This window comes from Gigantopelta aegis, chromosome 3 (genome assembly GCF_016097555.1).
Source record: "Gigantopelta aegis isolate Gae_Host chromosome 3, Gae_host_genome, whole genome shotgun sequence".
NCBI classification, from domain to species: Eukaryota; Metazoa; Mollusca; class Gastropoda; order Neomphalida; family Peltospiridae; genus Gigantopelta; species Gigantopelta aegis.
In genome coordinates this window covers 28,923,852-28,995,940 of record NC_054701.1, presented here as the reverse complement: position 1 = coordinate 28,995,940, position 72,089 = coordinate 28,923,852, and the positions used below count along the sequence as shown (strand labels likewise).

General features: G+C 37.7%; 2 protein-coding genes across 2 annotated transcripts; one reads left to right on the top strand and one right to left on the bottom strand.

Annotated features, from left to right (window-relative positions):
• The first annotated feature begins 752 nt into the window (after nt 1-752).
• On the top strand, nt 753-1,466 carry LOC121368583. Its single transcript, XM_041493321.1, has one exon. The coding sequence runs from the start codon at nt 753-755 to the stop codon at nt 1,464-1,466; it is 714 nt and encodes a 237-aa protein (XP_041349255.1).
• Nucleotides 1,467-12,774: 11,308 nt separating this feature from the next.
• Nucleotides 12,775-53,970, bottom strand: LOC121368582 (NACHT domain- and WD repeat-containing protein 1-like). The gene is made up of 24 exons (XM_041493320.1): nt 53,912-53,970; nt 50,418-50,574; nt 49,216-49,384; nt 48,896-48,997; nt 47,099-47,353; nt 43,609-43,900; nt 39,688-39,821; nt 39,156-39,358; nt 38,543-38,658; nt 34,161-34,372; nt 33,160-33,285; nt 32,651-32,862; nt 31,141-31,283; nt 30,793-30,898; nt 30,388-30,600; nt 29,549-29,879; nt 28,978-29,130; nt 28,470-28,619; nt 27,799-27,826; nt 24,818-25,189; nt 22,859-23,015; nt 21,630-21,798; nt 14,900-15,154; nt 12,775-13,455 (listed from the first exon to the last, which is right to left on the bottom strand). Exons 1-24 carry the CDS (start codon nt 53,968-53,970, stop codon nt 13,157-13,159), a joined length of 4,413 nt encoding a protein of 1,470 aa, XP_041349254.1. The 3' UTR covers nt 12,775-13,156.
• Between the last annotated feature and the right edge of the window lie 18,119 nt (nt 53,971-72,089).

Here is a 72,089-nt window from a genome sequence, read left to right as displayed (position 1 = left end):
AGGTCTGAACAATGGGTCGAGCAATGGGTGGATCAAAAGATAGCCAAGTCATGGGAGCAGACTTATATGAATACATTAGCTAATGTACTACTATTTACTCAGTGCTTCTCAGATCCTCTCTGATGAAACCGATTCCAGCTAGAATCGAGAAGATGGAACACCATACAGAGTATACTGCACTCAAAGAGAGGATTAAACCACTATTGAAGTCAGTGGCTGAGAAAGGTATTTCCCACATTGACATACCAGATGAGGAATCAGATAGTGAGGAAGAAGAATCTGATGATGAAGATACCAACTAGACTATAAAACGTCTCCTTTGTAAATAAGTATCACAATCGTTGACACCACTCAAAGAGTTAGGAGAGTTAGGATCATGTGGAAAGACTACTTAAAAGAAATTTATTACGATCCAACCAACCCAGCTAGTTTTTCTGGACCAGATAAACTGTACAGATATGTCAGAAGAGCCTGGAAGTACGTCATCAGCAAAAACAATATCAGAAAATGGCTGCAAAGACAAGAAGCTTATAGTTTACAACGCCCAATCAGAAGAAAGTTTGCCAGAAACAGGATTGTAGTTACTGGAATTGATGAACAGTGGTCAGCTGACCTCATGGACATGGTGAAATTTGCCAATTATAACAGAGGTTATACCTTTGTGTTGGTGGTGATCGACGTGTTCTCCAAACACCTATGGTTGAGACCACTGAGAGATAAGAAAGGCCTGACAGTGTCTAGAGCTTTGGAAGATGTATTTCAAGATGGGAGACAACCGAAACGAATTCGCATGGATCGAGGTCAAGAGTTCAGAGCTCGAGAGGTTCAATGACTTATTAAACAAAGGAACATCCAGCATCTACTCACCAACAACGAAACCAAGGCGGCTGAAAGTTTTAAAAACCACCAAGACAAGGATATACTGGTACTTCACGTATAAACAGTCTTACAAGTACGTTGATCATCTGCAAACTTTTGCCAACAGCTTTAACTCCACCTATCACAGAACGATCGGTATGGCTCCAAACAAAGTCACTGATGAGAAAGAAACCAACATTTGGCGGAAAATGTATTGGCCCAAGGAGGATGTGAAAACAAAGAAGAAGTGCTTCCGATTCAAGGTTGGAGATAAAGTGAGACTCACTCATCTGAGAAATGTATTCAGTCGGGAATATGATGAGAGGTGGACAGGAGAAATCTTCTCCATCATCCAAACCCTATTACGTGGTGGAATACCTCTATATCGAGTGAAGTACTGCAATGGTGATGAAATCTTGAGAACCTTCTACCAGTCTGAATTGCAAAAGATTGATGTGAAAGAAGACGATTTCTGGAAAGTCGAGAAGATTCTAAAGACGAGAGGACGTGGTGCTAACAAAGAACACTATGTCAAGTGGTTAAACTGGCCCAAGAAATTTAATTCTTGGGTGAAGGCATCTGGGGTCATATGCACGAGGGGCGGATAAGTCCACTATCCGGAAATAGTGCCTATCTGCCGGATAAGTGGGGAAATTTGGTATGCATGACGGCAGGGTAGAACTCCCCGAATAGCCTAAACGCAAATAACGCTATTCACTACATTTTCTGCATATAAAGGCCTATCCGCCGGATAAGTCTGAAAGGAAAATGGATGCGCTGGTGTGTTGCGATTCAGAAATAGGCAAATATGTCGACAAAACTGGTTATTTCTTGATCGAACAAGGCAATTTGACACTTTTTATAAAGTGGAAAAATATGAAGAATTTAAATTTGAACAACAAGTTATTCTGAAGATCACAGATGAAATAGCGGGAAACATCGAAGTGTCCAGTCGGTTGGGCGTGTTAACGTCGCTGTCAAAAATCTACAAAAGCACAAGTTTGCAACACTTTCAATATGTCTACGGTAATTGATTGGTGAGGAACTTGTTTTTATGTAACAATTATTACATATTTATTTCAGTCTGTTTGTATTTTCCACATCGCCATGTATTGTCTTCAATGTTTAATGTAACCTATAGAAAACCCTCCCCCGTCAAAAACCCTCCCATTGGCATTGTACTTCCTATTTCTTTTCAACTTTAAACAACGTAAGCACGAACTATGATTACGTCATACATGTATGTTGTTCACGAAAACACGTCGACAACTTATCCAAAAATGGGAAGGTTATTTGGGGAAAATATACAAAAATGGAAATATAGAAATTAATCTGTATGTTTTTATTGGGGGTGGGTATACCTGGGAACATAGACAATGGCTTGTCAAACAACTAGCCTAAGGTAAGCAAATAAAAGTTTTGAATTTTCACTAAATTGTCAGCATAAATAATATTAAACGCACCGGATGATTGAAATGGCCATGCACAGTACTGTTGTGTAGGCTACCCTTTTAGCGGAACATATTTTCCGTAACTGAAACAAGTAGTTTAATTTAATTTTTATTGAAAACATGTGCAAGATATATAATAATTATATAAGCTATTTTCATTGATTTCACATATTTATGTATTTGTTCATTTTATGTTATAGGCATGCATCAGTCAAAAATTTGGTGAGGACTGACAACACTCTTCAGCAGGTGCCAAACCACAAAACGAACATGGCTGTAGCAAATGGTGACATTCTGTAGCAAATGGTGTCATTCTGTCAATGTGCAGGTAATGCAGACAGTGTGTGTGTGTGTATGTATGTGTGTTCGTGTGTAAAACCATGTGTGTGTATAGATAGCGGAGAGAGAGAGAGAGAGAGAGAGAGAGAGAGAGAGAGAGAGAGAGAGAGAGAGAGAGAGAGAGAGAGAGAGAGAGAGAGAGAGAGAGAGAGAGAGAGACAGGACAGACAGAGATAGAGAGAACTAGCTGAAGTAATTATTTTAAAGCATAAAATATGGCGTTGGTAAGATAATTAACCACTAAACATAAGATACAATTTTTCACCATTATTGAAGCATAGATTTGATAAAGTAAAACTATTTAGTTACATAACAAATCCTATCATTTTTTTTTAAAAAGTGCTCTATAAACATATATTGTGACATGCTGTCAAATTCTTTTCTTTCTTTTTTCACCTTGGTGAAGCAGATGATTTGTTCTTTTTCTTTAAAAGATACCCCCCCCCCCCCCCCCCCCAAACCACCCGTTATTACCCAGATCACCTTATCATAAATGTCATATTTGTAACATTTTGTTCCAGTTGTTGTTTACTCTGGCTGTGAACCCAAGTACATCTGAAGTGAAGATATATACAGCTGGACAAAGTTCAAGCAAGGTGTTGAATGTGTGCATTTTGGAACCTTCTAAGATTCATGAAGTTATTATGGTTTGTGTAATGTTGCATAACTGTGCTAGAAAGCTCCATCTGATTCAGACAAAATTCAATGACAGTGATCCAGGTTTGGTTTTGTTACAAGATGATAACTTTGATATGAAAGAGATTTCAACCCAAGTGGTTCATGATGTTGATAGCAGAGCTGTTATATACTAATACTTAAAGCGTATTAAAGAGTAAATGTGAACTTTCTGATTTACATGCTCTGTTAACACAAAATGATATTCATATTTTACATTTTTCATACATCTTCATTTTGAATTTAAATCAATATGCAACAGGAAAATAATGTTACAGTTAGATGATTATAATTGAGAACTTCAATGCAAAACAATTCATAAAATAAAGAAAAATACATGAAACTGTTTTAAAATCTGATTAAAACCACCACTAATTTTAAGTAATAATTTTGTTCATGTACAATATTGAGTAACCTTAATTACATGTTCCCTCTGACATGTCACCCAATTTAATTAACAATTTAAGATAGGTTTATCTTAAGTTATCTACACTTGGTTTATTTACTTCTACACTATACTTGCTTCAACTTTTTGACGTTTAGCAGGCGGGGAACTTTGATTGATTATGTTTATGTTTATGGTGGATCCATAAATCGGTGCAGCGAAAATGGAACCGACAAAATCACAGCGGTTTTCTTTGGACTCTGTTGTTGTTAAATTAACAACTTGTTTTGAGTGAGTGAAAGGGACGGTCATGTGAGGGGCACTGTAACTGGGGCCAGTGGAGGAGGATATTACGTTACTCAGTTGTCGATGTTTTATTGTGGATATATTGTTGTAGTTATTTATACTTTGCAAAATTTCGATTGCCAGATATTTGCATTATTGCAGTTGGTGTGACATTATTTTCTCTAAGTGTTTGCATCATCGTTTTTCTAGCCGAGTGGTTTGTTAGCCGCTTGCCTGTGAACCGAACTGAATTCGCCATTCGTCTAACCGGACCTCGTTTGAACCAGACCGGCCTCGGTGGCGTAGTGGTTAGGCTATCGGTCTACAGGCTGGTAGGTACTGGGTTCGGATCCCAGTCGAGGCATGGGATTTTTAATCCAGATACCGACTCCAAACCCTGAGTGAGTGCTCCGCAAGGCTCAATGGGTAGGTGCACACCACTTGCACCGACCAGTGATCCATAACTGGTTGAACAAAGGCCATGGTTTGTGCTATCCTGCCTGTGGGAAGTGCAAATAAAAGATCCCTTGCTGCTAATCGGAAAGAGTAGCCCATGTAGTGGCGACAGCCGGTTTCCTCTCAAAATCTGTGTGTTCCTTAACCATAAATCTGACGCCATATAACCGTAAATAAAATGTGTTGAGTGCGTCGTTAAATAAAACATTTCTTTCTTTCTTTCGTTTGAACCAGGGATGGTTGTTTGGAGGTGAAGCTTTTGCATTTGTGACTAAATAAAACCGGGTATCAGAAGAAAAAAATGAGTTGAACGTAAACGAGCATAGTGGATCACTGGGGATGGCCCATGCACGAGGTGCCACGTCACGGACATTCCGTGGGTCTACGTGTGGGTCATGCATGTTTTTGTTTGACATTCATTATATTCCATAAACTCTTTGCCATCTGAATCCACTTTAAGGGTGACATCGCCCCATTTTATTTATGATGTGGTGTGACACTTCGAAGTCCAAAATGGCTGGTGTTATTCCACCACAAAGCGTTCAAAATTGATACAGTGTTTTAATTTCGTCGGGTGGCAGACTTTTGGAACGGTAAGGTAGTTTGACTAAACCTTACATTTTCAGTACTTTTTGTTTCGTCGATAGCACTTCTCTTAGCTTGCAAAATTCCCTATCTTGCAGTAATGATTTTTCGTAATGAAGGCAAGTGAGGTACCTATCAATGCTAGACAGTTTGGAAGTCAGGGAAGATGGTTCATAATCTTCACCATTTGATTTTTTAATCGAAATAAAAAATTGACACAGAATATTACAAAGCTCATTTGAGGGTATCGACTCGATAGGCCTACTTTCACCGCTCTCGATCAAAAATTTGTTGAACATTTTAACATCATACTGGGTTTTACGCCGGTTTCAATTTGTTTGGATGTAACTGTCGATATCTAATGTATCATCGAACTGATCAGCCGAATTATCAGCTGGTTCATCGAAAAAATCACACTTAAACGGTTCTTCATAGACATTGTCAGGGATATCATGTCCTGTCTCAAATAGATGGAGATATGAAACAATCTCCGGCACAAGGCTCAACCGGTAATGAGATACTTGCCTCACGCCACCAAAGTCAGTTTTTATGTTAACAATGCGATAGGTTCCAGTTTGTTTCATAATTGAAATTACTCTGCCTTTAATCTTTACATAAATTTTTACTAAACTATTGACATTAATCGGTATGGCCATATTGTTGATTGCGAACCTGTAGCAGACATTATGATATTATGTTGTCACAGTAATAACAAATGCATTTGGTATGTATTTTCTTTTAAAGCATATATTAATCTTTCGTTTTGTGAAAATAAATATGTTTAATTATTGTTCTGTTCATTATTTTAACTTTTAATGAATGACATTGCTGAATCGGTGAATAACATTTGTAGTAAAAGTTGTGGGATGCTACTGACCTTGACATTACCTATGAATGAAAAATGAAAAAAAAAGTCCCGTTATGCTAATACTGTTACTGTCCAACCAATCAAAATGGACTCTGTTCCCTGTTGACAAATCAAAATGCAGTTTGTAAAAGGCACTTGGTGGTACCTACGAAATTTGTACGGCACCGCTATATCTTTAACAGGAGGGTAATAAATATAGAATACTATACGAGTTTTCGCAAGATATAATTTTTACGAAACGAGTGAACTTCCCAAACGTTTGTTGAATTTTAAAGTAAAGGTTTTTTTATTTAACAACGCCACTAGAGCACATTGATTTTTTATCTTATCATCGGCTATTGGACGTCAAACATATGGTCATTCTGACACTGTTTTTTTTTAGAGGAAACATGCTATCGCCACATAGGCTACTCTTTTACGACAGGCAGCAAGGGATCTTTTATTTGCGCTTCCCACAGGCAGGATAGTGAAAACTATGGCCTTTGTTGAACCAGTTATGGATCACTGGTCGGTGCAAGTGGTTTACACCTACCTATTGAGCCTTGCGGAGCACTCACTCAGGGTTTGGAGTCGGTATCTGGATTATATAACCCATGCCTCGACTGGGATGCGAACCCAGTACCTACCAGCCTGTAGACCGATGGCCTAACCACGACGCCACCGAGGCCGGTTTGTTGAATTTGAAGACAAGCTGACTTATCATGATATCATATCTATTAACACAATCTGTTAGATTTGAAGGCATGTATCATCTATCAACATAGTGTGTTGAATTTGAAGATACGGTGAGTGACTAACCATGATATCATCTATCAAGTGAAGACAGTCTGTTGAATGTGATTATAATGTGACTTACTGTCATATAATTTTTTAACATATTATTCTTTTGAATTAGATGATAAGTTGACTGACAATAGTGTCTATTAATATCATCTTTTGATTTTGAAGATACGGTGAATGACTTACCACAATGCCATTTATCAATGTAGACTGACGTGTTTCCATCACCTTTATCGCCTTTCCACTGTCAATACTGAGCACCTTTAGTTTTTGCCGACCTCTTGTAGAACATAAGATTTCTGAAAAAAGTTTCCTGTTTTGTTGACTACATTATGATGTTCAGTCAGTCCTGAATACTGACTTACATCTTAATTCGATTATATGCAGTTACAACAAATTATCTTAAATGTGGTAATAATGATAACTGAATAGTTATATAATAATAGATTTTTATTTCAGATCAGTGATCCATAGAACATATTTAAACATTACATACAAAAATGATCAAATAATATACAGTAGCTTGTGCCAGCGATTTACACATGTATACAGATTTGACGTAGACATTTGTACACTGCAGGTCATTTGAGGCTGTTTCGATTCTGCCCTTCAGCGAATATGCTGTTGAGCGAAGTAAAGCACCAAAGCATTTTACTCGGTGACTGACACACATCTTGCTGGCACTGTATGGTCGTCGTATGCATTATTATAACATATGTTAAGATCCTTCATGGTATCCAGTACAAATAATTGTGTTTTAACAGATTCTGAACATTTTGCATATCACCGCAACATGTTTGCACATACACAATGGGCTCTATATTGTCGTTTCATGTCTTTATCGTCTTTCATGTTTTTGCATATAATATGACCTAGATGTTTATAGTTGTCAACAAATTTCAGTACATAACCACACAAATATATCGAAGGCACATTGAATAACTTCAGAGTTTTTGGCTCAATACACATACAAACAGTTTTCATTGTATTATATATAGGGGTGACTATTACAGTCAGTTTTACTATTGCAATAGTATTGCGATAGTTAAAATGATATGATAGTATTGCAATAGTGATAGTACTATTGCAACAGTATTGCAATAGTATTATTAATTCTTAAATCACTTGATAACAGTAATATGAACAGTATTTCGCAAAACTATTTACCTCAGTCCTCCAATATGTATGTGTGTGTGTGTGTGTGTGTGTGTGTGTGTGTGTGTGTGTCTGCATGTATACTTGTACCACGCTTTGGTGTCGGCCCGTGGTCTAACTATGGGATTCACCACGGGCATGTCTAACCTAAATTTTAGCGATTGCTGAATGTATTTTTATGTATGTATGTATGAATATCTATATATTGTGTTCATGTATGTATGTATGTATGTATGCATGTATGTATATGTTTGTATGTATGTCTGTGTTTGTACTTAGGTATTTGTAATAATGTTACTAGGTAGTGAAATCATGCGTTGGTCGTAAACCATATTTCACTATGCATACTATCGAAACTATCGATAGTTGAGCAAACAATTGCGATAGTTATCGATAGCTGAATTCACTATCGATGCATTGCTATCGAGGCACTGAGTATCGCAATATATCGATAGTTCGATGTATTGTTACAGCACTAATTATATATAATATCATAATCTTCTGCAAATTTCTCGCAAATCGTTAACATTTTTCTTAATGCAGAAATAGATGGGCAAAGAAGTGACATATCAGCAAAACTAAAGTTATTTAGAAACACCACACCAAAATTACACCCAACTGCACATTTCGACAACTGTAGGTTAAGGTCATCAATATATATATATGCACTGAAGAGTGCAGGTTCGCACAAACATCGCGACCTGTACGAAACAGTATTGTATGTAAATAAACCATGGAAGTCAAAGTATAATATATCCAAGTTATTATTATATGTGTAACCGCTCTACTGTAACAGTATAGAGCACTCTAGTGGCACACCGATAACAAGCTTCATTTGAATTTATATATATATATATATATATATATATATATATATATATATATATATATATATATATATATATATATATATATATATATATATATATATATATATATATATATATATTAAATAAGTTGTTACATTAAACGTACAGGAAATATATGCACCCCATGCTTTGAGAAAGCGAACTACAAAAGGAGGCATGCCTTTTTTCAAAAGTGTCATATATAATGTCCAATCATTTACTCGGTCAAAGGCTTTTTCGCATCCAACAAGCAAACATACACAGGACTACCTTGTGATGCTTATTGCCATCGTTATTGCTCATGTGCATAGTCTAAAATGTATTTAAAATAGAAAAATACATTAGTTTAAAATAATTGTATACACAAAAATAATTCTACCATACCTTTGTTATGATTAATTAAACGGTAAATTCTACTTCGAGAAAGTTTCCCTTGAAAGGTCCTGATAAAGGTCATGGTCATTAGGTCAAGCAGCTTGAGTTTCTGATTTACTTGTATGATGGCGTAATGGTCTCCAAAAGGTTTGAAGCTGTCACATTCATTGCTCTGAAATAAAATACTGGTATAATACTTCAGATAATTACATCTTTTATTTAAGTAAAACATGCTCAGCAAATTACATATACAAGTATTATGTAAAATAATAAAGATTTAAAATAATAACATAGGTCGACGAGATATAACATAAAAATAAGGTACAAAGAATTTGGAACCAAGATATTTTGCATACGAGTTTGCATATAGCGAATACCTTGAATTAAGCACACTGTTTTGCAATACATAAACAATTTTGTGTATTTTTATTTGATGATTTATCATAAACTACTTCAGTGACATTCAAAATGTGTGAGCTAATATATGGTTGGTTGTTCAGATTTACTGCAACATTTTAGTGGGTTTCTGAATCTAAAAACTTACTTTTTGAAAATTATTAGACATCTTTAGCAACAGAAAAGATAATGCAGATATGTTGCAGTTTTTGGCGAAATTACATTCGAAATGGCTTGTTTGAAAAATGTTAGATAATTGCTTGGATATCGTCAAATCACTGATTGCAGCTTTATTTATTATCACCTTATTATTATTATTATTATTACTGTTGTTGTTGTATGGAAAATCATGAAAATCAGTATACAATTTACCAGTTTAGCCTCTCTGATCACTTCAGACTTGGCTAGGTCAAACACCTGCAAATAAAAGTCTCCAACACCTTTCCCATATTGTAGCAGATAGCGTGGGTTCTCCATCAATTCAATATGTCTGCAAAAATTTAAATGAATTTTAATAGAATTGATTTGTTTGATGTTGCACATAGTTGTGTTTATGAAAGGGAAAACTGATTTAGAAAATTACTAGATATATTATTATATTTAACTATCCTAACATATATGTCACATGTAGGACCAGCAACGTTCCTTATCTGAAACTCCACAAGTTGATATACCAGGGTTGAAAATTAACACGAAAACCGTGGTCGCCAGAAGGGCCAATTGGAGAACAATCTTACTGGCCCTTCTCAAATTCAAGTAGCCCTCCAATTATCACAATCAAATTTAACTGCACAGCCAAAAAAAAAAGAAAAAAAAAGAGAAGAAGTTCTTTGTTGAATATTAGCTATGTGCTCACCGTATATAGTCCGTTTGCGTCAAAAGGAAACCGATGAATTGACATGTAACTTCATTATGAATAAAGTTAAAATTCATATAAAAACATGGTATTACGTTTTAAATCCATACCAACTCAAATAACATTTTTTGAAAAAGAAGTCGAGTATAAATAAAAATGTTTCTTTACAAATTACCATTAAATTATACAGATCAAATATCATTTTTAAGAGAGGGGTTAAGACAACATGCTACCCAAGGTATGCAGCTTGACTTGTATTGTCTCTGAAGTAAACAATAATGCAGTACAAAGATACTAAAGCTAGAACTGTGCGTACATGGAGTTGCAGTCCTCTTTGTGGCGATGCAAGACATGAAATAAACTTTGTGGCGATACGAGAGGGGTGAAATCTCCAGTAATGGATCTACTCGGGAGTGGTTGTTCTCCTGTAGACGAGGCACTAGATAGAGATCCATGGAATCAACCACTATTTTTCAAAATGCCCATTCAACACTGCATTGTAGAGAGATACGGTTTTGTCTTTCAAATTACTTTGGATGTTCCATCAATTGCCTTAAAACCTGTATTAAAAAAGAAAATTTAACCTATGCAGTTTGATGGTAATTTGTAAAAAAACCCTAAATTAATCTGAACCCCCCCCCCCCCCCCCAAAAAAAAAGAAAAAAAGAAAAAAGAAGTAAATAAATAAAATAAACGTTATTTAAGATGGTATGGGTTTAAAAGTTAATAAATTAATGTTTTTATATGAATTTTATCTTTATTCTTAATCAAGTTACATGCCAATTCATTGATTCCCTTTTGGTGCAAAACGGACAATAGCCTAAAAAATAAGTTTCTGTCTCATTAATGCGCGCGTGTGTGTGTGTGTTTGTGCACGCACACGTGTATGTTTGATTTGGATATTGTAAATGCTACAGTAGTAGGCTACTAATAAATCTTAAAAAACCCCCAAAAACACTACCTAAATATGCGATGTACTTTGCTATCATATTACAAATCATAAAAACATACTTATTGTTTATTACAGTAATATTTGAACAGTTATGTCATCATGTAAGTCTTGGTGTCGATACTTTAGATCTGATATGTTCTTATTTCATGCAAATCACTTAAATTAAAAAAAAATACCGACGACAACAATCAATTAACGGACCTTTGCAATAAGCCCTGTAGTAATGGAAAATTCTATTGTTATTTTTGTATATGCACATGCGCTCACGTTGGTGCGAGTTAAAACTACAAGATAGATTTTGATTTTGTCCCAGAATAATATAAGCTAATTATTTTTACCATAACACTGTAACACTGAATAACAATTGTCAAAACCTAGGGCTACTAGATACTAGTAATTATGGGGTATCCAGTCCATTCCAATAAGCTGATGAATTTCCAGATTTTAAAAATACACGCAGTGTTTGCAATATGTTTTTAGCTCTATTTTTTAAAATAGTCTGGCGCTGTCAGAATATAGACCATTTTCTATGCCCTCTGCTGCTGTAGTCCGTGCCAGCATAGACGCGGTGTTTTGTCACATTCGATTCAGTTTCTGTTTTAACTGGTACCATACTCACCAGACCCTAAAATAAATGGTGCCTATCGGACTACCTTTGTAAAATTCTAAGTCGCCCTTAGGCAATAAAGGTCGCCACGGGCGACCGGGCGACTGCTGATTTTCAACCCTAATATACTAGTACAATTTAAAAAACGCAAATAGGCCTATTGGCAGGATCGAACCTATTAAACCAATTCAACATTTGACAGCCTAGAAGCGGATCTAAGGGGGTGGGCAGGGGGGGGGGGGGGGTGGGGGGGGGGGGGGGTCAGGGACCCGGCCCCACTAAATTCTGAGATAGCTATAATTTTATTATATATTAATTTTCTTACTTTTTTACGACCCCCCTCCAAACCTCCCCCAAAGTTCCCTTGATATTCCACCTCATGTCACTGGGGCCCCCCGTAAATGGATTTTCTGGATCCGCCACTGCCTTAACCACCCGGGCAATAAAGGCGAGGGGTGAATAAACTCCAACAAGTGGATTTATAACTCGACATTCGCATCCCCCCTTTATTTATTCACACTGCTTGAAGACAACTATCAGTTAAATGAAAGCGATATATATCAGCTCTGCACAGCAATATCTATATCAGCTCTGCACAGCAATATCTTTAACATTAGCTAAAGCTGTAATGAAGGTTTACGTGCTTCTTCATTTTGGTTTACACAAAGTGTAATCTTTCATATGTTCAGAATATTCTTACCAAATTTAGATATTTAGAAAACAACAGCTGTACCATTATGTTAAATACATAATTATATGTATGCCAGTTTACTTTTTCACATTAATCAAGAATGTTCATTAAATAATCATAGAATATGCATATTCAAAGGACATTTAAACGTTTGGAAGTTCTAGCAGTAGGGCCTCCACGAGTCCAATATATTGGACTCGACTACTCGAGGGTCAAACTCGACCCGGACCCGAGTACCCGACGCTTACACAAGATGATACGGAGACAAAGGAATATAACGTAAAATAGAATTATATAGCTTAATTCCAGCACTGAACATGAATGCCAAATCATGCCATTGTATTGCATTTAGAAACCCGTTGATACGTTCAGTATTGTGACGGACGAACGGACGGCCAGATTAAAAAAGAAACTAGCAAATAGTCATATAATTATCGTGTAACTTGTATCATTGATTAGTTACTGCTGAACTAGTTGCTCTACATTGTCTCACTTGTACGGGTACTCGAGTCCTGTGAATGGACTCGAGTCTTTGCTAGACTCGACCCGTGCCCGAGTACTCGAGTACTCGTGGAGACCCTATCTAGCAGTGTCTTACTTTAGCTGAATATCTTCTTTTGTGTTTTCTTCAGATCCATCAGTCTGCCCTTTGTGACTATCTTCTATCTCTTCACGACTGGTGTCCCAGATTCGCAACATTCTGTCATCACCAACAGTGACGACAATATGCAGGTCGGTTGTGACAACGTCTACTACATTAACTGTATGTTGAAGAATAACAGATCGTGATCCATCTTTCAGATTCCACACAACAACCTCTCGTCTGCTTGGGAAATACAGCTCGTTACAGGTGGAGGTGATTCGAAATTTGTTAGAACAATCCTGTTCACAGCCTGAAACGCATATTGTAATATTTTCACAATTGTTTGTTTTAACCAAAGAAAAGAAGGAAAGTCCCCACAGGAAATCTATCTGTAACAAGACTGTAAGAAGTAACAAATATCCAAAGTAAAACAAGAAGAAGAAGATGATGATTATGATGAAGATAATGTAAAGGACAACAAGGAGAATAAAAAAGGAAAATTCATGTACATGTAATATCTATATATCGTAATCGTCCCATCTCTATTATATATATATATATATATATATATATATATATATATATATATATATATATATATATATATATATATATCGTTAAAAGTGTATGTTTATCTCTACATGACAGGCTTGTTTCGTGAGAGAGTTGAATTGCTCTCACTCATCAGATGTAGATTTAATTACACCGTCAACGGAAAGCTGATGACGTAATGGACTCTGTGACGTCGAGGTTACGTCACTATGCAGGTCTATAGGTGATGTGTGGTATGCGCACAGAAGGTATTTGCGTCTGTGTCGACATGCTGATACGAGTTCATTCTTGGACTTTAGTGTGCTGGTTTCAGGTTTATACATTATGAACAGTTTTTCCTTCAGGCATATATATAATCAGAGATAGGACGATTACGTGACAAAGTAATCGATTACGATTACTTGAGAATGTCATGATTACGATTACAGGAAAATTGTCCAGTAATCATCATTACAATCATGATTACATTTCCACAAATATGCACAAATAGTGAAATGATATTACCAACATGAAATTATTCACTTTATTTCACAGTCATACTGATTTCATTCATTGAAAGACATAATTGAATAATTTTGGATTATTTATTAAATGATTTAAAAAATGTATGCACGTATATGTACGGCAGGGATGGAAGCAGTTTCCAAAACCAGATTTATTAGTCTTATTTGGATTATTGACGAAAAGGTACCCATAACCATAGGTAAAATTATTGTATCAGTGCATAAAATATATATTATTTTTGTATTGTAGAACCAAGCCACAGAACCATCCACCAATTAAAATAAATGATTATTTTTCAAAATCTGTAAATGAAGAAATAATGAAAGAACGAAAGAAAAGAACAAACAAGTAAATAAATCATTAAAATGATATCTGCATACATGTATATGTGCACAAATTGCTGCTGACACTTTAAAATTACTATTATTAATCAATCGATTTTATTAACAAGTTTTTGCAGTCATGCTTTTATTAAATTACATTATTATATAAACACACACACGCACGCACACACACACGCACGCACGCACACACACACGCATATACACATACACAGAAACGCACGCGCGCACACACACACACACACACACACATGAATAACTATAGATAGCACATAGAACATTTAAATTATGTCAAAGATATGCCTGAAAGCGCAGTAGACTGTCTACAAACTAAAAAGAGGTACTTGAAATATTTACCTTTCCATTCATGTTTCTTCTTCATGGTTTTAATGTCATACACATTGAGATTGTTGTCAGAGCTGTTTGCTATAATTAACTCCTTTCCATCAGGTGTCAATACCATGGCATCAATTGTGTACTGGTCTTCATCACCATCCTCCGTCGTGAAAGGTGGAAATGGTTGCACTTTATGAATAAATGATTTTGTTGCAAGATCCACAACAAACGCCCAAAACTGGTCTGAATCCAAGCACACCAGATGCCTTTCACTACCTGTGAAACACACAGTAAATATAATTCTATGGCAGAAAACAGTTAGAACAAATAATAAAGAAAGAAGAGGTCGAAGCTATCATTGTTAAATTTGAATGATATAACAGAAATATATGATCAGTGCCGTATATCTGCACATTGAAGAGTCGAATGGACAGATGGCAAAATAGACGATGATTTAATGAATCTATGTTAGTGTCTCTTCTATAGGAGGACAGCCACTCCCGACGAGTAATGAATGTGCAAGTTTCACCAAACAAATGAAAAAAAATATGCACAATTTCAAAATATCGAATAACATCAGCCATTATTTTTGATGCAACGTATTTAGTATATATAGCCTCCAAATGTTTACAATAAAACCATTTAGATGCCATCAGGTGTCACTGGACATCATAACCCTGATGGAACAACGTCCGTGTCAGAATGATATGTTGTTGTTTGAAATCTGCATACAATGACGAGGCCCTAAGGTACCTCAGAAGTTGTGATATGTAAACACAAAAAGCTGGATCAGAAGCTATATTGCTCACATAAAGGGGAAATTGACTATTGGAAAGATGAAGTCATCCTTTTTGTAATACATCTTTGTTTGGAGACCAATGTTGCTTGATAGTATAGATCGATGTAGGAAACTGATTTAATACCTTCAGATGTTTCTTTTGTTTCTAACGCAATCAATGGAAGTTAATCTGTAATCCTGCTATTATTGAATGATATAAAATCACCATTATAGCGGAAAGTAAATTTAAACGTTTTAGCCAGATTCCTTTGTTTTGATTTAACCAGATTAGTAAGAAATTCTTATTCATATGCATAGAGAAAAAAATCGGCGAGTAGTGGAGCACAGTGTGTGACCATAGGGAAACTGTATTCAACTTCAGTAATAATGGCATACACTCATATAGGGTTGTTGTATAAAAAGGCAAGTGGCATTTTTCAATTCCTGATGTCATCGTTTCATATAGGTATGTTTTCCAACAATATATGCCAGTATCAGCACCGAATAACTATATTGTTGTGGAGATACTCGATGTGAGTAAATCTGGATATGCAACCTCCTGTTTAAAAAACCCAAACAACATACATGTATATTGAACAATTGCACATACATCAATATAAATAAAACTACTGATGTTACTAGACGTTTTTCAAGTCATACCTACGCATCACACGACAAGATGGGTTCCAAGTGCACTCACCATCAAACCACTTTTACATAGCGAAAATTAACATAATACCAGTTGATGACAATAGTAGTAGACCCGTCCGTTGAGTCTCATGAGCTAGGTCACGTGACTTGTGCTGCGCTCCGATTGGTTGAAGAGGGCGTGGCGTAATGACGTCACGACGTGACTAAGTTAATGGCTTTGGCAGCTGTCAGCTGACCTCGGTAACCTGGGTTAATGGCTATAGCAGCTGTGTGACCTTTAAGCGTGGAGACGCTACTTTAACGGGGGTTAATGACTTTGGCAGCTGCCATCTGACCTCAGTGATCTGGGTGATTGGGTTTGATAGCTGTCAGGTTTAAGAGTGTGGACGCTACTTTAACGGGATTAATGACTTTGACACTGTCAGCTGACTTCGGTGACCGAAGTGAATGGGCTTGACAGTTGTAGGAGATCAGGAAAAAGGGTATTGGGTTACGAGAAAAGAGGCTGGTGTGAGCGTGGGACCCTGACCTCTAAGCGTGGCGTCAGTGTACAATAATGGATTTTGCAGCTGTCGGGGGTGAGTGTGGATAAGAATAAACTGGTTTCATCCAGTTCTATAAACCTGTTCAGACATGTTCACGTGTTGACTAGTGCTGTAGTCGGTGCCTCGATAGCGATGTATCGATAGTGAATTCAACTATAGATAACTATCACAGTTGTTTGCTCAACTAGCGATAGTTTCGATAGTATGCATAGTGAAATATGGTCTATGACCAACGCATGATTTCAGTACCTAGTGACATTATTACAATTAACTAAGTACAAACACAGATACGTACATACATACTTACATGCATACAATATATAAATATTCATTCATCAATACATACATATAAATACAATCGGCAATCGCTAAAATTTAGGTTAGACACACACGTAGTGTAACTATGGGATACACCACGGGTAAAATCAAAGGGACCGACACCAAAGCGTGGTACAAGTATACATACATACATATATACATACATACATACATACATACATATATACATACATACATTCATTCATTCATTCATTCATATATACATACATACATACACACATACACACACACACACACACACACACACACACACACACACATACATACATATTGGAAGACTGAGGTAAATAGTTTTGTGAAGTACTGTTCATATTACTGTTATAAAGCTATTTAAGAATTCATAATACTATTGCAATACTATTGCAATAGTACTATCACTATTACAGTACTATCATAATAGTATTTTAACTATCACAACACTATTGCAATAGTAAAAATGACCGTAATAGTCACCCATAGTGCTGACCTCGAGATAGCTTGGGTACGTATGGATGACGTGGGGTGTGATGTCACAAGACGTGTCTCAGACATTGCTGTATTTAAGTAGATAAAAAACCCACATTATTATCGGCCTCAGTGGTGTAGAGGTTAAGACTTGAGACTGGTAGATACTGGATTCATATCCGGGTATCAACTGGAGTAAGGTCACTACCCAGCCTTATCACTAACCACTACCTCCCACTATCCTGGACAAACCGTCCCAGATAGCTGTCGTGTATGTCCAGGGTAGCGTGCTTAAACTTAATGGACTATTGTATTATTGTTACAGCGAAGAATCTCGCTAACAACTAAGCACTATCCCCACTGTCCTAGATATCCCAGATAGCTGACGTGTGTGTCCAGGATAGCGTGCTTAAACCTTAATGGGACGAACTATTGGATTACTGAAGTGTGTGTATGTCTAGGATAGCGTGATTGAACCTTAATTGGATAGAGGTACACATTATTTACAGTGTTCCATGTTTGAAAACTTTATTTATATTTTGTTCTGAAACCCAATCACCCAGGTCACGGAGGTCAATTAAATTTTTCAATTCAATTCTTTATTTTCAGCCTTGAAGCCAAGGTTCATCGGCACAAAACAACAGCATACGCATTTCGAACAAAGTCTAATGCACGCAGACATTAATGAACTGATGACAATATAGTAGCAAATATCAGAAGTAATTTTAATTTTACGGGAAGCGTTGTGAACAGAGTATCCACTGGAATTACGTTTACAGCAGACATAACTCCCTTGGTAATGTATCCCTTATCCACTGAAAATATAAGTACCTAAAGATTATTAAAGAAATCTCTGTACCCTATATCCAGCTCCAGAGAAAAGCCCTACTCACAACGTTCACGTTATAAAACCAGTAATAGTTGAACATATACTCTGTCAAAAAAGAAATGCATAGGCGAAATATTCATGGTATTATCTCTTTAATACAAAGTGGCATAATTTCGTTATTTACTATCGTATCACAGTCAAATTTGACATGAGTACGTGACAATGTTCTTGCTATGGACTGATGGCCATGACAGCACATTAATGTTCTCATTCTGTGGGAAATCCATTGTTACACGTGCCGTATGCGGCCTGGCATTGTCCTGCTGAAAGAGTTCTCTCTGTCGATCCAACATGGGAAGCATGTGACGGCGAAGAATTTCATCCCGGTAGCGTATAGCTGTCAGGTTGCCTTATACGAATACAAGTTCACTTCTGCCGGTGTATGAGATAGCTCCCCACACCATGACACTCCCTCCACCGAATCTGTCAACTTGGGCGATACAGTTGTTGGCAAAATGTTCATTGCGGCGTCTGTAAACACGTTGTCATCCATCACGTCGATGTAGAAGGAAACGTGACTCGTCGCTGAACCACACTCGCCACCAGTTTCCCAAGTTCCACCCCTATACATTCGTGCACCAGCAAACATGTAAATGTCGATGTTGACATCACAGGACGGGGCCAACATACGGCCTCCTAGCCCATAAACCAGCTTCTCGAAGTCACTTCTGAATGGTTTGCACAGACACCCTTCTCAAACCTGGTATGCGTCCAGCAGTGTTCGTTGCTGTGGCAGTTCTGTGACACAAGTGCAGACCTCGGATGTAGCGATCTTGTGCTGCAGTTGTTATGCGAGGTCTTCCACTTCTGGGCCGGTCTTCAGCTGATTGAAACTGCTGGTACCTGTCCCAGAGACGTGAAATGGTGCTCTGACTGACGTTCATGTGGCGTGCGACTGCTGACTGTGATTCATCTAACTGGAGGCGGCCTATTGCAAGGCTTAGTCTTGGCATCTTGTAACTCGTCTACGTTGAAATGGAAATGAGGCACTGCGAGCATTGCAGCTTTAAATACCGATCACTACCCCAATCTTTCCCCGACTTTCAGATGCATTCGCCAAAATCTCACCATTTCACGCCGATTTCTCCTGCAATTGTTGTCACATTCCAGGAACATTAACAAACATTGTCATTCAGCAACATTGTGCAAAAAAACTATATTTTGGAAAATCAAACACTTTTCTTCTTTCTCTATTACCTATGTGTTTCTATTTTGACAGAAATGTTTTATTTAACGACGCACTCAACACATTTTATTTACGGTTATATGGCGTCAGACATATGGTTAAGGACCACACAGATTCTAAGAGGAAACCCGCTGTCGCCACTACATGGGCTACTCTTCCGATTAGCAGCAAGGGATCTTTTATTTGCGCTTCCCACAGGCAGGATAGCACAAACCATGGCCTTTGTTGAACCAGTTATGGATCACTGGTCGGTGCAAGTGGTTTACACCTACCCATTGAGCCTTGCGGAACACTCACTCAGGGTTTGGAGTCGGTATCTGGATTAAAAATCCCATGCCTCGACTGGGATCCGAACCCAGTACCTACCAGCCTGTAGACCGATGACCTGCCACGACGCCACCGAGGCCGGTATCTATTTTGACAGAGTATATACATTTCAACACAGGAAAATCAAGTATGGGTGTTTTGTTGTTTTTTACATACATTATGTAGAAAATTACCCAATCACTGTAAGTTATTTTTACTAGAGGAATTAAATAATAAAACCAACTTAAACATGGACGGATGGACCCAATAATATTTGTTTATATATAAAAGCCTTAGGTCATCAAAGAAAGGGCAACTTAAGATAACATGGTACTCGTCTTCAATTTCGCTCATATCACAGAAAATACATAATCTATCACTACACGAGTGTTGTTGTAACGCCCAACCTCAATGGCCAAGTCATGTGAAGATAACCTAAACTTAGTAATCAATATTTTATATACTGTAGAGAAGGGTATGGAAATACATGTTTGTAGTCAAATCTCGTTAATAAGATATCTGTAGAAATATGAACATTAAGTGGAATCTTGTAATTGAGATGAAAGTTCTTGCTACCCCTGATCCATAATTCGTTGCCATATTGAATCTTGATGAAGCTATAAATCCAAATTTCCCAAGGTGTTTCTCTTAAGAACGTATAAATCTTTACGACCTTGATCTGTGAGTACACTAACAGAGTGAGGAAATTTATTATTATAACTGAGAGCTATACCAAGATAACAAAACTGATTGACGGTGTCAATCTTAATACCATCAGATCAGATGACAGCTGCCATGGTCATTGATCCCTGTTAAAGTTGCATCTCCACGCTTAAAGGTCACCCAGCTGTCATAGCCATTACCCCAGGTCACCGAGGTCAGCTGCCAAAGCCACGCTGTGACGTCATTAGGCCACGCCTTCGTCAACCAATCAGAGCGCAGGACAGGTCACGTGACCTAGCTCATTTCATAATTGAGGCGCAACGGACGTGTTTACTACTGACAATAGTACCAAGCACTAAAACAAATCCTTCCTTACCTATACACAATCCGCATCCCAATAGCTGTCCTGCTTCTAACAGATTACATTCAATTTTATGCTGCAGTTTGCCAGTCATTGTGTCATAAAATGTAACGTTCTTATTAAACACCATGCCCACCAGGGAACTGTTTTTGCCACATGGACTAAACGGCCTTTTGGCTGTGTTAAATATTTCAATGGAATAGGCCCGTACTCCTTTCTTGACATCGCAACCCAGAAAGGAAACGCAAAAATCTGCTACGAGAATTTTCCCATTGCAGCAGAAGTGGAGAGTTTCAGTGCAATATGCTACTCCACCAATTGACCGTACAGGCTTTCCTTCAGTTACATTCCAGAATGTGATCACGTCGTCTTGAGTACCTAAAAATAGTTTAGCAGACATCATAAAATACGTTCGGACATATATTCATCAATACCAGCACATTTCCATAACCCAGTTTAAAATAATAAATTAACAAAAAACATGTTTAAAATAACCCAAAATGTGATTCTACGAGTAAGTCTCGGACATTTTCATCAACATCCATTTCATTTAAATTTATGATATCCTATCTATATGTTGTACACTTACATGTTACAGCAATCTGTCCATCTGGAGACAGAGCAATACATTTAACACCGCCTTCGTGTTCAGCAAGACAATGTACAAGTCTCCCACCAGATGGAGTCAATATCTTTTGGTTTGGAAGGAGGTAATATGATGGTGAATTTTTGCAGTCTTCGAGAAATTGTTCTAAACCCTAAAAATAATATATATTGATAAGTAATACACATATCAAACAAATACGGTTGTCACTTTACTTTCTGCTCTTTCATTTTCAAAATAAACAAAACACATCTAGATTTCTGTCAATGAATATCTGAGCCTTCATCAGTTATTTTAAAATAGTCTCAAAGATTATGAAAAGTAACAAGAAAGATTACAACATGACATAAACCTACAATGAGTACAAACCTGTTGAAGAAATCCAGGAGAGACATACCAATTTCATTTCAGCATCTGTGAGTTAAATGCCCATTTACAAAACGTCTAATGACAGAAGCATTATGTATAAGCATCATTAGATTTTTGTCCTAAAAGAATATTTTTGATACATATGCAAAAGAATATCAGAAAATAATGTACTAGCAATATGTAATGATAAAAGCCAATAAACTGCTATATCCAAGAAAATATAGCAACCTCAACAAACCTTTCCAAGAATTTCAAAGTTTTTTTATATTTATAAATACTGTGGACAAAACTATCAGTTATTAACAACAACAAAACCCAACCTCACCACCACCCCACCCCCACCCCCACCCCCACCCCATAAAACAACGACAACAACAAATTCAAACAAAAACAAACCTAAAAGAAAAAAACAAAACAAACTCAAACAAAAAACAAAACAATAATAAACAAAATAAACTAACAACAAAAACAAATAAAGAAACAATGGCTTACACCTAAAAAAACACACCCTAAAAAACCCCCATCAAGTACAATTTTTGCCTAATGCTTATATGATTTTTAATTATAAACATTATTGCATATTGATGCTCGTGGTAGTTTGGTTTGTAACGTCCTTAATAAGTGTACATAAAGCCTATCAGTTTATTAGACAGGATAGTCCACATGCCAGTCTTATAGCTGGTCTAAAGCTAAGAGAGTCAGAGAGCTTAATACTTAGAAACTGGCAATATACTGATGTTATGGCAATTGTCTTCTGTACAACCAGACCTTCTGAAACAGCCTGCATTCATTAGTTTGATACATCATTATTGATTATTTGAATTTAATATAAATGTAGTTATTACCTTAGTATTGTATATTCTCCCGAGAACTTGTGATGGAAGTTCATCTGGATACGAAATCAGTGCATTGTGAGAAAGCTGGAGTGTTTCTGTCAGTGTTTTCAGTTCTGGATCATTAGGGTATACTTTACAAGCTTCTGAAAAGTCATCTAGAACTTGTCTGAAATTCAATAGTCAGTGTTACAAACATCATTTCTGACTTTGTTAGCATATCACAGCATTTTAATTGGATAACAAAAGGTTAGCATAAACAAGTTCTTCACTGTTTCTATAATAAAATTGTCAGGATATCTTTTCATTTCTCAATTTATTTATTTTAAAGAACATCAAGTACCACAAATACCACTGCCACAATTGCTGCTGCTAGACTTTGCCTAACTCCCAAAGTTTAATAATCTAATGTGCAATTATTAATATACTGAACAGCATTGAAAACGCACCATCAGTTGATGATAACAAATGGGAATGGGGCGTATATCAGCATTAAAAATAGTAATGAATAAGTACCGTACTACCTTATAGACCATGCATGATGATGAATAACTTACAAAAATGATTGCCTGAACACTCTATGAAACACAACACCAAAACACAACATATTGCATGCATAGCATGAAAAACGTAAATTGAATGTGCAAATCATGGTGATTGGGGCTATAAAAGATTGTCTCTGAAACGCCACTTTCGTTTATGAAGTAGTCTTTGAGGGAACGTTAAACAAATGATGGCAAGGTTGACGGCTGAGGAACGTTAACGTGCCTTAGTCATGCTTCAAGTTGGCGTTTCGAGTAGTCATCGCACAGCGGTTTGGATGCCACCATTGAACAATCACTAGACTCCACAGGAGATACCAGCAGATAGGAACCACCAGGGACCGTCCACGTCCAGGCCGACGACGTGTTACGACACCACGACAAGATCGCCATAATGTTTGCCTCCATATTCGTGATCGAACGCTGCCAGCTGCCAGGATTGAACCAACTGTTCAAGGTCAACAATGTGCGTCGCCGTCTTCGCTCTGCTGGGCTGCGTGCTCAACGATCATATGTTGGACCTATCCTGACTGATCGACATCCAAATGAGCGCCGATGTTTGGCAGGAACGTATCATCATTGGAGATTACATGGTGTGCTATTCTCTGATCCCGTTTCCATTTAAGGAATGCTGATGGTCGGTTACGGGTGTGGTGTAGGCGTGGAGAACGTTACCACAATGACTGCCTTGTCCAGACGGATCGATGAGGTGGAGGGAGTGTCATTTTGTGGGGCGGGATCAGTTATCATCACCGAACAGCACTCCATGTTTGCCGTGTCAGAATGAATGCCATTTACTACCCCCATAACGTCTTGCAAAATCACGTCATTCCCTTCTTTCATCATCATCATAATATGCACACATTTTAGCAAGACAACGCCCAAGCGCACACAGCACGTGTTACAACACCGTATCTAGCGAACAATGATGTCTCTTTGCTTGAATGGCCAGCACTGCCCCCCGATTTATCGCCAATAGAGAATCTTTGGGATTACCTTGGTCAACGCATCTCACGTCGTCCACAAATGAATAACCTTAGAGAAATGGAAGTCGCACTACTGCAGCGGTGTAATACTATCCCCCAGAACACTATTCGCAGACTTATCGACATGCTGCATGGCTTGTGTTGCTGCAGATGGTAGTCATACGCGCTATTGACTTTACTTTTCATTGTGATCCCACGTGTCTTTCATGCGTAGATGAATTAAAACTAATCAATGACTGTACATCCTTTTTTGTTTATTGTCATTATCAATCATCCATCTGTTGCTGTTCACAACAAAAACATTTATTGCTCAGGTATTCTTTTCGAAATCCAAACATTTCTTGGTGGTGCGTTTTCAATGCTGTTCGGTATATTTTTATTAAATATTTATTTCAACTAATTTAATGCAGAATATTATTATACCTTAAATGTTAAAATGTTACCTTAAGCCTATCGCATGAAGTTTGGCGAAAATGAAATCAAAGCTTAAAAGACATTCTGTTTTAAGTTCTTCTGTCTGTCTTGCTTGAAGTCGGTGGTATGGTAGATTGGTTAGTTTCCTCAAGTTGTAAGTACTGCCAAATTTGAGTGGTTGTAATGTCACCTGCCGGTCAGCTTCACTTTCATTTCCTTTGTTGTCTTTGTAAGCCTTAAGTTTTCCTGTGACATTGGATATGTTAAATTTTAGAAACATTAAATATAAAACCATAATAAATGTAGTTACTATATTAGTAATGGTCGAAAAATATCCCCAGTATATCATCATTGTAGTGCAAAAATTAAAATGAACTTTTACATAAAATGTATCCATATTACTGTTCGAACCAAAATGTTAACAACTACAAAAAATTACTCTCCTACCTTTAATTACCGTTACATTTCCCCCACATTTTGTCCACACACAAATTGTGAAAAAACCATTACAGTGACACAGATTTCACATATGAGACTGTAACGATGTCGCCAGTATCGACTTTGCTGAGATAGCATAGGGCAAAATACATGCAGTTTTCTGCCGTCTGCCATTTTGCTATTTTATGGAATACTCTTCAAGAGGGGTGAAATCCGTCCAAAGTATGTGATATAATATAAAATCAATGATCTTTAGTGGTATATTTAAACAAACAAAAAATAAACATAACATGTTATGACGTTGCTAGATTAAGTCATATCCTCTCACCCCTCTTGGAGAATGTTCCATAACAAGTCAAAATGGCAGCCGGCACAAAATTACATGCTTTTTGCTCTATGCGATTTCAGTGAAGTCGATATTGGTGACATGGTTATCATCTAGTATGTGGAATCTGTGTCATTGCATGGGGGTGTCTGTCTGGATAAAATGTGAGTAAAATCTAACAAAACATAAAGGTAGGAGAGCAATTTTTGGTAGTTGTTAACATTTTGGTTCGGACAGTAAAAAATAAATACCAAAATATGGAGCATAATTTTATACATAGACATATTAATTGATGTAATGCTACAAGCTCATATTATTCTTAAATATGGTTACCTGATAAATGTTTTGTTACATAATGCCATCAGTAAATTGTCTACATTCATGTTTTCTTTATTTCAGTGGAAATTTATAGGAACTTACATTTGCCAAAATATTTTAAACTGATGAGCTTTGTTTGACGTCATCAAATCATATGACGTAACGTCTTCCCATACACACGATTCGTGTCGCTACGACAAATCGCAGACAGACAAGTGACAGTCGGTGCGATTAAAATCACATAATGCGAACGCCACTTTACCAAATGATGCAATTTACCAAAATGACGTCATGTTGTGGCTAGTCAATTTAGCTATTTATCAATGAAACTTTGCATTCCTATGGTATTTGGTAGATGAAGGTGTGGGTGGAAGAACACGTGGGTGATTTGGTTACAGCTAACGTTTCTTGAAACCTTACTAATCTTAGTTGATCCAAAATATCTGATGATCTGCCTTTGTTGATGCAAACAATTGCCTTTTCTCCTGCTGCGATGATTTCAGATGGTGTCGAGTCTAGTTTGCCAAAAACAGTGGCTTGTTCAAGGAAAGTTGCATTGCCCTTCAAAAGTTTCAGCCCAAGCCCTTTACCAATCCCAAACAATCTTAATGTTGTGTCGCAACCCAGCAGTGCATGTGCAAAGAGAATGTTTTTACAAACGCTTTCACCAAACATGTCTTGCATACTTCCAATATTCAGACATTTTCTTGGATTCAATGAAACTGTCTTTGGTTCTGGCATGAAAAACATATTGTGCGCTGTATTCTTGCTATAATAGTAGCACATTAGTACCAATAAGTCTGTGTCATCACCAACAAGTACAGTCTCAGATTTACTGGTGACCCCAACAGCTGTCTTTGCAGTGAGTACATCTGCATCCCCACTGGCATTAATCACTTGACAACCACAATTTTTACAAGCCATTGTTTTTGGCAAACTAGACTCGACACCATCTGAAATCATCGCAGCAGGAGACAGGGCCATTGTTTGCCTCAACAAAGGCCGATCATCAAATACTTTGGATCATCTAAGATTAGTAAGGTTTCAAGAAAAGTTAGCTGTAACCAAATCTTCCCTTCACCCACATGCTCTTCCACCCACATCCTCAGCTACCAAATACCATAGTCTCTGTGTGTTTCACCAGGTTCAAGAATGGAAAGGACACAAACTGGATCCTCTTCAATGGGGTTGGAAAATATCTGATGGGAGGATGATCCCCATACATTCAGACTTGGCCGCAGCACCAGAGTCTCTTCTTAAGCTTGTGAGGTGTTCTTGCAAAGGGGGTTGTGCCAACAAGCGCTGCAGTTGTCTTGGTTTGCCTTGCATGATGGATTGCAGTGATTGTAGAGGCATTTGTGCAAATAGTGATGATCTGATGGAAGATTGATTGGTACCTGACTTTGTAATATAATGATGTGAAAAATACGATACTGGGACTCATAAATATGATTATTTTATTCTAAGGACTATTGTTCTACAGTAAATGAAGTTTTTAATCTACATCACTTGCCACCACAAAATCTTTGAGTATCTGACATTGAAATCATCATTTGCTTTATTAAATCTTTAAGTATCTGCCATTGTAATCTCTTAAGCATCTGATGTGGTAAGATATTATTGATAAGACATTAGAATAACAACTACATCAATTAATTCACATAACAAAAATTAGGAATGGCCAATGATAGTATAAATGTACCCCAATTATATATACATGTAATTGTTTCTTGCTTTGATAGATGCATGGCGGCCATCTTGAAATTATTTTTAATCAGATTACAATATAAATTATTTCAATCAGATTACAATATCATATCAGTATTAAGAGTGAATTCTTTCACATATAAACTAAATAGGAATGATCACTAATATAATAAATGTACCCCAATTAAAAGCAGATATTACATTTTGGGATTTAATACTCACATGGCGGCCATCTTGGAATTATTGTAATCTGGTTAATTTAAACATCACAGATGTATCAAATATTAATTATCTGATACAAAATACATAAAAATAGCCTATAATATTATAAATGTACCCCATATAAAATCCTGGATATTAGATTTTTAGTTTTTGTATATATTTGGTGGCCATCTTGAATTTTTAAAGATAAATAATCAAAAGATCAGTTGGTAACATTTATTTTTGGATTCAGCACCCATGATTTATGTAAAATCAAATGAGTTTCCATTGTTTAAATACCAAATACCATAAGGGTTGTTATTAAGCATGTTTTATAAATATGGTCAAATCTACTACAAACAGGTACAAAATGATATATTTAGAAACTGAAAATAAACAATGTTCCACTAATTATTTTTGAGTAGAATCTTACTATGTTACTTAGGTGTGTCCAAGGTTTAAAAAAACGTCACTTTAAAAATCTTGCAATTTGTGGTGGGTTAGGCCATTTTTTGTCTGACATTGACTGGCCTAATGGATTTATGACATGGATATCATGGGCAAGTTATATGATAAAGACACACACACACACACACATACACACACACACACACAGAGAGAGAGAGAGAGAGAGAGAGAGAGAGAGATAATATGTATATATATAACCCTTAAACAAGTAATATATTACTAACCAGCAGACCAGGTACCAGAGAAAAATTCGGCCATGTCCATGTGTCTCTTTCTTGTTTCTGATTTGTCAAAACAGTAGCGATCTCTAGCAGCCTCAATAAACTGTCTGTGGTACCAGTAGAACACCCGAACTCCATCCGCACCCCGGTCCACTGAAATGATGACCAACAATCAACTGTAACCAAACAGTTTTTTTAAAAATAATATATGTTGGATTCACGGTATGATTTTTCTCATGTTAAGATTAGAATGTACATTAATATTAATTTTGAAGTAGATTACCTTTGACTCACCTTTGAACAAAATTGTAAAATTTTGGTATATTATGCAATAGAAAAAATTTCATTTGTCAACGAATTTTTATTTTTTCTGTTGAAATAATCAATTGTAATTGTTTTTATTAAAGCTGCAAATTTATACTTTCTTGACCATTGCAATATGCTAACATATCTGATAGTCAAATTATTAGAAATGGAAAAAAACAACCCAATATAATTTACTAATACGAACCTAAATATTGGCCTAGCTCTGCCTTGAGCCTCACCAATAAATATGGCGGTAGTCGTCGCATCGGTGGTGTCCAGTAGGTATAAACGTCGTCCAGTACCTCGTCATCACACGACAAGATGTCTTCCAGTTCACTCTCCGTCAAACCACTTTTACCTTAGAGAAAATTAGCATAGCATAATACCATGAAATGATCTTCAGTGTTCATTGGTTACAATATATCAGAAGAGTAACTTAGATGTATTAATAAGAAACACTATTTACTGCACACACCTCTGAGGAGCCAACTCCAAAGCACATTAATAAAACAACATGAAATATTAAATATATTGAAAGTTTAGCAACATATTAGCAACAATATAATAATCCTCTGAATAAAAACAGTATGTATGGTATATAATATTTCTAAACAAAATCTATTAGGTTATATTGTTTCCATTGTATCTAGTTCAATTAAATTGAAGGGGTAACCAGCAGGTGGGAGGCATTAACACCTGGGCAATAGAATAGATTTCAACAATATTATTTCTGTAACATAAAAAGGTCACACAGTGTCAGTAGTTGCACAACTTACTTAGAGTGAGATAAGCAAGAGCATGGGATACAAACAGCTTCCCATGAAGTTGTTCAATTCGAGCTAACAAAGCATCGATGCTGCCTCTCACGGTGGTTTGTAATATAGTCTGATCTGGGGGTGCGTAAGATGTCCACCTGCAAGCCTGGTCAAATGATAGCTTCAGAAAGAGAGGCAAAGAACATTTCTGAAAGGCAGTCATCACCTTCCGTCTTTGAAAATCAGTCAGCTTTCTTCCATTTGTTTCCAACCACTTGTCAAGAATACCACTGACTTCGTTGTCAGGCAGCTTTGGAATGTCCAGAAAATATTCGTCTGGTATATTTAAAGCCTGGAACATAGACATTATTTGAGAAACTTTCCTGATCAGTCAAACTATAAATTCTGAGATATTAAGCAAAACGTGACACTGTTTACTCACTGTGGAGGTACATCTTTTGTTACACCAGAGCAGCAATGTACATCATATATTACGCTAAAGGTGTAATAATTACTAAAGTTATTGATTTCAAAACTTAGTTACTACAAAAATATACATCCTTACTTATTTTGAAGTTTGCTAATTTTTACTTTAAATGTCACTGAACATACTTTTGTTTGCGTACTTTTGTTTGCGTTCCTTTGTAATATATTGTTCAATCATGAAATAGAAATGATAACCTTTTACTTGTAAGAAGTAAGCATATAACAGATATGTGATGTCCAAAATGAATCTCTTTTGAAGTATAATTTGACAAACTAGTGCTTTAAAACTCTTCATAGGCTAATCCTGACTATGTAAGTATATTTCAATCTGCACATTATTTTTTCATGTCTGTCATTGTGGTAATATAACATACCTTGAGTATTGGTAAACTTTCATACTGATCTTCAGGTAAAGTTGACACAATAATTTTCACATGTGGCGGAAGACTCTGTGGCAGCCATCCGAGTTGGCAAGCTCCCCCAGAAGGATCAAACTGATCTAGAGAATCCAGCAGGATGACCAGTGGTCTAAACTTTGATGCTTGCTTCAGTGAGTTGTGGAAGGCGTCTGTCAGTTGTCTAATATTCTGAAATTAACACGAGCATAAATTGAGGTTTCCCATGCTGTTTCCAGAAGGATGGGATGAATATATCTCAATGTTACAACGCTCGAGTTTAAATGATATTTTTCAGTTACATAAAAACACACCTTACTATAATCCCAGGCGCCCCAAACTGTTAAATAAATACTTGTTTAAAACAGAATAATTCAAGCATACCTCTGGCATATCGTCTGCGTATTGACCATACACTTTCATGATCTGTAGTGTGATGCTAGTAAGCAAAGCTCCGATTGTTGAACTGTCTGGTGTTGTCCCAATAAACCTGGAAATAAAACAAATTAAAAAGATATATTTGTAAATAGTTTTCTGCACGTCAATATTTATAGCAAATTAAAAATTATCAAATCAAAAGCAGATTGGGGTTCTTTCACCAATGTACATGTACCCACGGCATACAATGCATGTTGCTGAACAGGTACGCCTACTATTCAATATACGTGTATTTATTAGCTCCACAATACAAAAGGAATAATTTTGTAAAATCGTAAATTGTAATCTACATACCTTATTATAACGACAACGTTTCCACCAAATTCATCCCAGCAGCGCTTAGCTGCCATAGCCATAATTGATGTTTTCCCACATCCCGACTCACCGTAAACGACAAATGGATTCCTGCCTTCGTCAACTAAATAATGGGATATTTTCTGGAATACGAAGAACATAATTCGGTGACCTTAACTTCGTGGGCAATGTCAAGCATTAAGTCAGTATATAGTTGTTACAATTAAAACATATACCCCTATACAATAACACCCCATCTTACAGAATATACAGTACAACCATTTGGTTTTGTCTTTCCTTTATTTATTTATTGACTAAGTTATTTATTTACTTAATGCCATTATCTCTCACAACGTCATTACTAACATTTAATCTTTCTATTCAGTTATCAAAGTAACAACGATATAATTATTAGCTAATTAAATTGTTTTATTGACTCTTTTTAACTATTGTAATTATATAGATGTATATTAGGAGGCTTGAAATAACAAATTATTAGTGTTTGTGTGCTGTCAATTATATTGTCAACTGTGACGTTACATCGGACCTTGCTTTTTAAGGTGCGCGGGTGCGACTGCGCTCGTACAGTACACATAAGTTCAATATGACGATTGTGAAAAACAGTGCACATTACACACAACAAACGGCGCAAGTAAAATAGATGGGTATATTTATTTCCACTGTTTACAAAAATCAACAGTTTTTATAGCTCATTTAGCTGATAGGAAGGTCCTTTTATTAAAACAATAAAAATTAAAAACATGGCAGTAGCTTCCATGAACTCGTTAAACCGATATTTCTCTTTGTTGAATAAATCGGGAAATACTGGTTTAATAGACAATTTTGTAGGCGTACCAGTCAAAATCCAATCGGAGCTACACTGCCTATTTTATTTATTTTGGAGAGTGATTTTTCACTCGCCTTAGCATATTGAGGCGTGCAATTTTCCACTCGCCTGTAATTTTCAAAAACCAAGGACTGCGTTACATCACAATGTATTTAAAGTTTTAAACTTTCAAGTATTGGTCGAGTATTTACAAAAGAAATGATTGTCTTTTTCAAACAACGGTGTTAAACACAACATCATTTTTGGAGAAGTGTTTCTGTTTTAAAGGGGAATGGTCTTTTGAACAAAGGGAATACCACACGAGCGCCAAAGTCATCTTTATTTTCATCAGTAAAGTCAATGATATCTGGACAGCCTCCCCGGACCTGACAGAGGAGTATTATTTCATTTGCATCTGTATCTATTTATCTATTTGTGTGTCATTTTATTTATATTTGGGTTGCCCAATTACCCTATTTTGGGGTGGTAACCTTAAATTAGGCCGTGGCCAATTCAGCCAATAAACAAATAAACACATAATACGTTGTATTGTTATCTTTGATAACGTGCTATTATATTTTTTAACAAGCCATTATTTTGATTTCGGTACAAAAATACGTGTTCTAATTATCAGTGCAAATTTGCTTAAAATAGAAAACGGCTGATTGAGTTTCAGTTGTTTACCTCCAGCGAGTCGAGACGCCCTTGGAATGCTTTGCATTTCTCCTGACAGAACAGTGTTTGCTGAACAATCTCTTCAAACAGTGGGTCCGCCTGATCTGTCTGCAGTCTGGTTTTGATTCCATCTTTGATCATTTTCAACAGACTGGATTCGAAATCCACACATAACTTGTGAATATATTTTTTGTGTTGACACCTCTTTTCAGGGTCGACCCCTAATCATAAACATAAATTAATCAAAAGCTGTTGTTTATGAATTCTATATTAACATAAATATACATACATCATCAGGTATAAATGCACACACGCACCCACACACACGTACATACATACATGGAAAAATATATTTAAAAAATACAAAGACAAACAGACAGATAGACATATAGACATATATATATATATATATATATATATATATATATATATATATATATATATATATATATATATATATATATATATATATATATATATATAAAAAGAGAGAAAGATAGAGATATTTATTTACGCACCATTTTTTGACCATTTGATTTTGTAAAGGATCAAGTGATTCTTTGGAATTCTTTCCGGTAATGCGTTTTTAAGTTCACTAAGTAACTGTCTTGACTCTTTGTCTTTTTTTTCTGGTCCCAAACACTCTGCAATAATTAATAATATATGATATAAACATCAATTTACTAGTTACACGTTAATAAGATGCAAGAAAATTTACTAGAGAGGAATGAAAACAGAGAAGATGGCTGGTTTCAATAATTGACATAATGTGAGAACACATTAAAAACACCCGTGTGTGTGTGTGTGTGTGTGTGTGTGTGTGTGTGTGCGTGTGTGTGTGTTTGTGTTTGTGTGTGTGTGTGTGTGTGTGTGTGTGTGTGTGTGTGTGTTCGTGTGTGTGCTTGTATTTGTGTTAATGTGTGTACTCATCGAGAAATATCGGCATTTAAAAAAATCCTAAATTTTTGTTTTCAACAAAATGTAATTTATACTTTTAGCAGAATACCGCCATTATAATTTTTTTTATAAATAGTATTATGTTTGTAACAGCAATGAATAATTCGGAAATATGTGTGAAACACGTAAAATAGCACATACCCATATATCGACCAAGTTGTTTGTTGGGTTCCTGTTTTGCAATATCTTCTATAATTCTGTGAAACCAAACACATTGGTTTCCTGCTGATTTATCTTCTGTGAATAAAACTTCTCGAATTTCGGCTTCAGTAACTAAACAAAAAGTTTAAATAGCATTTTGGCATTCAGTGACTAATATAAAAACTAACCTATAATTATTAAGTACAACAATAACATTTCAAATAATAAGATAGGCACTAAGTTAGTCATTCTCAAATGGACGTTTTTTTAACTCCATTTGTGACTAATCATTATTCAGCAGCCAATAATATATTTTTAAACTGAAGTCCATCATATGTTGGATATCGCCTAATGATATTATAAATCTTACACAATATTCTCCTAGAAGAATGTCAGAAAGACATCCTGCGAGATTACGTACCAGACATTTCGTATTCGTGAGCCCTGACCTTATCCAGACACTGAATGGCTGCCGAAACAATAGCATCCTGCATGATGGTCCTGTCATCATCCCAAGCCTTCTTTGCCAGGGATTGAAGGTCCATGTTTGAAGATTTAAAATCTGGCAGCAAGCTGCTGATTGGCTGTAATACGTATGTGGGTGGTACAGAATTGTCATCTCGCATAAACCATCTGCAATTGTAAAGAACGTTAACGTCAACAAGACTATATAATAATAATTATCGGTAATACCCGATAATTGTATTTAATGAAGTTTTGAGATATATTTTATGTTGGGATAGTTTTTGTTTTAGGATCAGTTCCATTGTATAATATATATTAATTAATTATATGTGGTACAACGTAACACATAAACAAAATTGTAATTTAGAAATATTCCACGTCCTCTGTTTGTAGCTTGAGTCAGATAGACGTGTTTGGAAATTTATCAGAGAATTATCCTATAAATATGGTACTTTTTCATCATCTGTAATTCAAATTGGTCCTCAGTTCCTGTCGCTGAGAATGTGATCGCTGAGTGTGTACACGGTAGTAGTTGCAATGGTATGCAGGTACCGACAATAAATTGTGATAGTATTTTACAGCACACCCATTCTGTTCATGAATCCACACCCCGTCCTCCCTTCCTCCATTGTCAGCTCCTCGTCTTGTTGTAAATGATACCATTCCTGTACTAGAGGAGAGTAGTTTGATAGTGTAGCAGACCATATTCCGCTAAAATTAAAGGAGAAAATTGGGAGAGGAGAGTATATCGAAATGACCCTGCATCTCAAGTCTGCAATGACGTTTGACAGCACAACATGAAAGGGCGAAATAGTGCTTAGTGAAAACCATCTCGCAATTATCAACTCTCCCAACAAACCCATTCAAAACATTCACACTTGGACAACGGCTTTTATCGTATACATAAGCATAATGCTTTAGCAATTTCCAAATAAGGCACAAGAACTTTTGAAATATGGCAAAAATGTCCGTTTTGCAGCTACTAAGTCACCGATTGGGTTAATTATGATGTACAGTTTCGTCTTTAAAAAACACGTTAACACGCACAACAACAAACTATTGCTAGGGTTACAACAAGGGCAAATGTATGTTTAAGTCCCGCTGCAGATTCAATCATTCATGCGACAAGTGTGGGGAAGCCCATCCCAGTTTCCAATGTTTTCGTCAATTCGGAGTGAACAGTCGCCACTAATCCAACAGCGAACCAACTCTCTTCTCTGGGATACATGCCAAACAAATACACTGTATTAGAATCATATTTAGGCAACTATCCCGACAAGCAGTCTAAGTTAGATTTGTTAAATGACTTTAAGTTTGGTTTTTCTCCATTATAGTGGTCCCAGATAATCTAGTGAGGCAAAAAAGTCTTGTCAGTGCCAAACAAGCACCCCAGGGGTGGAACGTTGCCCAGTGATACAGTGCTCGCTCGATGTGCGGTTGGTGTGGGATTGATTCCCGATGATGGGCCCATTGGGCTATTTCTCGATCCAGCCAGTGCACCACGACTGGTATATAAAAGGCCGTGGTATGTGATATCCTGTCTGTGGGATGGTGCATATAAAGATCCCTTTGCTGCTAATCGAAAAGAGTAGCCCATGAAGTGGCGACAGCGGAATTCCTCTCTCAATATCTGTGTGGTCCTTAAAAATATGTCTGACGTCATACAACCGTAAATAAAATGTGTTGAGTGCGTCGTTAAATAAAACATTTCCTTCAAAGCAGCACCCCTAGTATTAGCTCACAAAATAAGAAAAAAAAATACAAGCTGGCAGAGTTGCCGGACCTTTCTCTTAAAAAATACTTCCAAAATTAAGAATTTCTTTCTTAGTGCTGGTGCCATAGAAAAACAAAACATATTTCCGGGTAATTCTTTATTGACCCAGAAAAATTAATGATGCAGTTTTATTGATACAGATACTTGGACAAGGAGCATTACTTGCCAATGTGACATTAAGGAAACCTTTCAGTTACTTCCTGTCTCGCCAAAAGATTTCAAATTTCTAGGTTTTAAATTTGACGGGAATTATTACTTGACAAAAATCTCTCCATGGAGGCCTCTATCATCTGCTCGCTGTTTGAAAATGTTTCTACATTTATGAGATGGCTTATTTCGGACAGAATCAATGATAAAAATGTGCTACATTACTTGGATGATTTCTTGTTTGGGGGTTGAATAGCATCAAATGATTGTTTCCAGAAGAGCACTTGACGTTGACGATGTAACTATCTTGTCTGATGAAATTATACTAGTATTATGTTCTTCAAAAACTGACCAATGGGCACTTTCACAAATTCTTTACAGTGCACACAACCAAAATCCGCGGGTATGTCCAGTCGCCGCACTTCGGGAATACGTGCTCGTACGTCCAGTTACAAAGAACGGACAATTTCTGATTCATCTAGATGGAACTCGCGTTACCCATTTTCAGTTTTCGTCAATACTACAAAAACACTGAAGTTTCATAATGTGACGGACGTGACAATTAGGTCACATAGTTTCAGAATAGGAGCTGCATCGGAGGCTCCAGTGCACGGTATTCCAGGGGAAACTATTAAACAGTGGGGGAGATGCCGATCCGAAACCTATCTCGGATATGTCAGACAGAACAAGATTGTGAAGTCATGATTATTCCATCTTTATTATACATTGTATTACCTATTAACGTTTATGTTGCAGGACGAACTCGATTCAGAATTTGGATAATCGGGTAACCTATTCCCTATTGGGCTGGTCGATATACTACTGATCATCCGGGTGGTCTGAATCTTGGCTTTTCCCCTTTAAATGTTAACACAGAGTGGAAGACAAAACGAGGTATGAAATGGCACGAATATGACAAATTTATTGAAACACACCTTCATCGCCATCATGCACCAGAGTGGGTATTAATTCATTTAGGGTCAAATGACCTGGTAGAGCTGAAATCAAAAGAATTAATCGAAGATATTAAGTGTTTACTATTGCGACTGCCACGATTGTATTAGAACGGTGCTCAGTCACCTAAAAAGATAGAAAAGGCAAGGAAGCGAGTCAACGCTGCAATTAGATCTGTTTTATACAGCTCAGGTGGTTACTCCGTCCGATACCCGTCAATCCTAACTTGAAATATCAAATTATTTCGGCAGGAAGGGGTACATTTGTTGTATGTAGGAATTCAGCAGTTTTTGAAAGATTTACAAAATACATTGGAAATTGTAGTTGGAAACAGCAGCGATACTAGATGAAAACTCCTATAAGCAGCTAGTGTGACGTTTTCGGGAAAAGACCCGTTCATATGGCGAGATTCGGGGAGACACGATATGGATTTACGAGCATACTGGCCCTTATTTACCCCTACTGGCGTACAGTGGAGGGGAGGGCGTATTATGTTATTAATACTAATTATATTGGGGACTACTTCTGAGGAACCAGTGGAGTCCACTCCTTTACGGTACCGTATTGGAATTGCCCTCTATGGGAAACCTAGAAGGCGGAGAAATTAATAGGGGTAAGTGGTATGTGGCTCGTGGACCCTACTCTTTGTGGGGCCTAAATATGTGGGGCACCCAAAGTACCTAGGGGCACCTTCATGTCAGCGTTAAAGTTAAAGGCTGTTGGTTGTTTCCCCGGTTCTTGAAAAACAAAAATCTGTTTCCTGCGGCCGAATTGATCCAAACTTTTAAAACTTGTTTTTGTGTTGTGTTTTAAAGATGCTGAAGTCTATATTAAAATCTATGCATTAATACAAGCTGAGTAATTTTCATTCATCAACTATTTAATAAAAATTAATCCGTAAAAGACGTACTTTATTAAACATCAAAACAAAATAGCAACTGGCCTCAGTGGTGTAGTGGTTAAGAACTCGGACATTAGGCCGGTAGTGACTGGGTTCGTCCCCCGGTACCGGTTCCCACCCAGAGTGAGTTTAACGACTCAAAGGGTAGGTGTAAGGCGATTACACCAACTTCTCTCTCTCACTAACCACCACCAAGTAACCCTCTGTCCTGGAAGTATGTGCCCAGGACAGCATGCTTGAACTTTAATTGGATATAAGCACGAAAATAAGTATAAAAAAAAAAAAAAAAAAAAAAAGATTTTTAAAAACTAGTACTGCTCTAGATATTTGTTTTCTTGTAAATCATTCATATTTTATCCACTGACACGTACATATCACTGAGAGTAAACAATATGACAGTGAGTGAACATGGCCGTTAATTATAACTGCCTTAAAAATGTGCAAACAAATTTCATTTACAATGTGCAAGAAATCAAAGTAGTAAAACTAATGATACATATTTCGTCAAGCTGTGATACAAACCAATAAATATATTTTAAAACTTGAAAAGGTAATAACTTACTTTTGAATAACTTCTTTAGTTTCTGCTGACTGTATTTCATCAGACAACTGTTTAAACTCGTCTTCTGGGATTAAGCGAGGGAAGGATCTGTAGCCATACTTGTGGGATAGAAACGTCTGGAAATAAAACATAATATGTTAGAAGTAAAACCTCTTATCATAATACCATTTGTAATGTCCAAATAATGAGGTTTTACTGTTCACTCTTTCTTAAGATCTAACACAAACTATTTGATTAATCGACGCTTTTCAATGCAGAAAGTAGAAGGCTATATATAACATTCTGTTAAACACGTCATTAAATAAATAAGCCTACTGAACCTAGAATTCGGGAAATCATTTGTGAACGTATTCAACAAAAGAAAAGCGAATATTAAGTCAGTTGTCTTTACGTTTATTTAAAATGATTCAGTTTAAATCCTGTTAGTTTAGTTATTAGTCTAGCTGCCGAATTAATTATTGTATCATAGCATAGAATAAAATAAAATAAAATGTTTCTCTTGTTGTTCGGTATATATTTCCATAAATAAAATAAAATGTTTCTCTTGTTGTTCGGTATATATTTCCATATTTGCTACACGACACCTTGGCAAATATTTTCATTAATATCGTACCACAAAGCACGGTCCTGTAGAGAGCTTTTTACAGAGTTCCACTTCTCTAAGACAGAGCTCCGTGGTCATGTGGTCGTCAGTGGCCTCGTCTCTGACTCCCCAGCGCATGTCCACCACCTGAAACTCGTACCCTTCCTCCTGACAAACTTTCTTCAGGTTGGGGTACACTTTCTCCATCAGGGCATTTCTTTCGTGAAATGAGTCTGAAAATATTTCCATATTAACAGAAATTACAGTGTGTCTTGGGGACAAATTGATCCTGATGAGGCAGAGGATCTCTTTCTTTCTTTTTCTATCTTCTATCTCCTCTCTCTGTTTGTGTGGCTGTCTCAGAGTATGCAATCTTTCTGTCTCTCTCTCTGTCTCTATCGCTCTGTCTGTCTGTCTGTCTGTCTCTCTCTCTCTCTCTATCTCTCTCTCTCTCTCTCTCTCTCTCTCTCTCTCTCTCTCTCTCTCTCTCTCTCTCTCTCTCTCTCTCTCTCATAGCTGGACTATAAAGCATCTACTATGATAGTTAATCTGAATATATTACCTGTAAAAGTACTGCTTGTAAATATTCTGACAATCTTGGTGGTAGATGGACACTCGAGATCCACCTTTCCCTGAATAATAAGTTCACTAGTAGTCCCACAAGATTTTTCTTGACAACTCTCATTTTTCTCCAGTCTAAAATGAAATAAAACAAATGAATAAAATAAGTACACTGGTATATATCTAAGAACGTAATTAATGAAGAGTTAAATTTTATCTTAATTTTAATAGGAAAGAAAGGAAAAATAGGTCATGAGGTCCACTGACGGGAAATAATTCAAGTGCGCATTAGACGCACGCTTTACCACTCGACTATGTCCCTCCTGCACTCCAGTCAGAGATGATTGTTGCTGACCAAACTAAAAAGCCTCTGAATTGTAACTGTATTATATATTATATGATGTTTGGCAGGGTTCCCTTTCTTGCCTGGAACGCGAGTTAACTTGTGAGTTTTACAAACAATTTTATATTTGGCCATTAATTATAAACTTTCTGATCCATGAATTTTTTTTTCTCCAAATTGCATATGCCTTTTCTCATTCGGGGTTATACTGTCTGTCACAAGTCAGAGTTTGTGCTTAAATGAGCGTGTTTCAACATTAATTTGACGTAAGTACATTACATTCCAATATGGATCTGACTGTCGTATATGGGCTTACATACATAGCTCAATCAGGCGAATTCATTCATTTGTCACCTGAGTTTGTGGGTTTTTTTATCCCTCCAATTAGGGTCAGATCTGTGTACTCGCAAGGGCGACCTGTGCTAGGCTTAAGACACCAATGAACCATAGTTTACAGTGTTCAAAGTTGTCGTTAAACTAACATTCCTTTCCTTTACTGGACTGAACCCGGTACTGGGATTCGAATCCGCCAGCTTAACCACTGCGTAAAGAGGTCAATACGACGTCGCAGTTTCGCTGATCGTGTTTATTCTGTTGTCTTTCAGCTATAAGCGGCTATAGCTAAGGTGTGTGCCCAGGACAGCGTGCTTGAACCTTAATTGGATATAAGCACGAAAATGAAATGACGTCATGAATAAATACTTTACATGCTAGTGCTATTGGATTTGTCGAACTATGTACGTACATACAGTGTATACACGTGACCGACTGGTAAGGTAGAAATCGCTGTTTTTAATTACTAACGATTATTTAAAAAAAACCCACGTGTTAGATTCCAAATCGATAGTCTAACGAAGGATATGCACTGATATAGCTGCATATTGAGGTCACATCAGATACAGATTTTCTTCTGCACATTCTAGGCTATTGGGTCTGGCCTCCTCTTCCCTCCCCCTCGATTTATCAACTGATGTTCAGAATACGATTGGTATCTGACAAACGCAATTCACGACGATCTTTCCTGTGGAACCAGTGGCCAATTTTCCCGTTCTGAGCTTTCTAGGGCATTAAATACACGATCACAGATACATTGCAAGTACTATTTAATTGTGTGGCGTTTTTTGTGTGTTTTTTTGTGTGTTTTTTGTGTGTTTTTTTGTCTTTAGAAATGCCCGATCAAAATAATGCGCTTTAGTAAAATATTTTATGGCTAATAAACCATAAAATTGTATTGTTGGACATGGCGCTTCTAAAAGGTCCATCTTTCCTATTTTGTGCAATATCAAAATTGTTCTATTAAAAGAAATACCATTCTGTTCCAAATCATACCACTGGATATGGGCACATAAACAGAATTCAGGTTCAGGTTCAAGTTATTTAGAGACCGCTACATGACAATCTTTAACTTTCTTATTAACGTGCCTATATCCAAAAAAGGTTCAGGCACTCAATCAAACCCCTACTTATGAAATGTGCGACTGTCTGTTGATTAACAAAAAGGAATTGAGTAAAACTGTAAAAGAGAGATTGATCGTTATCGTTGACTAGTTATTATTATCATCTTAATTAAATAAATTGTAAAAATAATAAGAAAATCGTTTGTGATGTTTCTTTTGTGTTTCAGTGTATATTGCTTTTTTACCCCATTACACCAACTCAGCTCTACCATAGGCGAACTTTAATATTAATGTTGCTCTAATTAACAGGGAAGCTAATAATTCTACATTTTTATAAGGTGCGTGTATCTGCCGATAATAATAACACCAGTACTCTAATTAGTTAAATTGTAAATTGATGGAAATTAGGCGGGGTGTAATTGAAAGATCTTTGTTAAAACGGCCGAAATATGGTAAATATTGATTCAGTATATTGAAATTAATATTTCATCAAAATATGTTGGCCATCAACGATCAATGATATTCACAATACATGTGGGCGGGTCCACGACATATTTTTAGGGGGGCGGGTGACTAAGAAAAAAGGGGCACATTGGCTCGTTAAAAGGGCATCTTAATAAAAGTGTTGTACACACACATACACACACACACACACACACACACACACACACCAGGACATTACTTGATGTCGTAAAATCTCGGTGTCGATCAACCGTTAAATAAAACATGCCTTTCATTTCCTTTTCTGTAGGCAATGTGTGTGTATGTGTGTGTGTGTGTGTATGTGTTTGTATTTGTGTGTATATATATACATGCTTCCTCCCTCTCTCTCTCTCTCTCTCTCTCTCTCTCTCTCTCTCTCTCTCTCTCTCTCTCTTTTCTCTCTTTCTCTCTCTAAAATTGTACGCACTCTCCACACAAACCTCCCTAACCCTATTGCAACCGAATCACTACCCCCAGTGATTTCAAAAGATAGATAACAAAGGAGAATTTGCTTTGTTGTTCAATTAATTAATCTAGCTGTGTTTGATTATTTTTGGAAATAGTTATATATAGACCTCTTACAGTGCCATAACTGGCGCAAATGAACCCCACCCTACTTACACTCACAAAACCACCGAACTAACTAGCAGGTGTTATCGGCAACATCAAATGGGGTACTTCCCGAAGATCGTCATACATCGGACCAACTGGACTACCATGGAGGAGTTTCGATTTGTATTTAAAGGGACATTCCCGAGTTTGCTGCATTGTAAGATGTTTCCGACTAATAACATATTTCTACGATTAAACTTACATATTAAATATATTTTCTTGTTTAGAATATCAGTGTCTGTATATTCAATGTGTCTTCAAATAATTTTATACGTACGAAAAAATCTTTTTTAGGAAATAAAATGAAATTTAATATAGTACAAATATTAGAACGATGAGAAACAAGTTTAATATATAGCCACTAATATTTTACGCAGAAAAATATATTTGATATATAATTACAATCGTTAAAAAGTCTGCAAAAATTTCAATGAATTTTAGTAGAATGCGCTTGCTTGATGTTGCACAGTTGTGTTTATGAAAGGGAAAATAGATTTGGAAAATTACTAGATATATTATTAAATTTAACTATCCTAACATATTTGCCAAATGTATGATCAGCAACGTTCCTATCTGAAACTCCACAAGTTGATATACTAGTCATATTTTTTTTTTAAACCCGCAAATAGGCCCATTGGCAGGATTCGAACCTATTAAACCAATTCACATGGCATTTGATAGCCTGCAACGTTAACTACTCGGGCAATAAAGGCGAGGTGTGAAGAAACTCAAACACGTGGATTTATAACTCAGCATTCGCATCCCCCCTTTATTCATTCACACTGCTTGAAGACAACTATCAGTTAAATGAAAGCCATATATATCAGTTCTACACGGCAATATCTTTAACACTAGGTAATATTGTAATGAAGGTTTATATGCTTCTTCATTGTGGTTTACACAAAGTATAATCTTTCATATTTTCAGAATATTCTTATTTAGAAAATAACAGTTGTACCGTTATGTTAAATACATATATGTATGCCAGTTTACGTTTTCACATTAATCAAGAATGTTCATTAAATAATCGTAGGCTATTCATGTTCAAAGGAAATTTAAACGTTCAGAAGTTCTAGCAGTGTCTTACATGAGCTCAGTATCTTTTGTGTTTTCCTCAGGTCCATCAGTCTGCCCTTTGTGACTATCTTCTATCTGTTCACAACTGGTGTCCCAGATTCGCACCACTCTATCATCACCAACAGTGACGACAATATGCAGGTCGGCTGTGACAACGTCTACTACATTAACTGTATGTTGAAGAATAACAGATCGTGATCCATCTTTCAGATTCCACACAACAACCCCACGTCTGCTTGGGAAATACAGCTCTTTACATTTGGAGGTGAGTCGAAATTTTTCAGAAAAATCTTTTTCATAGCCTGAAACACATATTGTAATATTTTCAGAATGGTTTGGTTTAACCAAAGAAAAGAAGAAAAAAAGCCATACAAAATCCAACAGTAACAAGACTGTAAGAAGTAACAAATATCCAAAGTAAAACAAGAAGAAGAAGATGATGATTATGAGGAAGATAATGTAAAGGACAATAAAAAAGGAAAATTCATGTACATGTAATATCTATACCCTCTTATTATAATTATGCCATATCAGACACACCATCATCAATAACAGGAAATTACATTGTACATGATGTCCAAGACGTTTCATAAATGCAAAGCATTAAAGTTACATTCTCTGGTTACCATATTATAACATCATGTACAAATGTGAAATACAAGCTTTAAATGCACTTTTAAAAAAAGAAATGTTTTATTTAACGACGCACTCAACACATTTTATTTACGGTTATATGGCGTCAGACATATGGTTAAGGACCACACAGATTTTGAGAGGAAACCCGCTGTCGCCACTACATGGGCTACTCTTCCGATTAGCAGCAAGGGATCTTTTATTTGCACTTCCCACAGGCAGGATAGCACAAACCATGGCCTTTGTTGAACCAGTTATGGATCACTGGTCGGTGCAAGTGGTTTACACCTACCCATTGAGCCTTGCGGAGCACTCACTCAGGGTTTGGAGTCGGTATCTGGATTAAAAATCCCATGCCTCGACTGGGATCCGAACCCAGTACCTACCAGCCTGTAGACCGATGGCCTACCACGACGCCACCGAGGCCGGTCCACTTTTAAAAAAGTCGTGTGTGTTCGCTATGGACGGATATCATCAAACGTATACGCTTGATTCGTCGCCTGTGCCGCCATAGCTCGGCAAAGCACAAACGACAGCCTGTTGTCAGTTTCAGTTAACACGTGCGTTTGCCGATTTCAAATTATAGGGTTCGTCTCAAAAAATTAAAAGAGAAATCTTGCGCTGTACGATGAACGTTCGGTTAAGGATACGGTACTAGAGTCTTTAGTTAAAAACGGTTTGATCTTGACAATGTATTATCGACAGTCGTACCTTCCTATTTCAGAATTGATATTTTATAAAGTGTTAGTAGAACTTTCAAAGTTTAGTTTGTATACTAGTATCACATCAATCATGTATATATTTTTAAAATAAAATATACTAAAGTAGACAATGAACGTTTTCACTATTTAATTTTACGTGTTAAAATCGACAAATTCAAATAAATATTATTTCGTTTGGAAAGGGTAAAGTTAGGGGGTGGGGGGTGGGGGTGTATGGGGGGGGGGGGTTAACGACATCAAAGATAAAGCATATTGATTTAATAATCATCCGACCCCATACAACCGTAAATAAAATGTGTTGAGTGCGTCGTTAAATAAAACATCCTTCCATCTGCTGTTGGATGTCTAACATTTGGTAATTTTGACATATAATCTTAGAGAGGAATCAGGTGCATCTGCAGGGGGAGGGTATTGGAGGTCGAAACCCTTACTTGCCCAAGCTTAAAAAAAATTGAAATGTATTTTTGGGGGGAGCATGGCCCCATATAAACTTCGCTCAACACAGTCTATAACCCCAACCCCGCTGAAATCCCTGCACACGCGCCTTGGAAACCCGCTATCAAGGGATCGTTTATATGTACCATCCCACAAACAGGATATCACATACCATGGTCTTTTATATCCCGCCGATGGGGATCGATCCTAGACCGACCGCGCATTTCCAAAAAGCACCTTTTTAGGTCTAGGTAATGAATAAAAATAACATATAGTCTTGAAAATTTTTACGTAAATCGAACACAGTACCCTCTTCCTCAACCCCTAGAGCGTTACGTAATTAGTAACACCCCCTTACATGTAACGCGTATGCCAACAGCTGGCCACTGTCAAAATTTCAAGGCAAATCCCCCACTCACCGACCCCTGGAAAGGCGTTGTATGGATATAAATATGTTTTGGAGATATGAGACGACCCCTCAATCAAGTCAGTTAAATTTGTAAAAACAATTGTGAAATCTCACGTGATCTCTTGATGGGGAATTCTATACTTGTGATAAGCCAATGAAAACCGAGATCGGTACGAGCCCGTCAAAAGTGTCCCACTTTCAAAATACTGGCTTTGTTTTTGACCTGGATAAGCCAGCGTAGTGAAACCAATGCGGAGTGCGGCGTCATATATGCACCAAACGTAATTGGATTTTATGCTTAAATAATAAAAATATTCCGGATACTGCCGCTTTAAATCCAGTTGTATTTGAACAATCGTGGGTGCACTTTCTATATTTCATTATATTGATATCTAACATGACTATATAATAAATATATCAGAGATGGGGCGACTATACTTGGCAAAGTAATCAATTACGATTACATGAGAATGTTACGATTACGATTACGATTACAGGAAAACTGAAATGATTGTGAATACATTGTCCAGTAGTGAAATGATATTACCAACATGAAATTATTCACTTTATTTCACAGTAATACTGATTTCATTCATTGAAAGACATAAAGGATAATTTTGGATTATTTATTAAGTGATTTAAAAATGTATGAACGTATGTGTACGGTAGGGGGGAACCAATTTCCGATACCAGATTTTTAAAATTTAAAATTTAGATTATTGAAGAAAAGGTACCCATAACCATATGTACAATTATTGTATCAGTGCATAAAATATATATTATTTATGTATTATTGAACTATGCCATAATTAGTAATTGCAAACGGTCTAATCACTATTACTTTCTGCTTTGTATTGTTTGTGGAATGTATACCATTTAATTCCATCCACAAATTAAAAATGTTTTTTGTTTTTTTTAAATCTATAAAAGAAGAAATGATGAAAGAACGAAAGAAAAGAACAAACAAGTAACTACATAATTAAACTGATATCTTCATACATGTACATGTGCACAAATAGCTGTTGACACTTTAAACAGGACTATTATTAATCAATCGATTTTATTAACAATTTTTGCAGTCATGCTTTAATTAAATTACATTATATATATATATATATATATATATATATATATATATATATATATATATATATATACACACACACACATAAACACACACACACACACACACATAAATAATTATAGGTAGCACATAAGCACATTTAGATGTGTCAAACATTATGCCTTAAAGCTTAGTAGTCTATGTCGACAAACTGAAAATTTGCACTTGAAATATTTACCTTTCCATTCATGTTTCTTCTTCATGGTTTTAATGTCATACACATTGAGATTGTTGTCATAGCAGTTTGCTATAATTAACTCCTGTCCATCAGATGTCATTGCCATGGCTTCAATAGTGTGCTGGTTATCATCACCATCCTCCGTCTTGAAAGGTAGAAATGGTTGCACCTTATGAACGAATGATTTTGTTTCAAGATCCACAACAAACGCCCAAAACTGGTCTGAATCCAAGCACACCAGGTGCCTTTCACTACCTGTGAAACACACAGTAAATATAATTATATGACAGAAAACAGTTATAATATAAACGGTTTCTGAGAAACAACTAATAAAGAAAGAATGTCAGCTATCATTGTTAAATCTGAACAACAAAACCAAAATATATGATTACGGCTGTATATCTGCACACTGCAGAGTCGAATGGACATATGGCAAAATAAAGGATGATTTAATGAATCTATGTCTGGTGTCTCTTCTATAGGAGGACAGCTACTCCCGATTAGTAATGAATGTGCAAGTTTCGCCAAACAAATGAAAAAAGTATGCATAATTTCAAAATATCGAATAACATCAGCCATCATTTTGGTTAATGATTTGGTAGATATAGCCTCCAAATGTTTACAATAAAACCTTTTGAATGCCATAAGGTGTCACAGGACATCATAACCCTGATGGAACAACGTCTGTGTCAGAATGATATGTCGTCATTTGAAATCTGCATACAATGAGCAGGCCCTAAGGTATCTTAGAAGTTGTGATATGTACACAAAGGGCTGGATCAGAAGCTATATTGCTCAACATAAAGGGAAATTAAATATTGGAAAGCTGAAGTTATCCCTTTTGTCATACATCTTTGTTTGGAGACCAGTGTCGCTTTGAATCTCTATTGTATAGATCGATGTAGGAAACTGATTTAATACCTTCAGATGTTTCTTTTATTTCTAACGCAATCAATGGAAGTTAATATGCAATCCTGCTATTACTGAATGATATAAAATCACCAATATAGCGGAAAGTACACTTAAACATTTTAGCCAGATTCCTTTGTTTTCATTTAACCACATTAGTAAGAAATTCTTATTCATATGCATAGAGAAACAAATCGGCGAGTAGTGGAGGACAGTATGTGACCATGGTGAAACTGTAGTCAACTTCAGTAATAATGGCATACACTCATATAGGGCTGTTTTATAAAAAGGCAACTGGCATATGATCGTTTCATATAGGTATGTTTTCCAACAACATATGCCAGTATCAGCACCGAATAACCATATTGTTGTGGAGATACTCAGTGTGAGTAAATCTGGATATGCAACCTCCTGTTTAAAAAACCCAAACATACATGTATATTGAACAATTGCATATAAATCAATATAAGGAAACTATTGATGATAGTAGAGGTTTTTCAAGTCGTATCTACGCATCACACGACAAGATGTCTTCCACGTTCTCTCACAGTCAAACCACTTTTACCTAGCGAAAATTAACATAATGCCAGTTCATGAGAATAGTACCAAACCACTAAAAATAAATCCTTCCTTACCTATACACAATCCATAGTCTCCCAAATTCTGTTCTGCTTTTAACAGATTGCATTCAATTTTATGCAGTCATTGCGTCATAAAATGTAACGTCCTTATCAAACACGATGCCCACCAGGGAACTATTTTTGCCACATGGACTAAACGGCCATCTGCCTGTGTCAGATAGATCAATGGAATAGGCCTGTACTCCTGTCTTGACATCGTAACCCAGAATGGAAAGGTCAAAATCTACTAGGAGAATTTTCCCATTACAGCAGAAGTGGAGAGTTCCAGGGTCATCTCCTACTCCATCAGTTGACCATACAAACTTTCCGTCAGTTACATTCCAGAATTTGATCGATTTGTCTCCAGCACCTAGAAATAATTTCGCAGACATCATAAAATACGTTAGGACATATATTCATCAATACCAGCACATTTCTATAACCCAGTTTTAAAAACTAAATTAAGAAAGAAAAAAACACACGTTTAAAATACCTCAAAATGTGATTCTACGAGCACGTCCCGGACATTTTCATCAACATCCATTGTATTTCAATGTATGATATCCTATTTATATGTTGTACACTTACATGTTACAGCTATTTGTCCATCTGGAGACAGAGCAATACTCGTAACATCGCCTTTGTGTCCAGCAAGATAATGTACAACTTTCCCACCAGGTGGAGTCAATATCTTTTGGTTTGGAATGAGGTAATTTGACGGTGAATTTTTGCTGTCTTCATGGAATTGTTCTAAACCCTGAAAATAATATATATTGATATGTAATACACATCTCAAACAAATACGGTTGCCACTTTACTTTCTGCTCTTTCATTTTCAAAATAAACAAAAGACATCTCGATTTCTGTCACTGAATATCAGAGCTTTCATCAATTATTTTAGAATAGTCTCAAAGATTATGAAAAGTAACAGGAAATATAACAAAATCACAAAGGACATTATCCAAGATTATAACATGAAATAAACCTACAATGAGTACTAACCTGTTGAAGAAATCCAGGAGAGACATGCCTATTTCATTTCAGCATCTGTGAGTTAAATGTCCACTTACCAAACGTCTAATGACAAAAGCATTATGTATAAGCATCATTAGATTTTTCTCCTAAAGGAATATTTATGACAAATATGCAACAGAAAATCAGAAAATAATGTACTAGCAAAGTGTAATGATAAAAGCCAATAACATATAACACAATACTACTGATATATCCAAAAAGTATAGCAACCTCAAGAAACCTTTCTAAGAATATCGATGTTGTTTTATATTTATAAATACTCTGGACAAAACTATCATAGTTATTAACAAAATCCCCCCCCCAACTCCCCCCAACCCCCCCCCCCCAAAAAAAAAGCAAACAAAAAACAAAACAACAACAAAACACACCACCAACAAAAACAAATAAAGAAACAATGGCTAACACCTAAAACAAATCCCATCAAATACAGTTTGTCTAGTATGATTTTTACTTATAAACATTATTGCATATTAATGTTCGTGGTAGTTTGGTTAGTAACGTACTTAATAAGTGTACACATGCCAGTCTTATAGCAGGTCTAAAGCTACAAGCAGAGGCATCGGAATTGGAGCGACCGCCGCCCCAATATTTGGACCAAAAAAAAAGATTAAAGAGAGCTTAAAACTTAGAAACTGGCAATACACTGATGTTATGGCAATGGTCGTCTGTAAAGCCAGACCTTCTGAAAGAGCCTGCATTCATTAGTTTTATACATCATTATTGAATTTTGAATTTAATATAAAACTAGTTATTACCGTAGGATTGTATGTTCTTCCCAGAACTTGTGATGGAAGATCATCTGGATTAGAAATCAGTGCATCCTGAGAAAGCTGAAGTGTTTCTGTCAGTGTTTCCAGTTCTGGATCATTAGGCAAGACTTTGCGAGCTTCTGAAAAGTCATCTAGAACTTGTCTGAAATTCAATATTCGGTGTTACAAATATCATTTCTGACTTTGTGAATTAACTTGTGGGTTTTATAAACAATTTTATATTTGGCTATTAATTATAAACTTTCTGATCCGCGAATATTTTTTTCTCCAAATTTCAAATGCCTCTTTTCACCCCCTAACTACTTTTGTCATTGGGGCACATTTTCAATAAAAATTCAGTTTGTGCCTCAATGAGCGTGTTTGAACATTAATTTGACATAAGTACATTATATTCCGATATTGATTTGACTGTGGCATATGGGTTTACATACATAGCTAGCTAATGCAGGCAATTTCATTCATTTGTCACCTGAGTTTGTGGGGGTTTTATCCTTCCAGTCAGGGTCGGATCTGTATTATTGCAAGGACAACCTGCGCTAGGCTTAAGACATCAATGAACCATAGTTTACAATGTGCTGAGTTGTCGTTAAACATTCCTTTCCTTTACTGGACTGAACCCGGTACTGGGATTCGAACCCATCATCTGCCAGTGTTAATCCACCGACTTAACCACTGCGTAATGAGGTCAATACGACGTCACAGTTTCGTTGATCATGTGTATTCTATTGTGTTTCAGCTATAAACGGCAATTACCTCATAAATAAAGACCTTACATGCTAGGGCTTTTGGATTTGTCGAACCCTGTGTGTACATACAGTGTACACTGTGGATGATTGGTAAGATAGAAATCGGTGTTTTGGAATTACTGGTGATTAGTTTTTAAAAAAGGCTTTTGGGTCTGGCCTCCTCTCCTTTCCCCCATTGGGCTGTTTCTCGTTTTATGAAGTGGCAACAGCGGGTTTTCTCTCTCAATATCTGTGTGGTCCTTAACGATATGTCCGACGCCATATAACCATAAATAAAATGTGTTTTGTGCGTCATTAAATAAAACATTTTTTTCCTTCCTTCCTCTCCCGTTCCCCTCGATTTGTTAAACTGAAGTTCCGAATACGATTGACATCTGACAAATTTAATTCACGCCGATCTTTTCCATGGAACTGAAGGCCAACCATTCCATTCCGAACTAGAGCATTACATTCATGATCGCAGTTAGCTTGCAAATACTATTTAGTTTTCTGTCTTTAGAAATACCCGATCAAAATTATGCAGCTTAATAAAAAAAATTGGCGTTTCTAAAAGGTCCATCTTCCCTATTTAGTGTAATATTAAAATTGTTCAATTAAAAAAAATATCATTGTTCCATTTCATTCCACTGGATGTGGGCACGTAAACAGAGTTCATGTTCAAGTTCTGGATGTTCAGAGACCGCTACATGGTAATCAAACCCCTCCTTATGAAATGTGCGATCGTCTGTTGATTAACAAAAAGGAAATGAATAAGGAAGGAAGGAAATATTTTATTTAACGACGCACTCAACACATTTTATTTACGGTTATATGAAATGAGTAAAGCCGTAAAAGAGAGATTGATCGTTATCGTTGACTATTTATTATCATTATCTTAATTAAAGAAATTGTAAAAATAATAGGAAAATCGTTTGTTGCATTTCTTTTGTTTTTCAGTATATATTAGCTCATCCACCAGTACACCAACTCAACGCTGAACCGTAGGTGAACAAAATCCTACATGTTTATAAAGTGCGCATAGTAGTAGGGGTGGCACTTGAGCGTCAAGTGTACCCGTTAACCCCGGGTGACGTCGTGACGCTGACCTCTAGGGGGCGTGGCCTAAAGTCGTCACGGCGTGGCTGACCTCTAAGTTAATGGCTTTGGCAGCTGCCAGCTCACCTCAGTGACCTAGGTTAATGGCTATAGCAGCTGGGTGACCTTTAAGCGTGGGATGTTACTTTAACGGGGGTTAGGCCTAATGACTTTGGCATCTGTGGGATGGGCGTGGGAACCTGACTTCTGTGTCACGACAAACCAGATGCCGGTAAGATTTATGAGCTTTGCAGCTGTCGAGGGTCATTTGATCTATGGGTTGGGGGGTGGGGGTGGGGGGTGGGGGGGGGGGGCAGATGGTGTGGAAGTCGTTAATAACGGATCAGATGTCAAGATAGCGTGGGGGCGCAGTGTAAACTAGGTTTGACAGCCGTGCACATCCACGGAGGGAAGTTTGAAACGTGCCCATATATGGCGATGGTGTGGGAACGCCATGGATGAGTCATCCCAACACAAGTCCAAGCGTGCTTCTGGCCTCGAGGTAGCGTGGGTACGCCATTCAAAGAGTATAAAAACCACCACATTATTATGGGCCTCGGTGGTGTAGTGGTTAAGACTTAAGACTGGTTGGTAGGTACTGGGTTCGCATCCAGGTATCAACTGGTGTAAGGTCACTACCCAGCCTTTTCACTAACCACTACCTCCCACTATCCTGTCCTAGATAGCCCCAGTTAGCTGACGTGTGCGTCCAGGATAGCGTGCTTAAACCTTAATGGACTACTGGATTATTGTTAGAGTGGAGAATCTCACTAACACCTAAGCACCATCCCCACTGTCCTAGACAGCCCCAGATAGCTGGCGTGTGTACAGGATAGCGTGCTTAAGCCTTAATGAGCCGGACTATTGGACTAGTGTTAGAGCGAAGAATCTCACTAACAACTAAGCACTGTCCCCACTGTCCTAGATAGCCCCAGATAGCTGACGTGTGTGTGTCCAGGATAGCACGCTTGAACCTTAATTGGATAGATGTATGGAAAATAAATATAACCTAGCACATTATTTACAGTGTTCCATGTTTTGAAACATTATTTATATTCTATTCACAAAGAAAGAACTCTCCACTTGCCACAGAGGCTATCAGAGAATATATGAAAGAATATTGTCGACGTTAATGAGAAAAGCCAATTTGATTAAAATTAGCTCTACTGGTCAGTAGATCTAACAGCATTGCATGGACTCCCATGTCCAGGTGACATTTCATCTATAAATAACAATTTAAATATCGACCAATTACACTTCGCCTTTTATAGCATTATTCGGGAGCATACTTCTTCTTCTTCTTCTTCGTCGTCGTATGCTCATACAGGGACCCCAGTGGCTCGAACAAAAGCTGCTGTATTCCGTAGGTTCTCCAAGGGGCCAAAGAGTTTTTCCTTCAGGGGTTCATCTGAAGGCCAGACTGCTTTTCTCTGGTTCTGGTAGGTTGGATAATGTTGCAAGAAATGTTCCACAGTCATGGATGCTGTACCACACTGGCAGGTTCCACTGTTTCCCACTCAGAATTTGATATACATGTAGTTGAGTCTACAGTGACCTGTTCTCAGTCGCATCATTATCATCTGGTCTTCTCTTGAAAGTGGGTAGTAACTGTCTCTGCTGTTATGATCTGGGTGTTGAAGGAGCAACCATCTCTAGTACGTGTGCTTTACAATGGCCTTCATCGCCTCATTGGTTATTTGTAGCTCTTCTTGGACCATTTTCCCTCCTTTTTCTAACTTGTCTGCTTCCTCATTTCTGGGGATGTTGCAATGTGATGGTATCCATTGTATTTTTGTTTGTTCAATGGTGCAGCTCAGTGCGGAAAGAGTAGAAGTAAGTTCATTCAGGTCTTTGTTTTGGGGTCTTTGAGAGCTTGGAGTACAGAGAGAGCATCTGTGAAGATGTCAACTTTATTGTGTTTGAGCTCCATATTGTCAATCAGCTTCGTTGCAGCAATCCTCAGGGCTTCTGATTCTGCCTTATAATTGGAGGAGTATTTTCCCGTTGTAATGGACATCCGAATCTTTTCCCCATCTTTAAGTTCAATTTGAATGCCCCCGCCGCCATTTCTGGTTGCTTCTTCTGCTGATCCATCAGTATATGCATGTGTCCACTGGTCTTGAGAGTAGGCCTGGCGCATAAACGCTAAGGCAAGGCTTCTTTCTATTTCTGTCTGGGTTTCCTTCTTGAGAATCCCTGGTACTGTCTCTATGATGTCAGGAAACTTGTGTCTTTTCCATGCTGGAAGCAAACAGTGTGTTGGGATTTTTTTTATCTTATGGTTCATGAGCTCTGTATCTGTTTTCTTTATCATCTGTGCCTCGTGGATGAAACTTTTCTGCTTGATTCGGCTCTTTGTTGATTTTACCATTCTCTCGTGTATTGGGTGCTCCAAACTTCTGAATTTTGAAGCCTGTATGAGAGTTTTGATGTCTCGCCTGTCTTCAAGGGGCTGGAGTCCAGTTATTGTGTTTAAAGCTTGTATGGGTGTTGACTTTATAGCTCCAGCAGGGCTTCTAGAATTTTTATAAAATCCACTAGCCATGGGATCAGTGATTTAAAAAATGTACTAGCCATGATTACAAATTCACTAGCCCATCTTTATTTTAAGTTAATACAATTTTACTACATACTAGTAATAATCGAACATGTCACCTAAAGATGGAGATAGAGCTTAAAAAACTAACATTGGGAGTGGTGGATGCAGGATATTCATATTTACAAAATAGACTAAACTGCAACATTTGACCAAAAAAATTCACTAGCCGTCGGGCATAGCAATAGTAGTTATTCACTAGCCCAACATTGAATATCACTAGCCATGGGAGTGGGGCTAACATAGTCTAGAAGCACTGGCTCCAGTGATAATGCGTGAAGCTTGATTTTGGAATTTTACAGTTTTGTTGAAGTTTGTTTTCGCCGCTGTTCCCCAGGATGTCATTCCACACTCCACTACTGGTCTGATATAGCTTACATAGATTTTCCTTGGATGCTATAGTCTTCACCCCAGGATGTTCATGAAAGTTTCTTCATTAGTGACATGCATATCTTTGCTCTGCTTGTGCATTTGTCAATCTGTACTTTCCAAGTCATTCTGCGGTCAAACATAACCCCTAAGTATGTTGGTTCTTCCTCAATAGGCACTTTATTCCTGTCTATCTGGAGCTTAACTTTCAGTTCCTTGTTGGCCAGGCTGAAGATTGGATAAGTAGTTTTCTTCGGGTTTAATTTGATCAGCCATGTCTTTATCCATTTCTCAATTTTCGCCAAAGCTTCTTTCATTCTCACATTTGCTGTTGTGATGTATTCATCTGAATACCAAATCACCAGGTCATCTGCATATATCGCACCACAAATCTATCTTGGGATATCCTTTAATATATCATTTATGAAAATGATAAAGAGAGTTGGTCCTTGTGTTACACCTTGCTTCAGTGTTTTGTTTCTACTTTTGTGTCTTTGGTTCTGGACTCTTACCTTCCGGTTTGTGAGGTATTGGCAGATCCACCTATACATATGTTCCGATATTCAACACTCGTGTATCTTTAGCTTCAATCCCTCTCTCCAGACTTTGTCAAATGCTTTCTCTAGGTCAATTCATACACCAAGTGTGTGTTTCTTCTCTTGGAATGCATCCTCAATCTCTTGTGATCAGTAGGTGACCTGGTCTTCAGTAGATCTATTCTGTGTGAATCCAGCTTGTGTTAAAGAAATCAGCCGCTTCTTTTCCAGGTACCATGTTAACCTGGTATTGATAATCCTTTCCATCAACTTTCCAACACAGCTGGTTCAGGTGATGGGTCTGTAACTATCTGGTTTGTATCTTTCCTTTCCGTGTTAATATTCTCTGTATAGATATCTGTCAGGTTGAAGTAAAGGTCCCAATTTGCATTTTGTAGTTCCATCTTGGCAACATCTTACAGTCCTCTGGTTTTAGGGCAAGATCAAGGTCAAGTTTAATAGGCTTATAATCACTGCCACTAAGCTGGTTGAGTACTGTTCTACATGTTTGGGCCATCAGATAAATGCTAGATCTGGAGTGGCTGTTGTGATACATCATCGGGAAAAGAATGTAGGAGGGTATTCAGGGTCATTTACTAGTTGGAGTTGATGTTCTATCTGCCAATCTTCTACTTCTTCTCCTCTAACGTTTGTTTCACTATATCCCCAACTCTGAGAATGGCTGTCAAAGTCACCAATGACAATGCAGTTCTCGTCTTGGATATCCATAGTGTAAGGACAAGTCTCTGTTTGGAGGGCAGTGTATATTATAAATCTATTTCTTTTGCTGGTATGTTGTTCTGTACCAGGATGAGCACACCTCCTTTGTGTCGATCCTCTCTGTCCATTCGGAATGTTTGATATCCTCTGATAGTACACCTCAGGTTTTCGGTCAGATGTGTCTCCTGTATACATGCTACATCAATACTTTCTTTGTAAAAAATTTCCATCAAGACAATCTTTTTCTTGCAGATTCCTTCTGCATTCCACTGCATCACATTTAGTGGCTTTTTGTCATATCTTCTGCCGTTTTATCATTGCCAGTAACTTTATCTCGTTCCATCCGTCTCCTGGCACCACGAAACGGAGCACGGGGATCACCAGTAGCTTGTGTTGGACCCTTTCGAGGCAAAGGGCCCGGCACTCTTCCACACTGGCGGGTCTCCAACGGTTGAGCACCATCTCTCAAGTTTCTGTCGTCATCTGTCACATGAGCCGAAATGTGTTGAGCTGCGATTAGGCGCCTCCCTACAAGTAGTTTGGCCCAGCTCATCCGTCTTCGGCAGTGGTCCATATTAGTCTAACCTCTACCCTTCAACCATTCCAGCCTGGGTGGCCCTACCAGGAGTCGAAGCTCCCGCTGGCATAGCTCTCTGGGTTATTGACAAATGCAAGCCAGCTCACCACAACAAGGAATGGACCATGAGGTGGATTCGGGAGCATACAAATTCTAAAAATATTGGGCTAAACTATTTTTGCATTAGGCGAACTTGTTGGTCTATTTCAACATTAAAAAACAGGGGGGAAAATGCAGTAATAAACTCTGGATTGTATACTAGTATAAACAGATTTTATGGCTATACCATCACGTTTTTTTGTTGTTGTTGTTGGGGTTTTTTTTTGGGGGTTTGTTTGGGGGGGGGGTGGGGGTGGGTGGGGGGGGGGGGGGGTGGGGGGGGGGGGTGGGTGGGTGGGTGGGGGGGGGGGGGGGGGGGGGTTGCGTCTTGAAACGAATTTTATATAAAATTCACCCGAATCTTTTCGTATACCCTCAGCATAATCCCGAATGTTTTCAAATTCTTTTCAAATCACTGGCATGATTTTGCAAGTAAGGTTTTGATTGGTTGAATGAAAGGTCTACTGAAAGGACGAAGAAGACGAAAGAGATGACACTAAGGGAAGAAAGGAATGTGTGACACCCCAGCCCATTACTTTAAAAGCAAAACGATTAAAATAAAAGAAAGGAATGCGTAGATGCACTCAGTCAGTGATTAGTAGTGAAAGAAAGACATGTGTTAAGGAGAAGAAAGGAATGTTTGTTAAGGAAAAGAAAGGCATGTGTTAAGGAGAAGAAAGAAATGTGTGTTAAGGGCAAGAAAGGAATGTGTGTGACACCCCAGCCCATTGCTTTGAAAACAGACATTATTAGGTATAAAAGTAAAAGAAAGGAATGTGTAGACGTCATAATCGGTAAGGGAAGAAAGGAATGTTTGTTAAGAACAAAGAAATGCTTCTTAAGGAGAACAAAGGAATTTTTGTTGAGGAGAACAAAGGAATGTTTCTTTACTTTCATTACTTTAAAAGCGGATATGATTGTTTTTAAAAAGAAGGAATATGTAGATGTACTTAATCGGCGGCCAGTAGGGGAAGAAAGGAATGTATGTAACACTCCAGCCTATTGCTTTGAAGAAAGATGCGTGACTGCAACTCAGTGCTCCAAACTAACTTATGATCAAGAGAAATAACTGCATTTTAAACATAAGCACCCCAGCCTATTGCTTTGAAGAAAAAAACGTTTAATGCGTGACTGCAACTCATTGCTCTAAACTAACTTCAAGAGAAATAACTGCATTTTAAACATAAGTACTTCCCTAGAGTACTAGCCTTTACAGGGCTATTTAATATAAATTTTACCAAATGGGTATATACAGGGGTGAGACGTAGGCCAGTTGTCAGTCTAGGGTCGATCCCCGTCGGTGCCCCATTAGGCTATAGCAAAGCAATGCACCACGACTGGTATATCAAATATGCTATCCTGTCCTGTGCACACATCCCTTGCTACTATAAAGTAGCGGGTAGCGGCAGAATTAGCAACTGTTTGACATCCAATAATCAATGACAAATCTAGTAGTGTCATGGAGTGAAAACCCCCAAAACAAACACAATGGTTAGATTTTCAAAAAAAATAATTATTTTACAATCACTAGTCTACTGACGTATATATAATGGACACTCATTGGGTTACATCGAGAGACCTTAAGGCCCACATGTGAATATTATTATTAGTGTTCATTTCTCGTCTACTTCGTCCAAATATTCACTGATCAAGAAACAATGCTGATTTAATTTAGAACGAATCTGTGGTCTCACATGTCTGTTGAGATTCAACGGCTGTATAATTTTCCTCGTGGTGGGGCCTTTGTCAAAGTAATGCATATATGTCAGAAAGCGAGAGTACGTGTCTTTAAATAACCTCCATTGCGATGTCTTCACGTTTCTTTCGATGGCATCATGAGACATATTGTTTTCTTCCTAGCATTTCCTCTTGCTTTCAAAATAGTCATGATTGATGTAAAATTCACGATTGATCATCAGACGTACACCTTCATTTTCCAGATCAGGTGAAAGCTCTTCTACATTTCCCTCCTCGCATGTTTTAAATCGCAGAGGTCCCTGCAAGTTGCTCCCGTCTTTAAAGACCAGACAACACATATCGCAAGACTGCATCTTCTTGTCTTGTTTCAGATAGGGTTCTACCTCATCATCTTCTTCGTTGTTACTTTCATAGGAATGTATGCCTGGTAGTTTTCTCTTGAATGCATCGCTTTGCATGATTTGCATGTAGAGCTCTTTCTCTAACGGTGGTTGCAACTCTTCTGAGAAATTCGACGTTACGTTTGTATTTTTATACGGCCCCATCTCTAAACCATTAAGTCAATGGCGCCAATGTTCGGACGTGGTCGGTTTCAAGTCCACTAAGAGGGGTCCGTAGGGCCTGTGGGTAGCTTTCTCAAACCGTTGCTGTGCCAATGTCAGAACTTGCTGCTTGTCAATGGGTTTGTTGAACAGCGCTTACTAATGGCAGTTTCTTCTCTGTGTCGGGTCTTTTCTGTGATATAAGTTCTGATTGATGGCAATCACCGAGAGGTTTCTGTGGTGACTTCCTTCTATGAACAGGTCGGTGATACGAGGGTTTTTTCTAGCTGTAGACATCAAGTCGTCCAACACGATGAGAGTTCAGATTCTGAGAACCAAATAACAACACCAAATTCTCAGGTATGCCTTGAACAAATTTCATCCGAACGGTTGCCCCAATGATGTTGTAGAAGGGTTGCCATAGAGGGGTTGCCATCATTTGTAGAGCCAGATGATGTGTTGAGGCGTTGGGAAAATGTTACCATCCCTTAGCAGTTTGTATACCAGAAATATCTTTCCACACGAAGTGGGTCCCGACACGATCATGGTCAACAGATGTAACAATCTGCTGCTGCTGTTGCTGCTGCTGCTGTTGCGGCTGCTGGGAAGGTTTATTTTCAGATTCCAAGAATCCATGTTTATTTCGTAGGTCGTGGGTCCAAACATTTTGGGTTTTTTTTTGCAAATGTAACACTGATTCATGATCTTGTTTGTTCAAATACTCAACATGAAATGACGTTGTCTGGCTCCTTTGATTCCTTTTATAGTCTTTTTAAAAATGCTTCTGCCGTTTCAGGGCTTTCCAACCCGTACCACTTTGTTGTTGTTGTTGTTGTTGTTGTTGTTGCTGTTGCTGTTATTGCTGTTTCCATTTCAGATCGTCCTTGGCTTTCTCTACCAGCTGTTGTGATGGGGAAACCATGACCACATTTGGTGCCGGGTGCTTGTTCTGTTTCTCTTTTACTTTTTTCCACGTGGGATCATAGAGTTCTAGACATCGATCCACGCTGTGTATGATCTGACTTTTCCTAGCGTGTTGAACTGTAAAATGAGGCTGAAGTTTGCCTTGTACTTGCAGATTGTAGAAACGGGTCCACTTGTCCACGTCGGGGACGTACAACTTGTACTGGAATGACATGTTGCTCCTCTAAATGACGATGTTATCTATTACCTTTTGTTCGCGCATGCGCAGAAAGATGTAGTTTGAATTTGTGTGATACGTATGACCCGTTCCCTATCCAAAAGCATAGCTCATGCACAGCCACCCTTACATTAATAATAAACAAAACATGTTTTTCACATGTTTATTTTACAAAACGAAAAGTAGCACACCCAAGCAATACGTGTTTAATGTCTGAACACATTTTTAATGTAGGGACATCTCGGGGATAGCCCTTAATGTTCCATCATGGGTTCGTTCATCTTCTTCCATGTATAGGCGCATAGTCCACAACAGTAACAGACGACAGCATCGTGGTCTCCCGTGTAGAAGAAACCGGCCTTGGCGAGTTCCCTCGGTCTCATGGTTCATCTGGATGGGCCACTGACCAAATGTGTAGAGTTGTCTGTAGAATCCTGTCATTTCGGGACGATGACAGAACAAGTAATATCTCGAAAGGCCATCTCATTTGTCATCGGCGTCATAGGTATCATCGTAGGCAGCGTCCGTTTTATATTCTCGAGCAGCATCCGTCTAAATCCATGGGTTTTTCATCCACGATTTGGCGGGGTTCACGAGTATCCACGGGTTCTTCATCCAAAATTCCACTGGGTTTACGAGCAGCATCCATTTGACCCTTGTCATTTGTGTTCTCATTTTGTTTGGTAGTCACTCTTTTGTATTTTATCGTGTGTCTTTCGGGACATTTGCATACCAAAACATCGTCACTGCTACCACTGCTGCAACTGCTATTGTTACTGTCCATTATCGAATATCTCGATGCCATGTCTGGAGTGCACGTCTTGTCTCTACTGCGGTCGACTGACGAACAATTTTGAATCCAGAGTTTTTATAACATTTCCGAACACATCTCCCCGTGATGTCGTCACCGACCATGTCTAATATCTCGGGTTGCACCCATCAGATTCTGATGATCTTCATGCATGTAACACGGTATGACGTTTCTCAGTTCCGGCACAAAGTCATACAAAGTGTCAAAGCATTTCTGGAGCTCTTCCCGCTGTTCGGCAGTCAGTCAGTTCTTGCCCGCAATACCACCACTGACGAATATCCACACCCTTGTAACTGGTCTCGACGTAGACGTTCCCACCGAGATGTTGCAGTGCACTCAATTCTCGTTTGAAGGTGACTCGTTCCAACGATTGTTTCATTGTCAGAGAAACACCTTTCTTGGTGGGAAACCCTTTACTGCGGTCCTCGTCGAACTGACGAATGTGAATGGCAATGTTCCCCTTCCACGTTTTAGCCACGACGTAGACGTTATCGCCAAGATCTAGTCTGCATCTCGTTTCATTTTCTTCGTTTTTATCAAGGCCCTCTGTAGTGTTTCTGTTATATCCCGATGCCATTTTCTTCTTTCCAAGTACAGCACAAAGATACACAGTAGCGCCCAGATCATCAATTGTCCGTCTTCTCTCTAACGGTGTCACTGAGCCGAATGGCGATGGTTGGCAATTGGCAAAGGTGTTAACGTTCACATTCAGAGCAAGCTGTTGTAGCGCACGCCTATCTTGGGCACAAGAGCCGGCCTTTTATAGGCCCTAACGTAGCGTCCCCACGCCAACAGATGTCAAGACGTGTCTGAACACGTTCTGGGATGACTCATGACCATCGCCATATTTGGGCACGTTTCCAAGTATATCAAAGGACCCCCTATAGCTACCAAACCCATTAAATCCACACTATCTTGTCTTCTGATAGTCAGTCAGTCATTAACGACTTCCGCACCATCTGTAACACACCCCCCCCCCGTGACGACATTAGGCCACGCCCCTAGAGGTCAGCATCCCCACGTGACCAGAGGTCAACGAGTACACTTGACGCTCAAGTACCACCCCTACTACTGTCTGCCGATATTAATGACACCAGTACTCTTAATCAACTTGTAAATCTGATGGAAATTAGGCGGGGCGTAATTGAAACATTAGTTGGTTGGTCTTTGTTAAAACGGCCGAAACATGGTCAATATTGATCGAATATATTAACATTAATATTTCATCAAAATATGTCAGCCATCAACGGTCAATAATATTGTCAATAGCAAACTATTGTGTGATAATATTAAACGAGTATGGACAGCTTAAAAAAGTAGGCCTATTTAAATACGGCCCTGGTGTGCATTATTGACAATAATATTTCAATATTATTTCCATTGTTTAATCATCTAAATATTACAAAATCAAAAAAAGAAGAAAAAAAAGCACCCCCCCCCCCCCCCCCCCCCCCCCCCCCACCCCCCCCCCTCCCCCCCCCCCCCCCACACACACACACAAAGACAATACCCAATAAAACTTCGGTAGGATTTTAATAATCCGCAGTATCTAGGACAGACCGTTTATGCTCAAAATAATTTACAATGGCATAAACATAATAATGTCAACCTGAACATGCCCCTTAATGAATAAATATACAATTACAGTATATATACTAACAATATCATCGAAGTAACGTGATAAAAACGGAGTAATTACATACTTCTATCTGTTTCCGTTGATCACCCGTTGTGTGTTCACGCTCCAGACCCCCGTGACCCGGAATTTTCTTGTTATCTCTGCCCCCCCTCCTCCCCCCTCCCTCTCTCTCTCTCTCTCTCTCTCTCTCTCTCTCTCTCTCTCTCTCTCTCTCTCTCTCTCTCTCTCTCTCTCTCTCTCTCTCTCTCTCTCTCTCTCTCTCTCTCTCTCTCTCTCTCTGTGTGTGTGTCCTATATTTATGCACATACCTTTCTATCTGTTTCCGTTGATCACCTGAGTCCGTGGGGTGTTCATGCTCCAGACCCCCGTGGCCCGGGATTTTACTGCTACCACACCCCATAGCTCTACAACCCACCGACTCGCCGACTGACAGTATCATGCATGTTTACTGTTCGAAATATCACGTCACAGTGTTATTCACAACACACAGTCGCCACGGATTCATGTCGCCAAGGATTCATATCGCTACAGGAATATTACACTCGAACCCTCGATAGGCATTATTAACAAGGATCAAGGGGTCACCGAATCGATATGATATATTCTGAGTCGAGACAGACTAATTTTGCAATAATCCAGCAAGATGCCAGCCACGTGTGACGATTGCAGGGTCTTTGGCCATCCTGTCAAAAGGCGACACGATACATCGCGTGTGAATGGGTTTTAGCACGCTAATCCTGAGGTCGACCGTTTCTTTGATTTTCTGTTCAAGTTCACTGCAACTTAGCTGGGTGAATTGTTCTTTTGTTATGACTTTGAAATATGTCTACATTCTTAGGAAGATACAGTTGTAATGGTACCATATATGCTAATGTTTGACCAGATTTATGTAACCATATAGGCCTCACCAAAAACACTTGAGACTAAACAGGTTAATTGGTGTGTACACAGATCTGTTAGTGAGTTGATCTCATTGAAGACAACTCTAACTTGGATTGAACCAAAAAGTACACAGACGTGTGTTGCTTGGAAAATAACATTTCAAAGGGCGCATTAATTTCATGTCGCATTTTAGTCTGCCCACCGTCACTCGCATTAATTTAGGGACGCGTTAATTTCAGGATCTACTGTGATGGTATACCTGGTGTTGTGTGATTCGTGTCGAGCGGTGGCCACTGTAACTTATAAACTCTTTCCCCAATCCGATTTGTGGGAGAGACTAGAACGTAGACACTGAGAGTCGTCAACTATTGAGCGTCTACTGAATATTCATGAGCAAACGGGTGATCGACATCGAGTAATGTCCTGGTGTATATATATATATATATATATATATATATATATGTATATATGTATAAAATATTCCAACTGTAAGTGTTAATGCAACAACTGTTCTATCGACGAAATTGGGTCAAATGGAGTTATGGGTATCATTGGAAAGCTGGCATTATAATCTTTAAGATGAAACCGGTTTCAGTTGCAACCTATTAATTATAAAAGATATAAACGGAATTATTTTGTTTTATCTCAAAATAATCACTCGGTCCTAATGTTAAACTGTTCTATCTTAACTGACCAATCATATGTTATCAAACATGACATGTGTCACCAAAATCCTTTGATGATGGTAAGTTCAAAACCGGTTATTTTAATATATTGAAATCAGGTACAAATACATCTCCAAGAACAAGTTTATTGTGTTTGTAACCAAAATGGAATGTCAAAGTAAATACCTACAAAGTTTCATTACAATGTATTCAGAATAAAAATTGTCATCCGCACCCCGTCATCCGCACCCCGCGTCATGACGAGTTTATTGTTGTTGCAGGCAAGTGCACTGATTGCAATCTTATATAGGTTTGTAACAGATTTCCCCGAGATAAAAAACATTATTTTGTTGTGCGATTCATGTGTCCCGCAAAACAGAAACTCTATCACGCTCATAGCATTGAAAACGTTTATTGCCAGATCTAGAGTCCAGATTATTCAGCAAAACGTTTGTGAACCAGGGCGCGCGCGCGTGTGTGTGTGTGTGTGTGTTTGTGTGTGTGTGCATAACCGGCCTCGGTGGTGCAGTGTTAAGCCATATCGGACTACAGGCTGGTAGGTACAGGGTGCGCAGCCCGGTACCGGCTCCAACCTAGAGCGAGTTCTTAAGAGCCGAATGGGTAGGTGTAAGGCCACTACACCCTCTTCTCTCTCATTAACCACTAACCAACTAACAACTAACCCACCGTCCTGGACAGACAGCCCAGATGGCTGAGGTGTGTGCCCATGACAGCGTGCTTGAACCTTGATTGGATATAAGCACGAAAACAAGTTGAAATGAATGTGTGTGTGCGTTTGGAAATATATATACATATTTATAAGTAAACACCTTAGTTTTTTGTTTTTGTTTTACGACACCACTAGAGCACATTGATTAACCGTCCCAGTTAGTGCTACACAACTGGTGTAACAAAGGCCGTGGTATGTACTGTTCTGTCTGTGAGATGGTGCATATAAAGATCCCTTGCTGCTAATCGAAAAGAGTAGCCCGTGAAATGGCGACAGCGGGTTTCCTGTCTCTATATCTGCGTGGTTCTTAATCATATGTCTGACGCCATATAACCCCAAAAAAACAAATGAGTGCATCGTTAAATAAAACATTTCCTTCCTTCCTTTATTTTTGTAACAATATACCGGACATGTGAATAACCTTACTGTATGTTTCCTATCCATGCTAGGAATAGTTCTAGGAAACTGAGACACTTAAGATTTCAATAAGGTGGATGTTACAGTACTTAACCACCGAGGGTACAATGACAATATCGACAAGGATATGTCCCCCCTTTAATATGGTATATTAATTTACATATTTGTTAGCTAATGTATATTTCATCTAAGTAAACATCTTCTTATGTAGACACTAACAATTAAATAAATATGATAGATTAATCCATTATCTAAATTATCAGGGTTGTTTCCAAATAATATGTTGGGTTTGTTTTTAAAATAAATTAAATATATGAATAACGTTACTGTATGTTTACTATCCATGCTAGGGATAGTTCTAGGAAAATGAGACACTTAAGAATTTAATGGACTGGATTTTAGAGTACCTTAACCACCGACGGTACAAGATCATCCACAGAGGGTACTTTTTCCTCAATATAGTATATTAATTTATGTATTTGTATATTTCAACTAAGTAAACATCTTCTTATGTAGACACTAATAATTAAATATATATCTCCATTATCTAACTGATAAGGGTAGATTTTCAGATTACAAGAAATTATTATTATTATTATTATTATTATTATTATTATGTTTTAATATTTGTGAATAACCTTACTTTATGTTTACTATCAGTACTAGGGATATTTCTAGGAAAATTAGACATTTAAGATTTCAACAGGGTGGATTTTACGGTACCTAACTACCGAGGGTACAAGATCATCCACTGAGGATACTTTTCCCAAAATATGGTATTTTAATTTACTTATTTGTTAGCTAATATATATTTCAGCTAAGTAAACACCTTCTTATATAAACACTAACAATTAAATATGTATATGATGCATTGATCCATTATCTACCGGCCTCGGTGGCGTCGTGGCAGGCCATCGGTCTACAGGCTGGTAGGTACTGGGTTCGGATCCCAGTCGAAGCATGGGATTTTTAATCCAGATACCGACTCCAAACCCTGAGTGAGTGCTCCGCAAGGCTCAATGGGTAGGTGTAAACCACTTGCACCGACCAGTGATCCATAACTGGTCAACAAAGGCCATGGTTTGTGCTATCCTGTCTGTGGGAAGCGCAAATAAAAGATCCCTTGCTGCTAATCGGAAGAGTAGCCCATGTAGTGGCGACAGCGGGTTTCCTCTCAAAATCTGTGTGGTCCTTAACCATATGTCTGACGCCATATAACCGTAAATAAAATGTGTTGAGTGCGTCGTTAAATAAAACACTTCTTCTTTCTTTGATCCATTATCTAAATGATCAGGGTAGATTTCCAAATTATAAGAAATTATTATTATTATTACCTTACTAACCTTATTTTACGTTTGCTATCAGTGCTAGGGATAGTTCTAAGAAAATGAGACACTTAAGATTTCGATAGGGTGGATTTTATAACATCTAACTATCGAGGGTACAAGATCATCCATCGAGGGTACTTTTCCTTAACATGGTATATTAATTTATGTATTTGTTAGCTATTGTATATTTTATCTAAGTAAACACCTTCTTATGTAGGCACTAAATGTATATGATGGATTAATCATCCAATATCTTAATGATCATGGTAGATTTCCAATTTATAAGAAATTATTATTATTATTTATTATTATTATTATTATTTAATTTTTTTTATATTTGTGAATAACCTTACTGCATGTTTACTATCAGTGCTAGGGATAGTTCTAGGAAAATGCGACACTTAAGATTTCAATAGGATGGATTTTACAGAACCAGAGGGGGAGAGAGAGAGAGAGAGAGAGAGAGAGAGAGAGAGAGAGAGAGAGAGAGAGAGAGAGAGAGAGAGAGAGAGAGAGAGAGAGAGAGAGAGAGAGAGAGGGGGGGGGAGAGGGAGAGAGAGAGGGGGGAGAGGGAGAGAGAAAGAGAGGAGAGGGAGAGAGACAGAGAAACAGACAGAGAGAGAGAGAGGGGGGAGGGAGGGGGAGAGCGTGTCAGTCACAGGTGCCTGAAGTGAATGGCAGGAATCTGAAAATAATAGGAGGGACAATTAATACATTACTAGCACATCCAATTGTTGGCAACTTCCGACAGAACTAATTTTCTTCTGATCATGCTGACCAGTGAGGTATTTCATTCATGAGACAATACTTTCAAAATGCTTTAAATTCACCACTCGAAATCTATTCAAGTAATAAGAACCCCCAACTATTCACTAGTAGGAAAAAGTATTTTTAAAAGCTCCTTTTCTGACGACCTCCTCCCATAATCGTGTGACCTTCTGTAGCGCATAGGCCACTACTCGAAAATTATATAACATTCAATGCATAACCTCTCCCAAAAGACATATTGACTAATATTATAAGATTTTGTATTTATGTTTGTTTGGTAATAATACCACTGGATAGAAAATCATCAGTTAAAAAACACAACAGCAATGATTAGCTGCATTTTAATTTATAAATAAACATGATAAAATTATTTTTAAAACATGATATATATATATAACTCTTGACAAACACCTCCCCCATTCCCATGTTTCGTAACACCCCCATGAAATCCCTTCCCCTCCCCACTAGCATGTTACATTGCCTAATTCATGAACGGACCCTTGTACGAGGGTCCACTTAATCTGAGAGATGAGACTACGAAATAAGAAACGAGTTAGTATTTACCAGTAACTGTGTGATTGCCATATGCATACTTATCCACAAATAGGTGTACACACACACACACACATACACACACACACACACACACACACACACACACACACACACACACACACACCACCAACACACACACACAACACACACAATTCCAAACAGAAAAGTAGCAAAAAAGATAAGAAAAAGAAAAAACAAAACAAACCCCCAAAAAACAACAAATAAAACAAACCCACCACACACTTACACACTGTAAATTGTCCAATAACATGACTTACGGTATTTAATATATATATATATAATTCATATAAATTTATTACATGACCATAGCCGACGATTAATAAATCAATGTGCTCTAGTGGTGTCGTTAAACAAAACCAACTCTTTTTTTTATTACATGACCTGACATTTAATAGCTGCCTTCTCCCTCAGATGCTTTCTGTTTATTAGCAATGCTTTGGAATAAGAAGGTTCCACCCAAGGTCCGAGGAGAGTATTTGGAGGGGGAGGGGGAAGTTACATGGGATGGAAATCTGGGGGCTATAGGGAATTTGAGGCATGCTCCCTCAACAAAAGTTTGACTTTCAGGCGTTCTAGTACAGCATTCTCAGCCAGAGAACAATAACGGGGCAAATGCACGCGTTCTGGACCCATAACATCTTCTTTTCAAATCTGATGGTTTCGAAAATGACAACAACATGAACTATATATTTATCAGAATTCCTTTATGGTTTCCATGGACGCTTAAAATAATGTTTTAATAATACTGATCGACACGGCGTAAATACCAGCCTCAATACGCCTAAAATGTTATATCTTTAGAAAATGTATAACAAGCATTACAGTTCACTCTACAACTACTCTGGTGACCACAATTAAAGGCAGAACAAATGTTGCGAACCATTCTAAATTGTGTTCTTCATTTTAGAAGACAATAAAATCTCACATCCCATGTTAATCAATGGCAAAAATCGTTTGTTTACAGCGCCCAGCCTCGTTTTCATAGTTATGCAGGTGGCGCTACAGACTGCGAAGGGGTCTATTCCTCTGTCCAGAATAATTCCGCCATTGTAACTTTTATGTCACATGATGAAATGTAGACATTCCATTGGATACCGGTAGACATCAGTTGTATAGCGTCGTGTAAACCGTTCACACTACACGACGCGACTGTCGCGTCGCGTCGTAGACCCGTTCACACTATACGACGGCCACCGTCTGCGACTGAACATGTTCGGTCGTGTCAAATGCAGTCGGGCCGACTTAAAATCAGTCGCCGACGGCTGATTTTTCAATACACACTACACGACGCGATTGAACTGTTGAGTCGAGTTGCGTCGCGTCGTATAATATGATATAGGCTAATGTGAACGGTTTACACGACGCAAAACAACTGATATCTATCGGTAACCGATGTCTACATTCCATCACGTGACATAAAAGTTACAAAGGCACCTAATGTTTGGTTTCATGGTTAATTGTAAATATAATCTCAAGCTTAGCAACTTAAACTCTTTACTAATGATGCATAACCGACAATTATAAATATACGTTATCAGATATGTAGAAATGAAGTAGTATGATAAAGATATCTTCAGGTAAATATTAGCCAGAGGAGCTATAGGAGCCAGAGCAGGAGCTATAGGAGCCAGAGGAGCTATATGAGCCCTAGGAGCCAGAGGAGCCGCGACGATACCGACGATGAGGAGGACGACGATGATGAAGAGAAATGAACACTCATATTATTCACATGTCGCCCTTAAGGCCTCTCGATGTAACCCAGTGTGTGTCCATTTTATATATGTGTCAGTGATTTGTAATTTAGAAATAAATGAAAAACCAAAACATTGCGTTTGTTTTTTGAGTTTTTTACTCTATGACTAGATTTGTGATTGGATATTTCTACCGCTACTTTATAGTAGCAAGAGCTGTGTGTACAAGACAGAACATACCACGATCTTTGATATACCAGACATAATACACTAGTTGGCTATAGCTTAATGGGCCACCGACGGGGGATCGATCCTAGATCGACCACTGTATTTACCTATTTGATAATTAAAAAAGCCCTGTAAAAAGGCTTGTACTCTAGGGAAATACTTGTGTTTAAAATGCAGCTAAAAGATCATAGTTTAGGTCGGAGCGTTCAGTTGCAGTCACGCGTTCTTTCTTCAAAGCAATGGGCTGGGGATGTTTCACTCTCTTTCACACACACACACACACACACACACACACACACACACACACACACACACACACACACACACACACACACATCCCTTTCTTCTCCTTAACAATTATTCCTTTCTTCTCCTTAATACATATGCCTTTCTTCTTAACAAACATTCCTTTCTTCGAGACAAATATGTCTTTCTTTTCCTATGACTAAAACAAAACAAAATATTTGTATTCAATTAATCTTTATTTTACGAGGAAGGAAATGTTTTATTTACTCAATATATTTTATTTATGGTTATACAAGAAAGAAAGAAATGTTTTATTTAACGACGCACTCAACACATTTTATTTACGGTTATATGGCGTCAGACATATGGTTAAGGACCACACAGATATTGATTGAGAAAACCCGCTGTCGCCACTGCATAGGCTACTTTTTTTTTTTTTATTAGAAGCAAGGGATCCTACACCATCCCACAGACAGGATAGTACATACCGTTGTCCAGTTGTGGAGCATTGGCTGGACATATACCAGACCGACCCACATCAAGGGAACACTGAGCTACGTCCCGTCCCCACAGGGTTATTAGAGGATGCTTGAAAAAAAATCGTAACATAATAAATAAATAAACAAATAAATAAGTAAGTAAATAAGTAAAATAAAAACAAACTATAAATTATTATTTTGTTTTAAAAATAATAGAAAAATATAATTTCCCCACATGAGATACGAACGACGTACCTTTCACGCTAAAGTCGACTACGCTAACGACTGAGCTACCAACAAAATCTGTCATTTAAACCATTATATGTGCGAGCGGCGAAGCGCGGAATGAAGTGACGAAATAGGTCAGTTAATAATAATCTTGTGAATGCGCTAGCGCGGGAGACATAGTGGGACGACAATTCTATTTTACACCTATTTAAATCATTTCTTATTTCACGTCTTTAAGAATGTAACTTCTAGTTCCGAAGAGTATTTTATTTAGAGACTGCCAACACAAGATACCACCGCTTCCCGGATGTAAACAGTGATAACCATTCATCATTCAGTGCGCTAAAATTAAACACACTACCTCGCGTCGGGCCGAGTCCTTAGAAGTGGTAGGTTAACGACACCACTAGAGCACCTCGATTTATGAATCATTGACTATTGGATGTGAAACATACTTTTTGACAGTTTTAGAATTTCCCCACATTAGATACGAACGACGTAGCCTCAGCGCTGGACGCGAAGTCGTTCGCACTTGACTACTAAACGCATGTTAACAAAACCTGTCATTTCAACCGTTATATGTGTGAGCGGCGAAGCGCGGAATAAAGTGACGAAATAGGTTAGTTAATAATAATCTTGTGAATGCGCTATCAGATAGCGTAGAACGAGAATTCTATTTTACACCATTTAAATCATTTCTTATTTCACGTCTTTAAGAATGTAACTTCTAGTTCAGTATTGCCACCAACAATAAAATAGGATACCACCGCTTCCCGGATGTAAGCAGTGATAACCATTCATCATTCAGTGCGCTAAAATTAAACACACTACCTGGCGTCGGGCCGAGTCCTTAGATGTGGTAGGTTAACGA

Bases quoted from the DNA above. Each gene is read 5' to 3' on its own strand.
- LOC121368583 (XM_041493321.1), top strand. From the start codon at position 753: ATGTATTTCAAGATGGGAGACAACCGAAACGAATTCGCATGGATCGAG.
- LOC121368582 (XM_041493320.1), bottom strand. From the start codon at position 53,970: ATGGTCCAAGAAGAGCTACAAATAACCAATGAGGCGATGAAGGCCATT. The intron at 33,286-34,160 runs GTACGTAATCTC...TAATTATTGCAG, and splicing joins TCACGAATACGAAATGTCTG to AGTGTTTGGGACCAGAAAAA. The intron at 13,456-14,899 runs GTAAATATTTCA...TATGCGTTTCAG, and splicing joins GAAGAAACATGAATGGAAAG to GCTGTGAACAGGATTGTTCT.